The sequence below is a fragment of the Pagrus pagrus genome, assembly GCF_965226575.1.
Source record: "Pagrus pagrus genome assembly, chromosome: 2".
Taxonomy (NCBI): Eukaryota; Metazoa; Chordata; class Actinopteri; order Spariformes; family Sparidae; genus Pagrus; species Pagrus pagrus.
The window spans coordinates 14,164,375-14,236,463 of NC_140186.1; the positions used below are offsets into that span (position 1 = coordinate 14,164,375).

General features: G+C 39.5%; 1 protein-coding gene across 1 annotated transcript; it reads left to right on the forward strand.

Moving 5' to 3' along the window:
- The first annotated feature begins 10,569 nt into the window (after positions 1-10,569).
- Positions 10,570-44,541, forward strand: tacr3a (tachykinin receptor 3a). Its single transcript, XM_084369822.1, has 5 exons — positions 10,570-11,223; positions 16,145-16,333; positions 17,932-18,082; positions 37,671-37,867; positions 39,709-44,541. Exons 1-5 carry the CDS (start codon positions 10,856-10,858, stop codon positions 40,040-40,042), a joined length of 1,239 nt encoding a protein of 412 aa, XP_084225948.1. The 5' UTR covers positions 10,570-10,855; the 3' UTR covers positions 40,043-44,541.
- Positions 44,542-72,089: the final 27,548 nt, after the last annotated feature.

Here is a 72,089-nt window from a genome sequence, read left to right on the forward strand (position 1 = left end):
ACACGAGGATAGTAAATAGCAAGGATTTAAAGGTAATCACATGACATACAGTAGCTCTGCAGTGTGTTGACTGAAGCGCTGTCTGAACTAAAGGTTACCAATCACTGGTAATAAGGGTGATTAAAGGAGAGGAAAAGTTTTCTGCAAGGCGATTTCTTTTCATAGGACGTATGTTCAGTGCTGCAAGAGGATTTCATGAATTGGATCATCTGAAAGTTAGCAAGACAGGATTATAAAATGTTTAATGAATGAAAAAATGAACCTCATATATAGAGGCCACAGTGAGCAAATGTCAGCAGCGAAGAAAGAAAAAGGCATGCATTATAATGATATGTGTGACCTTTACCACCAATAAGATGGCTACAAAAGTTCTTTACAGTCAATGAGCTCATTCCAAGTTTCAATCTGTGTTCACACCAATTACTGTATTTCAAAGAGTTGGGGCGATTATTGCGGTTAGTCTTTACTCCAAGCAAGTGTTTAAGATGAAATTAAAAATTCACAATACATTCATTATGGAACAAAAAAAAGAAGAAAAAAAGACAGCTGCTGTTGGGAAAATTACATGGTTGTATACCGTTCTGGTTTTGAGCTACAGTGCTCAAGGCAACTTCTTAAATTGAAAAGTGTTTCTGCTTGAAGACATAGGCCTTCCAAGAAAATCAGTTGTGTATGTGTGTTTTGTGTGTGTGTGTGTGTGTGTGTGTGTGTGTGTGGCACTTGGCTTCACATCACTGACCACATTTGATTTGTTTTTGCTCAGAAAAGATGTAAAGAAAACATTTTCACGCCGAAAGCTCACAAATCTTCCTCACCTGTCAGTAATTACGTGAACACATACATCACCGCAAACAGAAAGCCAGACGGCAGCGGAAAACAAAAAGCAACTCACTCACTCACGCTCACTCTCTCCTCTAAATAAGCAGCCGAACACGTGACTATTGATTATCTTTTGTGTTCGTCTCTTAGCACTGGTAACTACAGCTATAATGCAGTAATTTATCACTGATAAGCCAAACCAAGAAGAAAAGCAACCAATTTGTGATAACAGGTGTGCATCACCTCCTAAGTATGTGCCCATTGAGAAGTAATCTGTTTGTGCATGTGGTTCCTGCATGAGGCTCAATATGTTGTCTCAGTTCTCTCTTTCCATTATATAGAAGAGGCAACTGCAAAAATTACTGAGGATGTCCAGGTGTGTTATGAGTCACGTAAAAAATACATCTCAGGTCCAACGGGCCCTGTATGCATATGGTTGGACTGCGATTAACAAAGATTCTTATAATTGTTTGTTATGTTGAGAAGTCTTCCAATTATCAATTACAGGTAAACAGTGTGTGAAACAACGCAAAATGTCCTTCACATTTTCCCAACGCCTGAGGTTGGTAAATGCCACATTTTTATTAAAAATACCCAGTTGAGTTGCCACAATGACAGCAGCAAAATGTCTCACAGTCGTCAAAATGACCTGATTTTGAGTGTTGAAAGGGAAGCAATCATCGTCTCTTGCTTGGCAGCCGTCTTGCTAAAAAACACTAGGTTTTAATTGTGTCAAGACAACATTGAGCTAACCCTTGCACATTTATGTATATCGATGTTGGTTGTTGATTAATGCGCACTGTCCCAAAAATAAACAAATACATTGAAAAATATACACACACAGGTTTCCTCTCTTCCAATCACCAGGTCTGATCCTTTCTTTCCTTTGCTTTCACACTCCACATAGTATAAATATTAATGTCCCATTCTCTGTGTTGTAATGAACTCGATTGTGATAGCCAATGAAAGTGTCTTGGTAGACCGGGCGCAGTGAAGTGATTGAGTGCGTGTCATCCTCGGGAATGCCACCTATTAGGCTGATTTCCCAGAGGAGATATTTCTCTGTGGGATTCAGAGCCAGGGGGTCTTCACTGTATTGAACAGTATCAGTGCAGACAATCATCAAGAAGATTCATACATTAGCTAAGGTTAAAGACATGTAGCCGAGAAGTAAAGCTGTTCATTTATGTTTGTTTAGCCTCAGCTGTGGCTTAATGCACATTTGATGCTCTACTGAGTATTAACAACAGCAGGAGGGTGTATGAGAATTTGACTAAATATAAACTACAGTGTGGATGATTAGTGTGTTTGGCCAACAGTGGAGCTCTACTGTACGTCACACGGGAACATGATATTTCAGGCTTGGCTGCAGAGAAGATTCCTGTTAGTTGGATTAATTTATTGTTGGTTTTGGTCTTTTCATGGGATTTCTGACAATAACAAGCACATTGAATATTAACAGCGTTATCCATGAATCATTCATGCCCATCAAGTACTCTCTCAAGTACTAATCTGGGGTACTTTTACCTGAGTATTTCCATTTTAAACCACTTTATTCCTCTGATCCAATACATTTCTCCATATTAATTATTAAATTTAACTTCTTACTAGACATTAGACCCCACACACACACACACACACACACACACAAAGACAATAGCTAAATTAAACTATTCAAAGAGCAAATTTTAAGAATGATTAAGAAGTAAAACAACAGAACAGAGAACTTTAAGATATTCACATTCTCCTTAGTAAAGCTGCCTGGCAGCTACTGATTAACCTTTGCCTCTCAGGTAGGAAAGTTCGTCACCTCCTCAATTAAAAGAGGCAGTTTAGTCTCTTTTATTCAGTCCGTAACACCAGAGGGGAATCTTAACCTGTCTTAGCTCAGCATGTAAAGATTTAAGTTGGCTTACATTGTCTCTGGATTTGGCAGTTATTACGAAGATTACAGTTTTACCAGAGTCCTTATGTCCATATTGGATGACTCTGCACCTCAGGCTTTTTTTGGAGATTAGATGAGAAGAAGGAAGGGAAAGAGTGGGAATTAAATGCAACAAACATCTGCAGCCACACACAAACAGTGGGCATTAAGATTCATGGTCAACGCTTTGTTCCTCATATTCTTTATCTTACCTTTAACAGATGTTTCAGTTTCCAAACACTACATATAACTTAACTGTACTTTGCCATTGCCATGACCTTTCCCTAACTTTAATAATACCATAGTTTGATTGTTTTCAACATAGTTTGAAAAACTTCCGCATTAAACATATTCAGGGGTTTACAGAATCATCCCATTTTGAATGTTCAAGGCTCAATCCCCAACAAGACAGAGTTGAAGGGGCAGTGGTTGAAATATCCCCCTATGAAATTGGACAACCATTCAAGACCCTTATAAGTCAATAGTTGTTGTCAATGGCATTTATGTCAACAGACACAACATTTCCAATATGCCATCTGTGGCAATCCTGGTATTATAATAATGTTTTTTGCAATTGTATCTGATGGAGATTAAAAAAAGCAGTCAAGTCATCAAATAAAAGGGAACACAGCTTCATTACTAGGCCACTAGCTGTGCTTTATAGGGTCAACATTAGCAGCCTGTGCTCCTACCCTGCCAGTCTGCACTGTTATTAGAGGAGTGGAACCAACTGCAACAAGTTCACTGATGGACTTCAGTTCAATTCTGGCCATTATACCCTCAGAGGGGGAATATTGAATTATTGAACATTGAAATACAGGGGATATAGAGATGTATATAAGATAATAGATTTCTATTCTGTGTTTTACATGGAAACTATATAACATTGTGCATATTACATAGTGTTTTAATTATGCTGTAAGACAGTGAAGTGACGTGTTCAGTTGGTTGTCGGTGTAAGTATCCACATGGAAGAAGAAGAAGTGTTGTAATGCAGTATCTATCAGTACAGTACATTCAATAATTTTCAATCATCTCCACTTCAAACAGCTGCAACTTTTAAAACACTGCTGTTAATGAATCAGTGCTAATTAACCAGTAATATTTGCTTGAATGTAACAATGAATGGAGCCATTTAGTGAAAAGATCTGCTCAGGAACAAATTGTCCTGATCCTTGAAACCAGGACTAGCATGTCTCAGGAAGGAGGCTGTTAGTATAAGCCTGCCATTCGCTTACTCTTTCAGTTGGCATTCTCCTCCCTTTTGGATATCGGTTGCTTTTTTGCAAAGGCACCACGCGCAGCTGCCCTGGGCTTTGTGCCGCCCAAGGCGATTGTGATTGTTTCAAAGAACACAAACAAGCCATAAAGTTTTTTTTGTCTCCTCCACCAGAATGATGAGTTCAGCCTGACCTTTCTCCAACTGTCACAGCTCTAAAACAAGGCGTGAAGATAGGTATGCCTTGACAAAACCATGACGAACTACCAGATCATTACAGCTTCATTCCTGTCATTCATTTAATGGAGCTGTATTGACATTGACTGCCAATAATCTGCCATACCCTCTCCCCCAGGTCTCATAGATCACGAAACAGTAATTTGCATTGTGGGAAATTCAAGTATTCCTCTGGTGTGATGAAAGTGACGCTTACTGATTGGTGTCAGTATGAAGGTACAGTATACAGTACATGTGCACAGCAAGGAGACATATTTATAGAGATGGAACGGGAACTCCATTACTTTCTCCATATGCTGCCGATGTGCAAATCATTTCCGCATCTTGGCTTGTCACTATAATTAGGATCATTGTCAGGAGCAGGAGCGCTTTCTTCTTATGGGAGTAGCAGCTGATATTCACTGATAATTGCAACGAGTTTCTTTGAGGCTCCACGTGACAGTTAGTCTCCAGTCTTGTTCTGCTTACACATGCAGAGGGCGTCTTTAGAGCAACAAAATGTCAGTCCATCTGCATGTGGAATATCTTCACAACAACACTCATTTTAAATGAGGTAACAACAAAACTGCCCTGACTCTGAAATGTTTTAGTAGCACAAAACATGCCCTCTAATGACCTTTAATTGATTAGTGTGTGACAGCGTGCTGGCGGTCAATACTCGCACTCACTTTGCAAAAGTACAATGAGCTACAAAGTAAAGTTTTCACATGATGTTCTGCTCAGGAACGTAATGTTCAGCTGTTAATGTCTGAGTTAAGGGCTAATGAAAACATAATTTAGAAGCAATGCTCCTTCATTAGCAAATAAATTGCTGTCCCCGGTTACATTTCCAATTGATCAAAGTAAATAGCCCGGAGCCCTGACACGAGGCCTGACACACCACAGATGCAGCTGTGAAACGACACTGCAGCTGAAGCTACGTAACTGCTGCCCTCATATTTCTTTTTATAGGAAATATGCAATGAGAGATGTGCACAATATGACATTTCATGTCAAAATATTTAATTACCAAAAAACGATCAGGGTGCCACACACACATAACAAAGCCACGGACAGACAATGAGCCAACAGCACCTCATTAAGCAGAGCAGCCGGGGCTCAAGACTGGTGGTCACATGTAAATGAAGCATTTTTTATTAACTTGGATCTTTTGTCTGGTTGCTGTGTTCTTTGACAGCTTTTCCTGTAAACCATATTCTCCTTTGATAACATATACAAAATGTGCTCAACATTGTGTAATTGATCTAAGCCCCTAAACTTTAAAAATGATATACGTAGGAATAGCCCACCTATTGAATTCATGCTCCAGCAGCCAGAGTAAATGTTTACAGCTACTGACTGACTGACTGTAGCTATTTAGCTCAGTTAGCTGTGTAACTTACAGTAGCTGCGTGTGTTTAGGTAAAACCACTTAATAGCAGAGGACCACCAGGAGGAGGAGTTTTTTTTAGGTACACCAAGGTCTTACCTTGTCAGAAAAGAGGATGGACTGTTTGGGAGAAGCAGTACAAAACTTATATTATAGAATAGTGGGATTCAAAACTTTCTAAAAACTTTTCTAAGAGTGTATTGAAACCTGTAGGTCTGTCTACAAAGAACTTACGAAGACACAAGTGATAAGTACATTTGTTTAGACTACAAATTGGCCACATATTATAAGAGGCAGGAGAAAAGGAGGCACCTTGTACAGTTATGATTTAGGGCTTATTACTGTGGGATTGCTGTCACACACTTTTAAATAGACTTTCATGACCTGACATGGAGTAGAATACTGGATTTATTGGTAGTTTAGCTTTTGAAATTGTACTAAAATCACATGTGTATCATAATAAAATCCTGTGGTTGGTCTGCCTGCTTTTACGCCTCCAGCACCGGACTCAACTTGAAGGCGGACCAAGACCAGCCTTTTTTTGGCGATTTTGTCCTGTTTGTTTTGTTCTGCATCTGAGTGCGATTGCTGTTCCCAAATAAACTGACCTTTTGGGTGTGGAGGGGACAACGACCCCAAACAAGCCAGGTGTTAATACTAACTTGCGTAATGATTCAGTGCCATGATATTTTATTTGTGCAATTTTTTCATTGTCACTTTTAATGAGCACCACGGTTTCAAACGTGATGTGAGAAGAATATCCAAGCGTCTCCACATTCTTGATTAAAAGCTCTGTTTTCGCTGTCCACTTTTCTCCAACTGTTGTCTTTGTCTCGTCTCTCATCTGTGTGTGTTTCTGTCTGACTCGAGCCCTGCAACTTATCAGATCAAACACAAATTTGATTGGCTGAATGCAACGGCCTCTTCCCTACTTCCTACCCCGCTTCATTCAGTGCCTGTCCTTGAACCACTGCCATCTTCAAACTCAGCCTTCATTTTGATCAGCTACATATCTGTAAATATTCATGACTGCATCTTGCACTAATGGCTGACAAAATCTCTCAGACAGAAATATGAACACCAACAAATAATAGGTGTGTCCAGGAAGACATTTAGCCATGATGACAAACACACACACACACACACACACACAGACAGAGGTAAAAACAGCTATGCTGTCGCAGCTGTTAACAACCCGTGGTATATGTTGTATATGTGGTTACATTTTTAATTGATCAAAATAAATAGCCGGGAGCCCTGAGAGAAGCTCCGACACACCACAGCGGCAGCTGTGAAACAAACTAATGACAAGGCTGCGGCTGAAGCCACATAACTGCCCTCCACATACTTTCACAAGAAACATGCATTGAGAGATGTGCAAAAGTGACATTTTATGTCAAAGAATTTAATTACCCAAAGAAAAACCCAAGCTCAACTCCTGCTATGTAGCAATAACAATGAGCACACAGCTCCTCATTAAGCAGCAGCATTAAGTCAGAACAGACAGGGGTCAAGACCGGACTGTGAAAATATGCAGCACATGCAAATGAAGCATTTTCTTTAGCCTGGATCTTTTGTTTTTGGTCGCTGTGCTCTTTGACAGCAATAACTGTAAAACATATTCTGCTTTGATAACATGTACACAATGTGGCCAATGGGGGCCCAAATATGATTTGTTTCAGGCATTGGAAGATTAAACCATTCAAATTTAATTCAAATACTCATTTCAGAGTTGTTAGCCTTGTGTGTTGAGATGCATATACTGTAAAATCCTGGTGATGGTCCTTTGTTGTGTGTCGTCGCCTTCTATCATCCCAAGTTTCTAGCCAGTGTCTTCTGTTTGTCTGTTAAGTTTTAATGTATTCCTTTGTTCTAAACCTTTTATTACTGACATTACCCGGGGAAGTTTTCATCATTATTGGGTTGTATATCAAATGACATGAATTCAGAGCATTCTCATTCTGGAGAAAAATGGAAACAATTTTAATGTAAACCTTCCTGACAGCAGGTCTTGTTTTGTCAGTGTCATGTCGTCAACAACAGTCTATCAATCACAAACATCCACGAACACATTTTCCCTTGTTTTTTGCACGGTATATATTATTCCTAGAGTATGATTCCACAGTATACCTCAAAGAGCTGGACGTAAGTATATCAGGACACTTCTGAATATTAAACTACGTTTTCACTGCTTCTCTCATTTATCATATTGAGCTGCACTGTGGGTCTGCAGATACACTGAAGGGAACTAAAAGGCTTCGGAAATAGAAAAATTCAGGACAAATACGATTATATTGTCTCATAACCCTGCAACACAAGCAGCGTTCTTAAAGAAATCACATGCCAGGGGTCAGTAATTCTGCAAACTTAGTTGACCATTAGGTGGATCTAACTGCCAGCTGGTTCACTCCTGCATGTATCACGTGTGGCCATATGCCTCCTCTCAGTTACAAGGTAATTGCGAGATTTCCACTGATCTTTAATAAAGGTTGCTCAGATCCCGCAGCAGACAACTGGAGAGCCCCTCAGGGTTTTTATCGGTGATCATAGACTCAAGACAAAGCCACAGAGATGAGGTCGATGCCTTCTGTCAGTGGTCGCCTCAATGTAAAGTGCACACTGTAGCTGCTTTTTTTTTGTAATTGCGTTTTTTTCCCCTCTTACTGAATGCACCAACTAACTCTGGGGATAAATGCTACCTGTCAAACTGAAGCTGAATCCAATTCCCAACACTGACCTCTACCGGATATCAATATTCATATGAATATTCCTGAATTCGTGAATCACTGAATATTTATGCTCTCTTTTCATACACAAACTGCGTTTTTATCAAATCGAGCCTCCATCATGATACTTCTGATAGTATTTACATATCCTCAGAGACTAAACTGTCAGTGTTTCTCATGAATTTCAATAAGCATGAAAATGCAGGAATGTAAAGCAGAATAAAAAACTCATTTGAGAAATGTAGGATGGGCTTATCACATAAAACCCTCTGCTGTGAATTACTGCAGCATCAATCATTTTAACTTCTTGATAGGATTCAGCAATTTTTTTAATCAGTAGCAATTTAGGTTTTGTTCCTTCCCCACACAGCTCCCCTGATTTTCAGGTAAGAAATTTTATGTTTTGATTAAAACTTATGCTATTAAAGTTAGTTTATTATGTAACTTGTATTAAATTAGAGGGTAGCCTCACATTTTACCAAATGTGAGCTAAAATGATACAGGTAGGATACAAGTAGTGATACAGAACTATCCCAGTAAACACACAGACCTCTTTGGTTCACAGCTGTGTCTCCGGGTTAGGTGGCGTGGACAGGCCGAGTGTCCGCGGGGAGGGCTGCTCCTCTGTGCACGCTGAGCTTGGACACAGGACTAATGTTACTTGATTTTGGCAAGGCGGGGTGCTGGTGGAGGGACAGCCCGCCCTTTGGTCATGTTGCCCATCAGCTCTCTCTAGCCAAAAGACACTCCAGCAAAGGAACCCAAGAAGAGCAACAGCCAGCTGATTGGGAGGGACTGCAGCAGCTGAATAGGTCAGCGTGTTTACTGGGGAAACTACAGGTCACAATGCTCTGTATTAGCACCGCCAGTAAGCACAAAAGGAAAAGCCAAAAATGCGATGCTACCAGAGCGACCAATCACTGCTGTTGCTGTCTGTGTTGCTGCGACATGCATGTTACATTTCTGGGGAGGTGCACGTCATAGGCTATGGCTTCGCTGTAAGTACGGCGTAGATTCAACGCAGAGGCATAACTCAAGCTTTAGACCTAAGTAGGAACAACATGGCAGGACCTGATTGGTTCTCAGGCCTAATAAACTTCTTCAGATCCTTTTTCTGTGGTGCGGTGTTTATTTTACTCATAAGGTTATAACTTATCCCAGGTTGTGTTACAGCTTGTAACAATGGAACTTCTTGTATTTGACATAAATTAATGAATCACGTGATACAATTGGAGAAATTGGAAACATTGCTATTTGTTACTACGAATGTTTGAGATGTTTCCATCTCTCTGTAAACAGATGGATTTCAGGTAGTATGAAGTGGAACAGCATTGTGGCCTTGCTGTGCATCATGCATCACAAGTGATCCATACAAAAGACTGAAATTCCCGCATTCCTCTGAAGTGTAAAGTCTTGAGGTAAAGTAAAAACATCGCATACCTCCTCCTTTGAATTCAAATGCAAAATTATTCCGCTGATTCATTTTTCATCTTATAGTGCAGCCAAGGAAAATCCACTTATAGAACTGAAGCCTTCCTATAGACTAAAATCGAATTATAGCTGGAAATGTGTTTCGAAACCTGAATAACTCTGGGCTGCTGTCACTGCACAGAGAGAAACACAGTTGGTGAAAAGCTTTGGTGGACTGATTGGAATTGATCAGCTGCTGAAGACATGTAAATGCACCCGTGTGGAGTTTACTATAGCACTGAAGGCGATGGAAGCAGATGAAGGAGGTTTATCCGAGTGAACAGTTGGATGTCTGGAGGCGACTTCAGCCTGTTAGTTGTGAATGTTGATGTGACAGAAAAGGGGAGAGTCGCAGACTTTCACTGTGATACAGCACTGCACATTTCTATTCTCCTGGTGCGCATTGAAGATGATTTGAGGCCGTAATAACAGGATCATTAAGAAAGCGGCTGAATGATTAGCCACACAAAATGTGACAGGGACGGGAAACTGAACAAAAGGAGTGTATGAAGTCTATTTGACACCGCAGCTAAGGGTTGAAAAGAGGAGTCGTTGTCCCTCATAGTGCTGCAACATTTCAATATCCTGTTTGTGGCTCCTTTGAAATGCTGCTGACAGAGATAATCGTGAAGGATCAGGCTAGATAAAGAAGCACAATGTGCGGAGTGAGGGAGAGAGAGCGTGGTCCATCCGCTATGCGTGAGTTTAAAACAGCAGCCACCAGTATCAATCGATCTCTCTCACCATTTGTGCCATTTTGCGCGTCACTGAGTGCGCACGGTGCCCTGCCTGTTGCTGCTGCTGGAGGAGGGGGAGGAGAGGCTGTGCGCTCGCACTCACATTCAACAGGCACTGGAGGATACTTTCATGTACAGTTTCATCGCGTTTTTCATCAGTATTCCTTTAAAAGTGCGGAGTGGTTTGGAGACGAGGGAAGGGGATCTTTTCAGGGATGGTGATGCGTTTAAGTCGCGCGCTATGGTGCATACACGCAAATCCCTGTCCCTCCATTCTAGTTTCCAGTAGCTAGACCAGACTCCTGAAACAACCAGAACACTGACTGTATTCGTTGGGGGGAAAAGGAGAAGAGGATGGCAGCTCCGCATAACGGATCCAACATAACGGGGAACTACACCAACCAGTTTGTGCAGCCGCCGTGGCGCGTCGCTCTCTGGTCCGTAGCCTACAGCTTCGTGCTGGCGGTGGCGGTGTTTGGAAACCTCATCGTGATATGGATCATTCTTGCCCACAAACGCATGAGGACGGTGACGAACTACTTTCTCCTAAACTTGGCGTTTTCGGACGCGTCGATGGCAGCGTTCAACACTTTGATAAACTTTGTCTACGCTGCTCACGGGGAGTGGTACTTCGGGAAAGCGTACTGCAAATTCCACAACTTCTTCCCGGTCACATCCGTGTTTGCGAGCATCTACTCCATGACTGCGATAGCTGTGGACAGGTGGGCTTATGAAATGCTGGAAGAAGGGTATATAACGAATGCTAAATCCTCCCTTCTCTATAGGTGATCAGCTCCATGTGTGCGTAGATGTATTGGGTTTTTTTAATTATTATTTTTTTTTAATCAAAAATCTAGATTTATTCTTGATTTCTTTAGATTCTGTCTGTATCGGGATGAATACTCATCAGTGTTAGGTTGTGTGATGAAGAAAAAAAGGGTACAAATAACAGAGCATTGATGTATAACACTACATTTAACATTTACACACCTTAATCATCAGAGGAGCAGTGAAATATCTGGAGCACATACACAGAACATGAATATTTCAGCTATGCAGCATGTACCAAAAAAAAAAAAATCCTTGCACCAGAAACACTTTCATCTCAAGAGCTTCACGCATGATTTTTTTGGACATCTCCTTTCTGATTATTCCACTTGGCTCTGCTGCCTTCCACCAGCAGTGGCGGAAAATTGAATATTGCGCTTAAAGAAAAAAGAAAAAGCCAAATCAGTGTTTTTGTCTTGTTTGAGGACAATCTGCACTCCACTTGAAAAGGCTCCTGCAATTCAAGTGATCTGATGTACCAGATTGTGCCCCTCATGCGCATAAGAGCAACTTTTGCTTTAAATTCCACTGAAGGCATTTTATGTAGGCTTCTGCTCGCTGCTGATTTGAGTATTTAGAGTTGATGATCGTTCCTTTGTGATTTGCATTATTATACAGGGAAGGCTGTTGCCCAGCAGGGTGACAGCCATCTCACAACACCACGGGCCTGTTCCACGTGTTTTCAGTCTTTTATGTTTCACAGCCACTGATTCATAGGCTGAAGCTGTTACTTTGCAAAGTATCTGAGCACTGCAGTGACTGAGAAAAGATCACCCTCTCCTTGTTTTTTTATGTCACTTCCACTCATATTATTTATCGCCTTTGCTTTATTTCACACCTCTTTTCCCCCTTTCTTTCTTCTTCCATCCCTTTCTCTCTTCCTGCCCCCGTGGTTTCCAGTAATGTGCAGTCATCACTATCAGCCGGCTTTGATACTGATCAGTGGACCGTCAGACGTCATAATGTTTGAATAAAGGGATTAGACTGACGAGGGAAGCAGCCACAGGCCGGACATAATGGAAACAAAAAGCATGAAGAAGCTGCAAGCAGCCAGTGTGTGTACACAGCTAGAGTCCAAGTGTCACAGTGTGTTGTGATAGTGTGTGAGGTGTTTTCCTCCTCCAGTACTTCTCCTTGACACACAAAGGGAACACTGCATTTCCCGAGGCCGTGTTCATTTTGGCTCCTCTACAGCTACTTCCATGTGTTTGTATTTTTGGTCTGTGGTGTCCGTTTGATTCTGTCAACCGTGTACTGAGAAAGAGAACATCGGCTTGACCTACATGATGTAGATGTAACCTGCGGTCATGCTTCTCGTAACCTCAGTATGGTGCTGTCTCCGCTCTGATGTCTTGAAATGGCATGAGGCCACAGTTCGTGATCATCTGTGAATGTGTCCTTCCTGCTGACTCGCTGTGCTGCCGAGCGTGTTTCCTTAGGCACTGCAGCAACATAAATGCAGGTTGTTGTGTGAACGGTAACTGGAGAAGCCTTAAAGCTTTTCATGATGCCATTTCTCACACCTTTTTTTCTTGTGTTAAAGCTGCGGATGTGTAGGATGCAGTTGCATTATTGCTACATGATACAATAACAAGTGCTGTTTTCCACAGTTCATTATAAACTTGAGATTTCTGCCTCCACCTCAATATCAATCAACAACAGCGAAGAGTCTTTCCTGAGACGGAGTTCCCGTTAATTCACAGACTTCGCTGTGAACAGTTGTCATTGGAATTACTCTCAGGAGAGGAAGTCATCTCTGTGAGAACTGCTGATAATGGTGTCTGCTGAGTATCCACTGTAACGGGTTCATTCATTGTTCTGTGAAAGAGATTTTTTGTTGGATTTCTTAAAGAAAGATATTTCTAGCTGTCCACCACAAAAAATCACTTCCACTGAATTGTGGTGACAGCAGGAATGTCCGAAGTAGTTAATTAAAAAAAACCCAAACAAATAAAACCAAGGCACCACTAACTGCTAGTTAAGTATTAGTTAATGAGTAACTCCTACTAGGGTTGGACGATATCTACAAAATTTATATATGACAATGTCCGCAGTGAAACAGCTTGACGGATAATGACATCGTTGTGGTTAATATGAGGCAGACATGAGGTGTGTCACTTTAGAGTCACCGTGAGCTCTTAGTTGCTCGTTAGCACACCATGTCGCTGTGACCCGCCTATCTCACCCAGCCGAGAAAACTCTCCCCAGTCACCACGGACCACATCCTCACACCAGGTTTTTAAAAGGTCTTCTTCTGAGCACCACATGTTCATTACTTAGTTGTGTTCAGCCTCAGAAGTTGAACCAATGTTAGCTCGCTGGCTATACTGAGGAAGCTAAGCCAAGAAAATGAAATAACAACGTCACAGCAACCCAAAGAAAAGAAACACTTGTCTGTGTTCATCTGACTGAGCTAGTTTAAGAAGAAAATGATAACAGGGACATGGAGACGTTATGTTAGTGCATTGAGTAGCAACAAATGTCTTTTCGTTTTCTTTCCCAGCTTCTGCCTGGTGGAAACTTTAAGGGTAGAAACTTCTTTTGTTCGCTCTCTGGTGGGTTTGCCTTTTAAATCACAATGTTATGATGATAGAGGGCTCAGTGGCATATCACCAGAGTAACTGCTAACTGCTGCTAGCAGTAGCTGCCATTGGCTAGTTAGCTCAGTTAGCAGTGCAGCTAGTTGTATGGACTTAATAATTTTGTATTTTTTTAATGGTTTCACTAAAATTCTTACATTTGTCATCTTTAGAGATTACTTAATGACTAGTTAATTACAAACTAGTGAGGAACAAATCAAGAACAACTTGATGAATGGTTGATAGGTACTTAATAGTTACTTTCCTCCAAATGGAGGAGTTACTATAACAGACCTGGAGATTCTATATTAACAAATCATTAGTTAATGAGTAGTTTATGAATATCTGTGAGCCAACGGCACAAAACTATCAGCAATTCATTCATTACTAATTACTTAAACATTTGTTACTGTTTCAATGCAACCTAAGTAGTGATACATAATACTAAATGTAGTTACTAAATAGTCCCTCATTACTTGGTAGCCACTTGATACAGCATCATATAACAATCAGCTACCTACCCTTTGAGTTTCACTTCAAGTAAAGTGGTGCATCGTACTGATTGGTGACTGAATCATCACCTGTGCATCAGTTGACCAGTCTTCTTTTCCCTTTTGTTCCTGATTCATCCCTCACTTGATTCCTAATTAACTAATCATTAATGAATCATTAGCTACTCTATATAACTGAATTCAGAGTTACTCATTAAGTAATGCTTAAGTAGCAGTTCCTCTTTTATTCCCTAGTGGCTACTCAAAATTTCATGTTTCCTATTATGAAATGTTACCAAAACCAAATCAGTGTGGCTAGATGTCATTACTGGTATTGTCAGAGTAATTTGGGTGAACTGATCCTTTAAGTATTTTGAGTGCAGTGCGGGGGACTGAAACATTAAACACACTTCTCTCCTCTGTGGACATAAATCAACACTTGACATTTAGCTGTGTGCATGATGTTTGGCTGCTCGCGTTGGATGTCTCATCCAGGAGTAATCTCTGCTAGTTAAACAGCGGGCGATGATAAATTGATTGTTAAGTTGGTGTTGTCACTTCAGGATTACATTGTTTCCAAACAATACGTTGTCTGAAAGCTTTTGTGCAGCGTAAGCCATGACACACTCCCAGGTTAGACAAAAAAAAAAAAAAAGCGAAAAACAATTTATTAATCTGCTGCTGTAATGTCTAATGCCGACGCCTCTGTGGATTTGCTTTGATGTGTAATCCTATTTATCTTATTCAAGGACTCCTGGCGTTACATTGTGATTATTGTTCAGTGGTTACAAGTCTATTAGATCAGCCACCGCTGTGCGAGGTTGTTGGACCCCAAATAACTCTAGACCGCTGTGGCACATACTTGATTGGACATCTAACAAGCTATTCACACACTGACACACACACGGCCCAGTGAGAGACTCAGAATAAATGCCAAGCAATTACTAGTGAATAGGTGGGGCGTCTTTGTTGTTGTCCCTCAGAGACTTCCAGTCACTGAGGTGAAAGGACAAGGCTTATTCTTTACCATCCTATTAAGATTGAATTAGCAGCTCTGTGTCTGAGTTACCAGCAATTGAAAATCATGTAGCATCCTGAGTGAGTTTCATGTTCAGCTGATAATCTCCCCGTCAGGCCTGAGTGTTTCATTGTGTGGCTCAAACTAAATCTCGTCAGTTTTTTGGAATGAATCATCCGTCAGTTTCCATGAAAACATAATTGGACTTTTACAGGCTGCCACGCAGAAAAAAACATTAATGTAGAAAAGTCCAAATCTGAACTCTGAATCATCCAATGATTTGAAATGATTTTATTCAGATTTCATCAGACATGGACGTGTTTTCTGAGAGAAATCTGAGGGGTGAAACTTTATAATTATGTCTGTTTCAGATATTTCTCAATTCTTTTTTCTTTTTCTTGTGAAATATTGTTTACTTATGCCTCTTCAGGCAAATTAAAATCAATGAAACAATCCAACAAGGTGAAATGACAAATAGAAGATGGATATTACTCAATTTAAAGGAGTCAGAAGCCTAAAAGTTTGAGAAATAATGCCTTGAGGTGTAAATTAATAAACAAAAACTAAGAACATATAATGCCAGGTCTGTCTAATATCTATAATGTATTTCAAGGCACTTCCAGGTTAAATAAGGATTAAACCTATGAATCAATAGATAACTGAATGCATGTTGTAGAGGCTTTAAACCCAATCATGTCTTCTTAACCTGCTGACCTCTGCCCTGCAGGTACATGGCCATCATCCATCCCCTGAAGCCTCGTCTGTCGGCGAAGGCCACCACAGGAGTCATCGTCTGTATCTGGAGTCTGGCCGTGGTTCTGGCCTTCCCTCTCTGCTACTTCTCTACTACCAAAACTCTGCCCCGCAGGACCCTCTGCTACGTGGCCTGGCCCCGCATGGCCGACGACCCCTTCATGTGAGAACTATTCTTGCTTTGATACCAGGCAGTGTAGCGCAGTTGTTGTTGTGCAATGCAAGTTTATTAAAGTGTAATTAAGCCTATTAAGATATAACTTACACACCCGTTTAACCATAATCCATTAACTGTTAACAGTTTTTATTGAAGAACAGTTAAAAGAAATGGGAGAAACTAATGTTAGAAGAAGCCAAAACTGGGAGCATGTTACCTGTGATGGACTACATCCCTTCTCATTTTTGTTGACAGTGGCATGCACACTCATTATTACGCTGTATAGAAACCTTCATTCGAGCAATTTCACATATGATCGTATACATCAACCTCCTTTTATTATAGGAGTAGTTTGACATTTTGACGTACACTATCATTTGCTCTCTTTCTGAGCGCTAACTGAGAATATTAATATCACTCCTTTGTCTGTTGAAACACAGCCAGCAGGAGGTTAGCTTAGCTTAGTACAATGACAGGAAACAGGGAGGACAAAGAGCTGGGCTCTGTCCAAGGTAAAACAAATCAACCTTTCAGCGTCTATGAAGTCCATTAGTGAACACTTTATGTCTTGTTGGTTTGATCCATGCATTTCATGCACCAAGCACGACAACTCTATTCCCTGGTTGCTTGTCAATCCTAGAGGTCGCCTTGTTGTCATATGGCAGCAGGCAAGCCAGGCATGCCAATACTAGGGATGCTGGCTGTTGTTTTAATCCAAAGATTTATTTTCAAACTCAACCTTTATTCAAGTCTTACTGTGAGCTATTGATTCTGTTTGTTTCTAACTCCACACAAGGGATGTAAGCAATTTGGCAACAGAAAACAAGTTCTACTACAAACACTCATTTACTCTCACTGGTACAACACAAAGAGCAAGCAGTACTCAATCGGTCCTCCTAAATCCCTCTAAATCTTACACACTGGACCTTTAAAAATGGGCTGTTATAGCTCTGATGCAGCCTCCTCTCTCTGTAGTCTCCAACTATCGTGGAGAGGAAGTATAAAGTTGCAGAGAATGGAAATATATCAGTGACGAGTCTCTTGATTACTGATAATAATATCGGCCCCGAAAAAAAACCCAACCCACTTTTATTTTTATTTTTATTTAACTTTTATTTTAGCAGGAAAATATATATGTATATGTTACATATAGCAATAGAATATATTTGGAAGCCCTGGTCAAGACAGCAGCATGAGAAGTTTCACATAAATCAAACAAAAACTTACATTTTCACATAATCATATGAAATTATGTAAAAAAAACAAAACCTATTTTTGTCGTTTTGAAGCAGCTTTCTTCCGTGCTGAAGTTCAATGTTTTGTTGACCCATCCATCCACCCAGACCTCCACCCTTCACATGACTTCCTTCTCTGCATCCCATCATAATAACGACAGTCCTCAGGCTCTGTCACTTGAACTAAACACATCGTGTTTTAGGGAGATTGTTGAAATGCTGCATTTTTATTTACGGTCTCAATTAGTACATTGAAGCAGTTAGTGTTGACTTACTTAGTATATAAAATCCACTGTGTCTGAAATAAGATATGTGTATATATATATATATATATAAAACTCTTAAGCTTTTTCTCCCTTTTCTTCCCAGGTATCATATCATAGTGACAGTCCTGGTCTATGTGCTGCCCTTAGTGGTAATGGGCATCACTTACACCATTGTCGGGGTGACTCTGTGGGGAGGGGAGATCCCAGGAGACTCATCTGATAACTATCATGGACAACTCAGGGCCAAAAGGAAGGTAAGCATGCCTGAGTGGAAACAGTGCAACATTCATTCACTTATGACCCGGGGCAGCCTAATTAGTAGCTGTAAAGATGATCTTTTAACGCTCGAAGTCAAAGAAGCAGAAATGATTTGTAATTATCTGCCACTGAGACGCCTGTGGCTCCAGGTAATTATCTCACGTCTGTTTTATGCCCTGAATGGGAAAGGAAATGGAAGATTTGAGGCAATGTGCCATTTTGACAATTTGTTTTTGGGAGCTTTCCAATTTTCCGATTTTTCTTGTAAATTTAGATAAGGCATCTGCCAAGCCAGAGTAATTATCGGGCTTCCTGTTATTGTGTATATATTCTTCTAGGTTTTGGATTCGAGCCTCTGTCTCTGTTAATTTAATTGCTGTGGATAAAAACATGTATTGTCTAGTGGGGGGAAATCCCAGAACTCCACTGAATCTAATTAATTGTTTCTTGGCCTGTTTTGTGTTAAAGATAATCTGTTGTTAAGTGCTGATAAACAAACTGGTGAGAACATAACATCCTCTGTGGAGTTTAAACATAACAAGGAAATTCTTTACAGCTACGCCCTATCACTTTAAGCCTGTAACATTGTAATATTTTATTTTAATGTTTTGCATTTTATGCTAAAATGAGCCAAAATAACTCACTGTAAGCTTCTAGTTGTGTGTTAACCAGAGGAATTAATATGACTGCTTTGGAAATGACTTGACATTTTGTTTAATAAGTATTAGACACGCAGTAGCAGCAATAAATAGAAACCATAAACATAATTTTTCTTCACAAAAGAGAGAACGCTGGGCTCTGTCATAAAGTAAATACAAATAAAAAAGCAATATTAAGTTCAGTTCTCACTGGTGAGTTTGAAAAGGAAAGTAATGCTGATTAAGCTCAACAATTAAAGTTTTGTTGCTTTGTTTTCAGTTTTAATTGTTTTTTGTCACTAAGCTCTTATTAATTTACACTTAAAAGTGAGAAAATAAGCTTCAGCATATTTCAGTGAATAAGCATAATGACTTTTGCCTTCTGTGTGTGTGAAGCACTGCTCTGTGAACATCTCAGGGAACAAAACCCTGTTTCCGCAGAGCACAACCTTTCTGGTCCTGTCACTGGTCCTCAATCAGATGTTTGTCCATGCGTCCAGACAGGCACAAGCTCTGAAATCCAACAGTGTCTCATGGCATTTCGAGTTTGTCTTGCATTTTGGCAGATGTATCTGACACCGAGGCCTTTATGTCTCAGGAGTCCAGAGCTCATTCAAGACATGTTTATAAAATAAAGCTGTTTACTTTCACCACAAAGTATACGAGAGAATATAAAATCATACTTGTCACAGACAGGTTCGGTTTCATTATGCTATGAAAAAGTCAAGATGCGTTCATGGCAAAATATTCCCCCAGTTGATCTTTGAGTCTCGTTCCCAACTCGTCAAATACTGACGCTTTGGGATTGTAGGTCGGGTTGGCCGTCATACATTTCGGTACTACTTCATTTGTTTGTCTTTATGTTTCCACTCGACAAGCCCTTGTGTTTTCTTTCTGAAGCTATTGTTTGTTTTTTTTACTTTCCCATACGTTATGTATTCCATTACTTTTTACTTTTTTACTCTATTTTTTTTCTTATGTGCAATAAAATAAATATATAAATAAAAACTGAAACGTTACAGTAGATCCTGGGCCCAAAGGAATATATTTTAATGTATTTTTAAGTTGCAAAATGTTAAAGGGTTCCCTAATTAACTGACTACTGTCACTCTGGCTGCTGTCCTATTTTTTCTAAAAAAAAATTTATTTTATTATTTTAAATTTGTCTCACCACAAAACTTAACCTCATGGTCCCTCTTTGGGCTGCCCTACTTTCCCCAGGTGATACCAAAAACATAAAACTTACATATAAAGCCAACAAACTGTGTAAATGCCATTACATCACCATAATAAGAAAATATACCCAACCTACCAACAACTAAGTGAAATCACAAGTGAAAAAGTAATGCATTACAAACATAAAGTCTGTTTGAACAAGACACAGGATCCACTACAGGCTGACTTGCCACAGGTGTTGGCTGACTGGTGGTGACTGGTCACTGCAACAGGCGCTTCTATTGGTGTCTGTTATTAGGAAATTAGCATTTTTTCAAAAGGCCTGGGTGTTAATGTTATTGCACTGCTATTGTATTCCTGGCCGCAGTTCACAAGATGATGCAAAATGACACACTTATACTCATAATATAAAACTAATGAGTGGTCAAAGCCACCGCTGGATCCAAGAAAGGTAGGAATGGCAGATTATTTTACTTTTTATCATCATTGGAAAACATTACCATGCTTCTGACTCGGCCGTCTCACTATATGATTTCCCTGTGACTGCACAAGCTCCTAACCACCGACACAACCGCTGCCTTTAGATGTAGGGTCCAAACTTGCTCCTACATTCATTAACCTTTTCCGTGAGAATTAGTATTAGCTTCACCACAGTGGTCATTATTTCTGACTCCTCCAACCAGAAAATGGGTCTGTGGGGAGTCATCCTTTTAACTGCGGAGATCAATAAGTGAAAAGGAATATTGTGTCTGACTGTGTGTTTTGTTGTTTGTGTCTGTACACAGGAGATTGTCAGGCAGACAGCCTGCATTTTATTGTTGATTCCAGAGCTGATTTCAAAAGCAGTTTGCATTTGTGTGTGTTTGTGTGTTTGTGTTATAATATTTTTGCATCATATTGAAGATGAAGAATGTTTATCTTTCAGCCCCTGTCCTGTCCTCATCACCGGTTTACTTTGTACGGTGGCTTTTTTCTGGGGATGAAGACACAACACAAGTTTAGAGTTTGCGTTTGCAGGCTCTGTTCTGAAAATGTTACAGAAAGAAGAAAACAGCCCAGGGCGACACTGGGATCAAAAGTTAATGTTTTTACTGTTTTCCAGACAGTAAACACCAAAATACTGAATAAATAACTGAATTGAATATAGTGTGTTTAATCAAGTGTGCTGCTGATGACCTTATTGTGTCACTTCAATTCACAAAGAAAACGGATACGCTTCTCACAGTTGCCCACATTACATTTTGGTTGGGATGGAAATGGCTGCAAGAAAACCTTTTTTAAAAAAAGAAAAAAGAAAAAGCATTTAATAATATATCTTTAAGTCTGTACTGTCTATTATGTAGTGTGGTATTGAAAATGGTAAGCCTAGGGGTGATCACCATACTGCAGCAACTGTAACATCCACTAGATTGGCCTAGTTTATTAAAGTACATTCAAACATCTGGGATCCCAGTAGCTACAGTCACTCACAAAACAAGAGCTAACAACAAGGTTAAAGGTCTACGGCGATGCTGGCAGCTATGTGAAGCTGTACTTGCTAACATCAGCATGCTAACAAGTACGAAGTGACAATGATAAGATGCTGATGGTAAGCAAGTGTAGTGTTAACAGATGTGACCATTATTTTAGCATGTTAGCATGGTTAAATTAGCTAATTAGCCTTCAGCATTCAGCAAGATTCAAGATGCATTTATGTTTTTCATTTTGTATCAACAGTGTTGCATAATGAAGCTTGTAGACCACAAACGGTACTCACAAAAACAGAAATTAGAGTGTTGAGGATGCGTCAAACAAACAACAACCTGAGGAAAAATGTTGCTCCATGGTCTGGTGGTATGGCAGCGAACTTGTTTAAAACCAGGTTGGCGAAAACTGTTCACCTGCTCACCTGCTTGACCACTCTGCAAGATTGTTGATTAAAAACCTCTCAACGATGGTGGTGTCATCTGCATACTTTCTCCATGTGTGGTCATGCAGTCATGGGTGTGCAGCATGAGCGGGAGGGGGCTGAACACACAGCCCTGGGGGGCTTTGGCGTTGAGAAATTAAGTAGAGGAGGTGTGAGTGCCAATCCAAACTGTCTGGGGTCTGTTTGTGAGGAAGTCCAATATCGAGTTGCAGAGTGTGGAACTCAAGCCCAGAGTTCAGTTTTTCCAATAAGTTTCTTCAGGGGAGATTGTATTTAATGCTGAGCGGAAATAAATTATAAAAAATGCTGATTGGAATATCATTTGTTTTGCACACATTTCGTCATAAGACAAAGTATTGGACCAACTTCAATTTTGACTTGATAATGGCGCTTGATCACCAAAGTTATTGCAATTTCTCCTGAGGGGGACGTAAACATTTGCAACAAAACTCATGGCAATCCATTCAACAGTTGTTGATCTGTTTTACTCAAACCATAAAAAATGTCCTCGTGGTAAAGGAAATGTAAAGGAATCACAAAAGGATTGATCCTCTGGGGACCATTAATGTCTCCACTTAATCTCCTGGAAATCCATCCAACAGTTTTTAAGATGTTTTCATCTCAATCTCAGTGACGCAATGACAATTCAATCAACCTTTTCATCCCCAGAGCGATACTGCTAGCATGGAAAAAAAAAATCTGTTCACCTCTGTTGTAGTGGGTCGGCAGCAGAATATTGAGGTGAACTGGCTCTTTAAGGAGACATTAATGCTCAGAGAGAAAAGTCATCTTCTCTATAACTACCTCTGCCTTGATGGCTGCCACTTGCTGGCCCTCTTGTTGGACCAAGTATTGCCCTCTCGGTAACTGGTTCAGTTGTTGACTACATCCATGATCAGGACTTTCTATGGTGTGTATTGAGCAGTTGCATCTTCAGAGCAGCTTTAACCCACTCAAGAGATTGACAGAGTAATTTATTTTTTGCTAAAAGTGGTGAAGGTCACTGAAATTAAATGAATGGATGAACTGAAGTAATGAAAATGATAATTTTCTACAAATATAACCTTTGAGTACGGCTGTTATTCTCAAGGTCTTTTTCAAATATTTTCTCGTGTTTCTCTTTAATGACAAATTTCCCGTGCAGGTCACACAGGTCTGTGAGGTGATACAAAGAAATAAAAAGCCCAATCTTTCTATGATTACTCATCATCTATATTAAAAGAAAGATTCAACAATCCACTGTATCGAGTTAATCCATTCTGACGCAACGCTAACGTCACAGGTGTTCTTTTAAACTCATGCCTGAGGCTGTGCATTCAATCTGAAGTGCAGAACTAATGGCCTGTCATAAGTCTGCCGTATTGCTCTTAAAGACAATCTGTGTTCGTCATGTGTTGTAAATACCACTAATCGTCCATCTTCCTTTCTCCCTGAAGACAAAGCACTGTGTGGGGGTGTTTGTGTGTGTGTGACTGGATGTAGGATTGGGTTGGATTACCTCGACAAAATCTGATTTTTTTTTCCAGAAATGAAGCAGAGCAGTGTTAAGCCTTGGTGTATCTGAGTGTCACGCCCCCTTCCAGCGTTAATGACACTGATCTTATCCCGACTGCATAGGTGCCAATAGATCCGTCGTGCTCAGCCCTGTTTAATGATGAAAATCAGTATGAGGGATTTATTAAAGGGGCTCCGTGCAACTTCTGTGTTGTGCTGGAAGCCAGTGGTTGAGTCTGTTTCTGAACTAACATTAGCCACTGTTGCTCTCTGTTAGCGGAGCAGAGAGAGGCACTGAGACGAGGCACTGTCTCGGAAAATCCAACCTGCATCCTTCACAAAGAGATCCACAGTTCAGCAGCATTAAAAACTTGTTGTCCACAGGCTTTTAAAGGCGACCAAGAGAGAGAGATGGGGAAGCTCTCATATTTCACATCACATTACAATCTGCTCATATATGACCAATAATAAAGTCATTCATGTGTGTAAATGGCTTTAAATTGTAGAGACCCTTTAAGGGTCAGTTAACACGATAATACAATATTCTTTACTCTCTTTGAGAGTGAGTGCTGAGCTGTGAATGAGTGGCTACAGTCACATTACCACCTGTGCTCTCTCTTCTCACCCATGATTGTCTAGGAACAAGAATTGAATCCCTTTTTCACACCCTGACAAAAGGCTTCTGCTGAAACACTAGTACAAGTATAAGCTATGCTTTAATAAAGGCCTTTTTATTTTATACAGACCCCCTAGTGCCATGGATCGCCCATTATTTCTTGGAATAGCTTTGAACTACTGACTGGGGCGGCTGTAGCTCAGGAGGTAGAGCAGGTCGTCTTGTAATCAGAAGGTAACTGGTTCGAGTCCCAGCTCTCCTCAGCTACATGTTGAAGTGTCCTTGAGGAAGATACTGAACCCCAAATCACTCCTGATGAGCAGTTGGCGCCATGCATGGCAGCCTCCGCCATCAGTGTATGAATGGGTGAATATGGCAAGTATTGTAAAGCGCTTTGAGCCGTCAGTAGACTGGACTGTATTAAAAGACTTACTCATTTTTTATTTCTGACTGCTGGTTGTCAGGAGAAATCACACATCTATACCTAAAGTTGGAGTGTCAGTCAGCACCATCATTCTCAGTTGGCTAATCCATTTATCCATTTTATGCGACAAATCCAAGTATCTTACATAGATTACATTATTTATACCATTAGGAATGATTGTTACATACTTGCCAACCTTGAGACCCATTAAAACCAAAGCGGGGTTCTGGGGGTCCTACCCCCTGAAACATGTGAGATTCAAGAACTGTGTTTCCTGCTTTCTGGTAACAGATAAAGAATGAAAGTGACAAAATAACAACAGCATTTTTATGTCAGACAATTTTATTTTTTCTTTTGATTCTCAGAAAACAGCACAGAATAATTAATCTGTGGCAAAGTAATATTTATTAATTTCAGTTATTCATCTTTTGCTCCTCCCCTTTAGAGAGTCTGTGCACAACACTGCCCTAAATTGGGATTGACAATCAGTCCCCATTGGGATTGATGTGGTGCAACCCCCGTGATTAACAGAAAATGGTAGAGTTTGCAGCCCCTCTCCATTAAGACTTCATGACAGAAATGGGAATTCTTCTCTCCAGGGCGAATGGAGTTTGATTGAATATTCTTTCTCCTCTCCATTTATCTGTCAACCTCTCATTCACTGAGGAGGATGAGGCGCAACAGTGCAGTAGGCCACACGCTGTACAGTGCCAGAAACAGGTTATGATAACTAAAAGAAGAAAATAAATTGTCATAAATTGGGTGAATTGTGGTAGAATTGTGACTCCAGGAGGAGGGCAATGAAAAACGGGAATCTCCTGGAAAAACCGGCAAGTGTGTGTACAGCTGGGCCCTATAGTTCCTCCTGGTTTTCCACTATACTGCTGGTAAAAAAAGACCTTTAACCTTTAAATGTGCATTTCAAAAACGTTTCTGTGGAAATGTAATTGCTGCCTGGACTACAGTACAGTATGTTCACTAGCAGCATATTTTCCATTCCAGGAGGTGTTACATTCTTGTACCTCACAGAAGAGGTGCTAGTCGGATGGAGGACAAAGCACAGACGCACAGGACCTTTACACCATGTCCTGCTTTATTAGTTTTAGAATAAAAAGCATTTTGGTTAAAGTCAAGCAGTCTGGACTATTTTCACCAAAATCAGGTTACAGGTACTTTGAGTGCTTAAACCTCACAAAACTGTTAATCATGCTGTAATTACTTGCTACAAGCAAGTATCGTAGGAATAACAGTGAAGTATTCTGTCAGTGAATGTTTCGCGGATACGTTGTAGAGGCATTTAGCAACATTTCGTCGCCAGATATTCTTGAGATGGAAGGATGCTGCCCAGCCCTCAATTTCTCACTGGTTAAGGCATGTGCTGTTCAAACTGAAGCTTGAATAAATTAGATATACACTACAGGGTTCGGAAAATAAATTCATTAAAGTGTGGAGACCCTTTCTGACATTCTTTGACAAACCCTCCACACGAGTACAGGAATGAATAAAGAATTTATTATGTTCTGGCCCTTGACATACACACCTGGACACGGTTTCTGATATTTCTTGTCTCGACGTGCTGCCCCTGCCTTACTTTTTTATTATACCGTGGGGTGCTTTTTATTTCTCAATTTAATCTCACGTTAACCACCACCTTTTATTACTGTGGCTACGTATTGCATGCACTTTGATTTATGCGCATACCAAGTTGTACATCGCTTTATAAAATTGTTTAACCATTGAGAGCCAGCAAGGGGTTGCGGGTTCTTTGTTGTAGGGTGGGAATGATGTTCCTCTTGATATATTGATTCAAATGTTTTCTTATTCTAATGATAAAAAATATAGGTTGGTACATTCATATTTGCTTTTGCAAGCAAATTGTATATTTAAGTAATTTCAATAGGATTTGATTCACCGACAAGGTTTTTCCAGTCCATGAAGTGTTAAGTTGTTGTATTGTCAGGAAACACATCCAGCATGTTAATAACACCTCAGTTGCCATTAAAGGACATTGCAGGGAAAACCAATGAAATATGTTGTTTTTGAACATTTTGCAGGTACGTTTAATCTGAAAATTGTTGAACGTGTCTTAACTTTAGGTTAAACTGTCAGTTAGAAAGGGGCATGCTATCGTATTATTGTGTTTTCTATTGCACATTAGTAGTATATACTGAACACAACTTTTATTAGACGGGGTCGCACTAAGGGATTTCTTCAAAGAGTTGTTTTGTTTTTTTAAGCAAAGATTGTCTACAGTTCACTTCCTTGTTCTCTTTCTTCCCTCGTCACCTTTTGTTTCTCTCATTTCCATCAGGAGAGACTCGTGAATGGAGTAAGAAAAATGTCTTTTCAGAAAGTCTTAGACTCTACAGGGACATCTTGTGATAAAAGGGGTTCTGCCCCGGGCAGCGGCAAGAACAATCCCCCATGGAGTACAGACACTGGTGGAGATGGTTGATGACTCTTCTGAGACAGACAGGCTGATGAAGCGATGAAGCTGATGAAGCTGGGGAATCTGGGAAGACGGGGAGGTGGAGGGCGCGTGCAAAACAGCAGCATGAATGAACGAAGTGCAGGGAGACAGCGGTATTTAAAAAGACAGCAGCAAGATGATCAGCTAACAGTGAAGGTGTGTCGCTGTGCTGTTGGATAGATGTGCCCAGCTGATGCAAGCAGCTTACATGAATTGATGGTCCCAGGCAATTATGAGTGAGCCTGAGTGAGATAAGTGAATGAAAGGATGGCATGACAAATAAACTAAGGACCGATCATGCAAAAGAGTCGTCTTCCTGTCTGAACTTTGGCTAGAGGTTTGTTTAGTGGCACCTAGGCATGCAAGTTGCTGAGGTTTGTTCTTATCATATCTCATTTAAAAATTGTTGGAGGGACACGTTCTGGCTTTGAGCTAATAATGAGTTGTCATTTACAGGATTAATGAAGAAACATAAATCTAGCACTCTCGCCCCAAGACTGTTTTGGCTGCTTACAATCTAATCTAATATCCATTATGCATTAAAAAGCTCATTAGCATGTGGCTTTCATTACTTTTTGCCTTCAAAAGTAAAACATCAAACTAATGTTGTCCTCATGTACTGCCATTTGTTTCTCATTTGAAAGCAACATCATTTAACTTTTTAACTTTAAAATAACAACTTCTATGTGATTTTGACGGTAAACTGACTTGTAATAGTGAGAATGGTGACCCTGTCCTTCCTGAACACTTGTTCTTGCACTATAGCTAATTTGGTGAGGCTTTATTTCACTATGTCAAACACCACAAACTGTTGGTGAAACTGGACTATATTTTATTCCTCTCATGTCCTCTGCTTCCTTTACCGCAGCTCTCTGTGATGTAAAGAGATTTCTGATGGACTTGTTGCTAAAGTAACTGCTGCTTACTGTCGTAGCCATTAGCTAGCTGCGGTGTAACAAGCCGACTCTGCCTGGACCACACTGGGAGCTCGGAGCACTAGGGAACTGTGTCAACACAGGAGTTTTGGTTCTTTGCTTTTTGTGTTTTCTTTCTTTTTTTTTCTTTTTTTTTGAGCAGGGCCTAAACCGGGCTCAGCAGCCTCTCCGGACATCATGACAAAGCAGAAGAAACCAAATCTATTGTGGTAATTAAAGCTCAATATTTTTATAGTTGTGTGTAGGCGCAGACAGTTCTTGGTTACATTTAGGAAAAGTTCTTAGTTTAACATGATTAAACAAAACAGATGTGTTTACTTCATTAACAGAACGTCTACATAGCTTGCACGGTGAAAGCAGCTCATTAGCAGCCCAACAGCAGCAGCTCCAGTCGTCCATTTCTGTCTACAGAGGATGTGTTCAGGCTCAGTATAGACCATTTTCACAGCAGCCATTCTGACATTAAACAGTAGGGTAAACACAGCTGTTACTAATGGTACTTATTAAGAGTCTGTTCCATTCAGGACAAACAGAATCCAGGTGCTGCTGTTGTGCATGTTGACTCACTAGAAAGTCCCCGCTACACTACATGGAACATAACCTTCATTAATTGTCATTAATTAAACCTGCGTTTACCTTCTATTTCATGCTGATATGGCTGCTGTGAAAAGGGTAGGTAATACATGTTTTTTGGCAGCGCTCAGAGCCCAACACACAGTCATTGTAATTACATGTGTAAAACAGAAGGAAAACAACTTGAGGTGCAAAAATACGATTCAAGACTTTCACTTGGACTGTGTAGACAGCTGTATTGATTAAAAGAGAAGGGTCTCTGTCAACTGAGGCAACCAAAACATAAAATCTTTCCCTAAATCCTGGACATAAACCCACCATCCACCCCAACCCTTATCCTACCATTTGTGTACGGTACAGAAACATCATTTAACACTGAACATAATCGAGGCAGCACATTTTCCTCAAAACAACACAGTATATAAACATTATTTCAAGGAGACGGGGTTGTGGCAACAGGTGAAAATGATGATGATTGATTTTAGCTTGAGGATACTATCTGGTGCTTCATCCTCATCCTATATGATTTCCAGGTGTGACATTCTGCTCGCAGGCTGATCTCCACATGCGTCAGTGAATCGTTTCTTGCCTATTACATATTACTCCCCCAACAAGCTTCCTATACCGACCAGGGACTGAGTAATCCCTGCAATCCAGATTTCACCTTGACATTTAGCGAGAAAATGCCACTCACCTCGTTGTCCTCCTTTTCCACGCTGGAGAATTGATATCAAATAACCTTTAGATTACACAGATATTTTACTATGGTCCGGTTTGGTGCAGATTGACCCTCTGTACTTCAGAAGCAGGAGCGAATACAAACACTTGAGGCTCCGCTCTCAAACCTGATGGAAGAGCTCGGACAATAGAGACTGCAGGACTCAGCCGATTGCTTGCACTTGTCTCACCAGTTAAAGCTGGTATCATCTAACAAGAAGAAAATCGCCTGTGAACGTTTGCCATGTCCAATTATAGGACATAAATGGCAGTATGTTACCATTTTCCAGAAATACTCTACAGAAGGCATCTGCCATCTGCTTCCCTGCTCTCACACGTACTCATTCATGTTTCTGCTACGCAGGCTGCAGATTTATCACAAGTAGAAGCTGTTGAAAGGCTCTTTTCTCCACTCATTATTAGCATATGTTGCAGATGTTTGCTGTCTGTAACTATGCAAGGTTATACTCATTTTATATACAAAAGAAGTGTAACCTTGCATGTGTTCTGCTGCAAGGACAGAAAACAAAATGCAAAAGGAAAAAAGTGTCTGCCACTTTCTGAATCCAAGGAGAGACTGACTTCACCAGGTGACGCAGGATTCAAGCTGTCTGCCTGAGCACCCTATGGTGGTGAAATGTGTTCATTTTGTGACTTGTTGCTCATAAATAGAGGTAGAAACCCTGGCGCTTCGCCGAACTGACTGACTGCATTTTTCTCTCTTTACAAAGACTCCGAATAAGGAGCTTGTATTTATGCGCGTGTGAGAAGATGTGACCGCCTTGTTTCCTTTCTCAAAGATTCACTAATGCTTGATTATCTGCAAAACTAGAATGGCACTCAATAGCCTCCGCCAAGGCCCAACAGTCTCCATTTGTATTCACTCACAGATACCAGCCACCCGGATAGGCCTGATTTGTTTCATCGAGATCCATGCATTATTCCCTGAGAAATTAACAAACATGTCTCGCAATGTTTGTGGAGGTAATAAAACACTGGCTGTGCTGCTAGTTTGAAGCTGTGGTGGGCAAAACCTGTGCAAACTAACAAACAACATTATCTGTACCTGTGTCGGAATAGCTTGGGCTTTAACAGTAGGTTGGCAGGCTCAACCAGAAGTTGTTGATTTAAGCCTGGAATCAATCAGAAGTTGCTATATTTATTGTTTTTTTTATATAAAAAAAAATTTAGAGAACAGCCTCAAAATTGAGCTTCATATCAATGTTTTTAATCACCAAAGTGAACTATCAAAGTTGTTTTATAAACTTTGTTATCACTGAGTAAACTTCAATAATTATTCACATTTTACTTCAATAATACATAAAATAATATACAGAATAATGTAATAAAAATGACATCATCTGTATCGAATACTCATCTCAGCCAAGTACTCGCTCATAGTGCAAACCTATGCAGACCTTCTCTCTGCTGCCTCGTATCATTTCGCCCAGCAGCCACCCAACAACTCCACCACAACCCACCTCACACAGCCAATCTCACAAGTTCAAACAGCATCAGAAGGTGCCTGTTGCCAAACCTCATGACTCGAAGGGCTTAAGCCTCGCCAAGACTGGTCCCTGTCGTCACGTTGTAGCCTCAAGGCAGAGCGTCCCAGGATTCAGCCAGCTGCAGGGCAGTCTAGATGAAAGGCTAGTACACCACACACACACACGCACGCACACACACACACACACACACACACACACACACACACACACACACACACACACACACACACACACTTTACTACCCCCTCCCTCAAAAGTTACTCCCCAGATTTTGCCATCGTCGAGGGGAGCATCACGACATCGAACATAATGGGCCACGCAGCTCCATGTGGAGCTGGGACATGTTTTATACTATATTTGTAGCAATTTACATGTATTAATTACTTTTTTATTGGCTGTATGTGAGCAGATTGTACCGTGACGTGAAAAATTAGACCTACCCCGTCTGTCTCTGTTGCCCATACAAGCCTTTGGCGCTTAGTGTAGAAGTTGGACTGTGGATTTCTTTGTCAATGACTCAGATTTTTTTTTTCTGAGCACAATGGCACCTGTCATCCTTACCATTATTAATGTTATTACGCAACCTTTTTCTGCTTTGTGTATTTTTGTCCCACTGGCCTCTGTAGTACAGCAATCATGAAACATCAAAGCGGTAAAATGAGATAAGACATCCTCCCTTTGAGGTTTTGCTTTACTGTATGTAAATTTCACTATATTTGTTCTTCACTCATCTCTTGTTCCCTCTGCTCGGTTTCAGCCCATTTGTGTTGGATTTTCGAGATTAATCCAAGTAGGAAACCATCAAAGGGTCTCTGAATGTGCCCACAGATCCATTCACGTGAACATGTACTCACATTCACTGTGCTTTGTTAAAACCTGTTGCATCTCTGTTCTGACATTGTTTGAAATTGCAGTGTTTGGTCTCACTGCTTCTGTCTTCCTTTCCTTTTTAGTCTTTATGCTAATTGCCTTAAGATAAATGTGCTTCAAGCTAAATATCAAGTTCGCCCTGCTGTTTGTCTTGCCTTACTAACTGGCAAAAATGTTGTTTTTGGAGAACAAACTATTGGTTCTTCACACCAATAGAAAAATCAAAGTCTTATAACTTTCTTTCAGCAATTCATCTCAAGGTTTTTAATCTTTCTCAGGCATAAAATCTAGAAATTAAGTGTGTTTGCAATCAGTGCACGATGAATGTAGCCTCAAGCTGAGCTGTATCTCTTTTTTTTGTTGCTATTCCAGTCCCTCCTCACTTGCGGATGTTTTTGGAGATGTACGTGATGTGCAATTGTTTAGTTTACCTCAATAGTTTGGCCTTTCTTCCCTTCCTTGCCTTCTGGAAAATGACCTAAACAACACTGATAAAAAGTTTGAGAGCCATAGGGAATTACCTAACTTCTCACGCCTAACTATCTCTCAGCTCGATCAGTGCACAAAATGAACCAGTCAGTCCTGGAGGAAGAAAGATTCAAGAAGTGTGAAATGTTAGAAATAAGGTAGTTTAGATATGAGTAATACGTCAAAGCACAGTTCTTTACTGAACTTCAGAATTGGATCTTCGGAAATTTGCCAATTTGCCAAGTGTTTGTTGAGTCCTGTTTACAAGATTAATACAAAGATATTTGAAGAATATAGCAGTGAGGCCCTGTAGTCTTTTGTCAGTGCCAGTTACAATGGATTAAGTTTTACACATTTCCACCGCAGTACAGAAAAGACTCCTAAGTGTTACAATTTGTAGGTGGTTGTAATTTGGACACAAAAGCAGACACCAGGATGGGGAAAAGGTTAAATGCAATTAATTTAAGTTGCTTTAGTGGTTTGGCAGTGGCAGAAGGCCCTGACTCAGGTTCAAGCTGGTGGCTCAGCAGGTGGAGCAGCTGGAGCTCACGATGGTGAAGGCTGAGGCTTAGCACAACTCGCAATATGTCACCATCACCAGGGCCATCTTTCCTGCGGTCAAATACTCCTTTAACCATCAGGCACTGTTTCACATGGTATGATATTTTACAGCACTCTGTAACTCATACACTTTTGTACTAAACTAGCACTTCAAGTTCCCCAGTGTTAAGCAAACTTTTGGGTTAAAGAGTCTTCTAGTAATCAAGTAGTTGCCCTCAGAATGACTTTCTCCCATCTCCCAACCTTTTGTTACATCACACATTACTATCCTGCTGTAAACATGTCGTACATTGATTGTTCTTAAGAGTCCTTGTGCACAAGAGGAGGTATTTCTCATAGTCACCTTGTTTATCAGACAAGCAGCAATCATCATTCGACATCAGGGGTGTCGGGGGGGTGTTTGATTAGTAATTATGGTACCTGCAAGGACCACCTGTTGAATTTGCAGAAATTGCTCAAAATAGCTTCCATTCCTTTTGTTAAACTAATGATATAGAGCATGTATGTGCTGTTGGTGTGTTATCTATAATCAAACTAAGCCAGTGAGCCTGTGACATACATTAACAGACATGACTGACCAGAAATAACCAATTTTGTTGTTGGTTAACCCCGGTCAACAGACATATGAAAAACCCAATAAATAAAAAGGTTATACGCAGGGAAATTGAAGGCGTACACTTCAGAACCTCTGACAGGTGGTTTCAGCATAACAACAGAAAGCTGCTCCTCCAGTTCTGGAGTTGACTCCTGGTATTTTTGAAAGGCCAACTGTGATCTGAAGAGTCATAACACACAACGTTGTCAGAAGTAAAATGTGTTGTGCCAGAATATAAAGAGCTTTGTCTATGAAAAGTAGTTAGTAATACAAAAGAGTTTAAATTAATCTATATGTCCTGCTGTTTTGCAATATGTTCACATTTGGTTTTCCTTGATGTCTTTTATGCCACATGCCCAGGCTTTTAGGTTAGACCATTAGTTCAGTGATTGGTGCCTTTTTTTTTTATTCAGTTTCCTGAAGCCACCCAATGAAAACTTGATGACTTTCTAAATTATTTCATTAACAAAATTAATGGGATGGCAAAAGCTTCAAATCTCCTCTTGATTCAGTCTGTTAACCTCAACATTTCTGCTCATTAGATTACATTCCTACTCATGTATTTATTTTTTTTAAACTGTGAAGAGACTTTATTATCTCCAATAGATACTTTGTTTAATTCTAAGTGGGAGAGTCCTTACAGAGTCGTCCTCCCACACAGGGTTTAAAAGCCGGCAACTCCCCTTCAGTTAGTTAGAACTGAAGAAGCCTCTTGGATGAGAGGTGAAACATCTATAAACTGAAACAAGTCCAGTTGCCTACGATATAGCACTTAGAAGTACCATGACCTGCCATGACTGTCAAACTGAACTTTTAGGTGCACTATGCAGTTTTAGGAAAAAGCAATTCAGGAACTTAGAAGGGTAATTTCAAATACTGACGTGGTAATAACACAAACTCGGAGATATGTTTTCCATAACTGAATATGTAAGCCATCCTCAGAGAAAGATATCGTCACCAGAACACTGTTTGAAGCTAGAAAGGTGGCAGGGTCCGCCAGATGTAAACAGTAAAAGAGTATACAAATGTGTTGTCCTAAAGGTCAGTTTGTTTATTCAGTTTATTCAGTCATAAAAATGAAGACAGTTTGATTATTTAGCTTGTTTGAGCATGAAATCAATCAATGAAGATGTTTCTCTTCTGAAATTACTGTGTGCAAACAGTAGAATCCTGCCACATAGAATAATTGACATGTAAACTGAAAAGCAAACGATTGCTTGTGTTTTCTCAACTCACTTTATAATTGTGTAACCTATTTCCATTACAGATATTAATTATCTGGAGGACATCGCTTAGAATATGTGCTCTGACATTCTCATTATCCCCCATGATGAAAAATGGGTGGTTAGTGGGTTGAATTTTTCTATATTCAAGTGTTTATTTTTAGATGTGCTCACAAGCTGATCATGTTCATACAAACCACTGCATGAGCTCACCTAAACCTCCTGTGTCTTACAGCATATACTTTCAGTATTGTTCATTTGTGGTAAGGAAGAGACTGTTCTGTCTATCATGCACAAAGTCTCAGCCCCCATGGACCAGATGTTACAGTAAGGAACCTGAGTAATGATGCATGCTCTGGCATTTGCAAAACTACACTCATTGACACAACGGGCTTGTTTTTCCTCGCATTATTTAGTCTCTCATGTATAATGCACGATATTTTGGGTGTCTCAAGAATTTCTCAAGAAACTTTGTGTCTACTTGTTCCCTCCTGGCCTGTTGAAAATGGCAGTAATAGGCTGATACACATTGACAAAACAAGATGTGTTTGCTTGTTTACCAGATCTTGAGTGAGGCATTATATGTTTAAAAAGAGATTTGTTTTTTGCAGTTTGCGTATAATTTCAAGAATTTTGACAAGAACTGAACACGGGAGTGTTGGACTCAAGTGCACGACCGAGAGACAGTCCCTTAATACAGAATAAGGTCGGAACAGAGGACGGCAGTCTGTTAGGCAACAATCCAAAAAGGACTAGGCATAAAACAAGAACATGTATTACATGATCCATTTCCTTTGCTCTTACCTGTCATTCAAATCCCAGAAACAGCTGACAATGTGTTGTTTAAATGCTCTGAGCAATAAAATGCTAAACATCATCCATCACGCCGAAGTCGGAAGAACAACTTCTGAACTCAGGAAATGGGACCATCACATGAATGCAGCATAAATACACAAGGGAGGCACGGATAATTGGACACAGGTGAAAGACATCCGGGCGGTGCAGACAATCAAAGAGGTGGGAAACACGCAAGGGCAGGAAGCGGGGATCTGAAAACAGAGAAGAGGCGAGTAACACAAAATGAAACAGAAGGTAAAGCAATAAAAAGTGAAACAAGGAAAACATGACCTGAGATGCAGGACGAGACATGACAAATACAGTTCAAGACAAGTCTCCGGAAGCAGACACATAGTTAACATTTTTAAGAAGCCAGCCTCACCTCATCTAAAATACCCAGTTTATACAGATAATAACTTATATGGATTGTATTAAGTTCAGTCCAAATAAGGGCAATTTAAACAAGACCGACGATCACTCAGCAACTGTGCTTCTCCTCCTGAAGTTTATTTACATATTCAACCTGTTGAGAGCCCTGATAATAATGTGACCGCTTTTTAAAAAGTACATCAGCAAGAAACCAAAGAGAACACCAAGATGTCAGACTTTCTGTCATCCTACTAACATTAATTAAAAAACCATGCATATGGCGACACGTGGGCACTTAAGTTTATTTTCAGTCCATCCTACAGAAACTGTCATGCTGTGATGAACGCTTGCTAGAACGCCAAATGTGTATTAATACACTGCTGAAAATAGTCCCCGACAAATGATCGTTTTTCTGCAGTTAAGCACCACAGTGATCAGCTGCTTCAGGAAATTAATGAGTCCTTTTTAAAAATGAAATATATTCATGACCCGTTTTTTAATTAAAGACATATAGAAGGAACAAATGGGCCCAGGGCTGGGAGTCATTCTCATTCGGTCCATATTATGTTAGTTCAGAGGTCAAGACAGATTTGACTGATACAGTGCACAAACTTTAAAATATACACCACACTGGACTCTTCACCGTCCTCTCTTCTTCACCCTCATTGCTATAACACACTGTTGGATGAGTCTTTGGCACCAGAGCACGTCACACGTGATGGAAACATTTACACTAAACCCTTAACAACTGCTTTGCTCTTTAACATCTTTCAATTAGTCTTCTCACATCACTTCAAACCCTGTCTCGGTATCTTATGAGATAATCGGAGCCTCCGCTAAAAACATCCACACCGTCAGAAATACTGACTGACTGCCTCGCCACTGTTTAGCAGCCACCTAGCACAGTTTACAGCTTGGCGTGTGTTATGCCATAAATGACTTTGAAACATAAACTCAAAACAAAGTGTGCCAGGCCTTGTGTTTGGATTTCATGAGGGATTTGATGATGTCTGTTTTGCCTCTGGTATCGTGGCTCTCCAGCCTGTCTCTGGGATGTCACACAGTAGGATGGATTGTGTTCCCACTTACCACCCAGACACAGTCCACAGCAGTTCATTCAGTTCACAGAAGGAGAGATTGAAAGAGTAATTGAAAGACACTGCAGACAGACTTTTTAACAAATTATTTAAAATTTCAATTTAAATGCACTTGATACGTTACATTAATGCACATTTGTATGCCCCCACGCTGGCGACAGCCTTAAGGGAATATCCTTAAATTTGTTACAAATGTCCACTGTCACTTAATGAACTTATTGGAATTCAGTTTCCAAAGGTTTTTTTTTTATTATTGTGAATTTTCGATTTTGACTCGACTTTTGCAGTACTTTTTTCCCTTTCTCTTCTCATGTTTATACATTATAGGCTCTGCAGATTTGTATTATGATGTTTCTTTTTCCCTGTGTTATAATGCCTTGCCTTACACTCCCTGGCTCTCTGTTGATGCGAGAGCAATTTAATTGCAATCTATTTACCTTTAAATGCATTCATTGTAACTATCTTTATTGCTTGAAGCAATTCTATGTTCCTCATTCTTTAATTTACTTTCAAAGATGCTCCGATGAGCTCTGCTCTGTGGTCGCCTTTGTCTCTAAAGTGTACTTATCTGTACTTGTTTATTCGCTGTCTTTACCTGGCTTAATTAGAAATGTTATCTATTTGTTTTCAGCGATGACTGTCTGTTACATTATACTTTGATAAACTCTGATCATAGTATTTACCCTAAGGTCTTTTATGATTGTGTTATTGTTTCTTGTAAGTGTTTGTTCTGGGACCCCCTTTAAAAAAGAGAAGATACTTGTGACATGTTCATGTGACAGTGCCATTTAAAAGAGATGATAGAATGCTATCAGATCAGACTAACTAGAACATGCTGTCCTGCTTTCCATCACAGTCTTCCAGTAAAGCATCTGTTGCCGGTAATACCATGTGCAAAGTTGTAAGAAATGGAGAAAAATTCCATGCAAAACATTCTTCCCCAAAATATTCATCAGATTCAGGGAGAATAGCTTTTATCTGTGATGATTTCTTCTGGCTTACACCATGCTGTCCTTCCCTCCATCCCTCTCGGCGCTCACAGGAATCCTCAGGTAGCAGCTGACAGCTTGTGAATGTCTCTCATCATTTTTCACTCTCTTGCAGGTGGTGAAGATGATGATTATCGTGGTGGTGACCTTTGCCCTCTGCTGGCTCCCCTTCCATGTCTACTTCATTGTGACGGGTCTTAACAAGCCTCTAAACAAGTGGAAGTACATCCAGCAGGTTTACCTGTCAGTGCTGTGGCTGGCAATGAGCTCCACCATGTACAACCCCATCATCTACTGCTGCCTCAACAGCAGGTGGGTGACAGCAGGGATGTGACGGCAATACAGTAAACAACATACAAAACTACATGTTACATTTACACAACTATAGAAGTAGAATTAGTTATATCATTACATCACATCATTATGTGTTTTTACTAGAAGATTAAAGTCATTCATTATTAACTGTGGCTGAACAGTTTGGAGCTTTTATCATTATCCCCTACTGTTAAGAGACAGAGAAATAAATGGCATCATTACATTTGGTCAAATCATCCATGAACATTCAGTCCAAGCAAAATAAAATTAAACCATTATATTAACATGAGAAAGAAAAACCTCAAACCTCATCAAGATAAGTTGCTGTTTGGTTATATTCTCTCGTGCAATCTGATATCACTGTGTTAGTGTTGTTCCTGGAACATCATAAATTAATATATTAAAAAAAATAAGGCGAGAGCTGCAGAGAGTCAGGAGTGAAAGTAGTGGAAAATGTAGATGTGAAAAAACATGTTTTTGTAATGTCAAAGCTTCGTGACTCTGGGAAAAAGACAGGAGAAATATACACATGGGAGGAGTTATCCTCTTACTGTTTCCTGTTTTATTTTGTAAGGTTCATCGTCATGTTTCATGTTTTACTTTCCACTTCCTGCCTTTGTTTGCTTTCCCACCCTTTTTCCTGCTCACCTGTGTCCCATTAGTTAATCAGTCTTGTGTATTTAAGCCTATGTTTTCCCTTCACTCTTAGTTGATTTATCTGTGTTTCTCTTCCATGTCTTTTTGCCTGCCTTTGTTGCTTGTATTTTGTATTTTGTATTTGGACTTCGGACATCAGCTTTCAAGTTTCATTTAAACTCACTTTTGGTTTTTACCTCTTTTGCCAGATTTGACACGCATGTTTAACAGTGTGAAAGGGTCTATTTTAACACAACCTAGCAACAGAAAACTGTAAAGACACAGAAAATAATAGGTGAACTGAGTTTAAAAATAAGTAAACAGTATAAAATAATTAGAACAAGATTCAAGCCCCAGTCCCCTGAGTGAAAGTCCCATATGTAACCCACTCAACCACAACAGCTTGCCTCAAATACAGTTTATGTTGTTATTTCTGTCAAGTATAAATGATGGTCCTTGAACAATATTAACTATGATGCTCCAGGGACAACATCAATAATGAGTGACAGCACAACAGGATGATTCGTCTGTTTTAATGATGGTCCTAGTACATTAAGTATGATGTTGTAGGAACAGAACCAACAGGGCGACACCAGATAAACCACATTCTCTACATGCATTACTCTGAATTTCATATAGTGCTGAATATGCATGGTACATATTCTTTCAGCCTAGTAGACACTGAAATGCTATCAAAGTCTATCAAATGATTATAGTCACTTTTAATAAATTCCAGATATGACATTTAAAAATATTTTTGTTTTTTCAGAACGTTACCGTGATAATGGGTCATTTTTAGTGAAAAGTACATCATTCAGTCTCTCTAAATGGATTTGATTCTTTAAAGAAATATTGCTTCTCTAAAGCCTCTGACGCTGTTTGATGTATCAATGGATACAGCTTCAGTGCATTCAGAAAATGATCCCCTCAAAGCATAATGCACCACTTCCACAGCAATTTACCTCCTTTTCATCACTGCACAAACACTGACATCCGTCACTAACGACCTTTTTAAAAGCCTCAGGCGAATGTGAATACAATTTGTTCCCAGTTGAAGAGCCAACCTTTGGTTCTTTAGAAAATATTTCCAATTTCTTGCTGAAGGAATTTAGCAGAAAATACAATGTTTTAAAGGACCGCCGATTAAAAAGTGACAGATTTACCTCTTACCTATTCTGCTTTATGCATCCATGTGACACCAGGTTTCGAGCTGGCTTCAAGCGGGCCTTTCGTTGGTGCCCCTTCATCAAGGTGTCCAGCTACGATGAGTTGGAACTTCGCTCCACGCGGCTGCACCCAACACGCCAGAGCAGCATGTACACGCTGTCCCGAATGGATACCACCATGGTGGTGGTGTACGACCCTGCCGAGGGTGACGGCGGTGCTGCTGGTGCCTCTGGAAGGAAGCCATCCCTGTCCTCTAGGAAGAGAAGCTACATTACGTCTCGCCAGTCAGAGATCACTGGGTGCAACGGTACCAACGCGAAAACGCAAAATGGAGCGGCTCCAAACGCTCATCCTGAGGAGTTCTCGTGAAGGGCGTTTCTCACAGACTTACACACAGACATATGCATGTTGCAAATGTATCCACATGCATGACACACTGTACATACAAAAGGTGCACAGATGTTTGCTTAATGTAGACGTAGAAGCATTGTATCAAGGCAGAAGGTATGCAGAGAATGGACACTTGGATATAGAGATTATTTAATACTTGCTGGATGATATTGATGATTCTCTGGAGCATGGATGGACTACTGGGTACAGACCCCGGGGCCAAAGGCGTCAGTGTGAAGTTAATGTTACTAGCAGTTCTCATTAAAAAGTCACACAGCTCAATCAGAATGAGGGATGTTCCTGTTATGTTTCTTTTTCTCCTGATCATTTAATATCAGCCGCTATAGTGATATAGTGTATGTGATCCCACTTTGTTTTTTTATTAAATGTTTGTTTATTCTTCTCTACATAATACAGCTGACAGGTTAGAATAAACCTACATTAACGGAGACATATTGTGCTCATTTTCAGGTTCAGAATAGAGTAGGTCTACATGCTTTAATGCTCAAAAAACACATCCATTTTCTCAAACTGTCCAGTACTGCAGCTCTGTATTCCCCCTCTGTCTGAAAAGCTCTTTTTTTAGCTCTTGTCTCTTTAAGGCCCCCCCTCCTGAATACCCAGTGTGCTCTGATTGGTCAACTCACACATACCTGAGTCAGCAGCACTAACAACAACAGAGCAGTTGTTTAATTATTTCTTACGTGCCAAACAAGCTACTAGGTATAAATTATGCAATTGTTGTACTGTGATGTCACAAAGTCCCAGAAGTAAAGGCAGAACTATTGACGAGGCGTTTCAGGAGCAGTGTTTTGGAGCAGAGCTTGTGTTGGCACAGATTTGACCTTGTTAACAAGATCTTTTAAGTGCACATGCATGGTCTTCTTTGAATAATGTTTCACATTGCACTGAATTGCTCTGCTTTAAAAAAAATGAAGCATGTGTCACAGGTTTTTTTTTCAGTAGTTTTCTATGACATTTTCTGTGGATCGAATGGCTTGTTTCACAAAAGGGATTTCCACACAGATCCCAAAACATGGCAGTGTTACAGTTCACAAAGGACTGTTGCTGTGTTTGTTTTGATCAGTGAAACGTCTCAAAATCAACAGCAGAGGAAATTATCTGAGCTTGCATGCTGCAAATTTGGTGAATCCTGCCCCTGCTTTGGCAAATATTCAACCTTTCTCTTTCTCCAGCACGAACAAACCCCGATGGGGGATGCAAAACAGGCACTGGTGACTGGTAGGGGGCTCTTTGCATGTCTGCATCCAGGGTCCCATTGTCCCATAATCCATCCATGCTCGAGAGCAGCCTTAGCAACATGTGAAGTGAGCCACGCTTACCTGCTGCAGTATGTTTGTTTAAATTTCAGGTGCTTTTACTTTCAAGTGTTATATTCAAGTTTCCCCTACAATCAGGGTCCTTCTGCATTAACACAATCCTCAAAGTAGCAGTTCCTTCATTAAACATTCAGTTCTGATTGAGATTAGCATATAAACAAAAGGAGCACCCCACTGTTTCGTGAGGGTCTCACCCCTGCAGTTCAAATGAATGATAATGAAATCAATCAATCTTGCTCCAAAACTCATTATTTAAATATATACAAGAATGGTGAGACCATCTCATAATGGAGGTAATCTGAAAATACGTCATGGTGATTGTAATTATGTAAGTATGTCACAGTCTTCATTACTATCAGTGAGTTTTAACTGTGAACTTTTTGTTCTACAGAGGACACACTCTGTATCTGCTTCGGCCTGAAACCATGAATGAACGGCTGCAGAGAGTTGCCAATGGAATAGCTGTTGATTGGCAATATATGTGGCTCTGAGTTTGGCTCTGAAAGAACTGAAAATAAGTTGGGCTTTCAGTTATGTAACAAGGAACATGTTTTCCCGGCAACTGGTAACAAGCCAGAGGCAAAATCCAGTATACATTTGGAACACGTCAATAAACAGGCTGCTGGAGAATGAGCAGATTGAACGCAAACTAGGAGCCAGTGGATCAATATCTCTCATTTTTATATTTTACACTCTGAAGCTGCAAAGTGAAGTGCAGTCAGCCTTTGTTTTAATGTTCGGTAATGTTCTTTTAAATGCCTTCGTTCAGTGTGTGATCAGAGAACAGGACAGTTGGTGTTCCACTAGTTTCTCGCTGCAAGCCGTCATCCTGTGTCGCCCCTTAATTTAACTCCCTGCTTGTGTCCACATCAAGTGTCTGAGGCCTAGTGCACATGTACGCTGGTATTTTTGGAAACCAGACTGTCTCAGTCGAGATGGACTTTTTGGCACAATTTCAGAAATAGTCTCTGCCCTGCTAACACACCTGAAAACGCATATCCCATGGCTACTCATGTAAGCTGAGCATGTCCGTGCCGTTGTAAACTGAAACAGATTGTATTTTCTGTAGTCGATTGCTTAGTGACAGAAAATACCACAAGCAAGGCAGGGAAACGTGAAACAGAATGCTATTTTGTCCGTGAACTATAGAAACAGCAGCCACCAGTTTTAATTTGATATGAACAACACCATCTGTAACATTGTAAGCAGCTGTATTTGTCTCTCTTTTCTATCATTGTATTATCAATGTCCAGATGTGGCAAAAGTACACACATTCTTTACTCAAGTAGAAGTACAGATACTTGTGAAAAGAGCTGGTAAAGGTTGAAGTACTAATTCAACTTCTTTACTCAAGTAGAAGTTAGAAAGTACAGGCTCTGAAAAGTACCACTCCCTCTCCGTTTGTTCCCATCTTGCTACGTCTTTTATGTTGCTTCGTCTTGCTCTGTCTGCCATGCATGATACGCACTGATAGGTTGAAATCAGTCTAGCGATGTTGGGAAGGTGGCGTGCAATGACGGAAAATAAAAATAATTGATATTTCCCCTCAAATGCATTAAAACTAAAGTAACGAGCCTGTTTGGAAAATGTGAGGAGTAGAAAGTACAGATATTTGTGTTAAAATGTAACGAGTAAAAGTATAAGTTGTCAGAAAAATGATTTAAAAATCTACTTAAGTATTTGAATTTCATTATTTCTTACCTCTGTCAATGTCGATTTGTGTCTTTAAATTTAGACAATATAACATCCAGTCAGTCAATGTACAAACTAAACTCTGTGTCATTGTTTCCTGCCGAGACATGAACACTGGCGAGTTTCTCAATAACTTAACTTAACAATAACTTAAGAAATACCGGTGTACATGCGGACACGACCTGAACTGCACCAAGCAATACGCTAGCCTGTGCCATGTTGGGGTCAAAATTTTGATAAGTTCAACCAAACTGTGACAAGTAGGGCTATATCATCAACAGTGTGCCCCCTCTGATACAACAATAACAACATCAGAGTCAGAGAGAGTGGTAGTTACAATAACAACACACACATACAGCAGTATGTGTTAATGCTGGTAATTAAGCATAATTTTTTTATCATTAGTGTTTTGGTTTTGCTTTTACCAAACAGACCTCTTTCAAAGTTATTGACAAATATTTGTAGAAATGTATAATGTATAGAGTGTCCTGCTAGTTGCAGTAAATGCTGTATCCGTATATGTTTTGTTACATATGGAAGAAAATTCAAGCTTAAAGGATAACATCACCCTAAAGTTAAAATTCAGTCATCATCAACATCAACATCAACATTTCTGGAGCTTCACAGTAAAACAGAGTTGCAGCATTCTACTAAACAACTGAAGAAGATGGAGACTTAAATGTTAAGTCCCTGGAAGCCCCAAGATCCCAAATTGTTTGAAAAAACTTTATTTACTCCCTTTTTAAAGCCAAAATATTCACTGTCGCTGCTAAGCTTAAAGCTCTAGTGTACACCATTTGAATTAGGTACACGAGCTCGACCGGGTGTCAAGGGTATAAATATTGTCCATTCAAATGAATTTGGGATCTCCAGACTTCCACAGACAAGCTGTATGGAGCCATTTTATGCTGTTTTTTTTATTTGTTTTTCCCATTTTGAAACAAGTCCCCATCCACTTCAGTTGTTTACTAGAATGCTGCAACTCTGTTTCTCTGTGAAGCTCCAGAAATGTTTTGTGGATTATGAAACTTCCCCTGACTCAATCTGCACTGGGTGAGTGGATAATAATTTTCTTTTTTTTCTTTTGGGTGAACTGTTCCTTTAATCTCCTGGCTTGATCAGTAACTGCAACCACAGAGACACGTTATTTTTCTCCTTAATTGTTCTTACCAACAGTTCTGAATGTTCGGACTTTATGAAAGTATTTACTGAAGAATGTGAAGAAAAACATGTTGTGCTTTTCAGTGTGATGTACTTTACAGCTGTCGTCTGATCATTATATTGAAGTTGGTTAGATATTTTGTACGTGGTGGTATCAAGTTATTTTCCTGTTTCTCTGTGTTGATAAATGTATGTGTTTTGTATGAATGTACAGTACAATGTGTGCCTCTTTCTCTGTCAATTGGTGATCAAATTATTTGTTGTGTCTTTAAAGGATAATCGGTTAATTTTGACTTGAGCCTCTGTTGTAACCACACAATCATTTTACTTCACTACGTATTTTATTGTCTTTATTTTGAAGGAACCACTGTTTTACACAAAAACATGACTCAGGTTAAAAATAACTGTTGTATTATCCTTTAAACAAATATTTATATTAATATTGCTGGCAAATGCCAATTATTTTGGTAATTTGAAGAATTGTAGGAACACTTTCTTACTGATCATATGAAGTTACTTCTATATGAATTCTACAGTATATCATATTTCGTATAGTAAGACCTCCAAAAGGTTTTACACTGCTTGGCATTGGTCAATGAATTAGCTTGATGTGGCTTTATTGCAGGAGTTTTCCTTACAGTATCATGAGTGCTTGCAAGTGACGTGACATGCTTATGATGAAATGTAGCTGTGACTTGTTGCAAACGCAGTCATATTTTAATGAAGAAAATAAGAAAATCAACAATCGAGCAGCAGTGTTTTGTTTTATGTTTGTTGTCCAGAACAATGCAGGATTTTGTGAGAATCTGCAACGTTTAAATATTTTTAATTTTCATTTATTCATGTGTCCATTTTACTCCATTCAGTATAGATTCAGCCCTAAGGAAGCAATCTGCATGTAAGAGAGAAAGCTGCAGTTAACTTTAGCACATCTCATAATCACTTTGCTTGCTGTTGCGATGCACTTTTATATCAACCTCTACCCGGCTAGTTAAACATTTTACATGTGTTGTTGTAGATAGCCATGCAGATAGTTGGGTGTTTGGGTATCAGCAGCAACCGGCTTGTTGCCAAAAAGATAAAGAAACAAACACCTTATGAGCAGAAAATGTAAGTAAACTGAAACTGATTAATTTCTCCCACTACCTTCTACACCAACATATGTTTGATATGTATAATATTAAACAATTACATTTTCTCTGGACATGATCTGTGTGCGGCACAGACTGGGATTCTGTCATTCTTACTTATTTTTTGGTTTATAAGCTGCTGTCATCACCAACACGAGGAACACAAATGCTGCAGATTACAACATCAGGTTGACCTTTATTAAAACGTCAACATGTATTGCTGTCCTTGTCCTGCTCTACAAAATTGGCTAAGAAACCATTCGTACCGTCACACGGAGCATGAACATTTTAGAGGAGGGGATCCAACATTTAAAAGTGTTAATCCTCTGGATATTTTGAAGTGGTTGTGGTCACAAAAGCAGGTCATTTAAGCCCAAACATGATGTTTTCCTAATCCCAACCAAGTGGTTTTTGTGCCTTAACCTTATCAGAGCATACTTAACCATGAAATATAAAGTTTTAACTTATCTGTGGTTTGGCCGAAACATACTTCGCTAACATTTATTTTGGCAATTTGGTTGCCTAGTAGTCAATCTAACAGGGGAACCATCTGACCAAAAATAACTTTTTATGTCCTCCCCAGCCCATAACTTATGGCAGCAGGTGTTGAAATGAACAAGCTTGTTGGGAGCAAATTCTCACACAAATGACAGATAAGATTTCAAAATCTCTCATGTGAGCACATTTGATTCAATGTTTGGGCTAAAGGCCATATGAGTATGATGAAAGGTAAAAAGTGACTGTGAAGATAGTTTAATGAGAGAGGATACCAAGTTTCACAGTGAGACTGCAGCCATTGTTTTGTTGCTCTTGGCTCATCTGTGCTGGCCAACTGGCCTCTGTCTCATTTGGCCTACCAATGAAATTACGAGCTACACTACATGGACAATTTGTTTCATCTCACTTTTCTCGCCAGACCTATTCCTTTGAAAACTGTGAGCAGTATGAGCAACAGCTTCCAGATGCTCCTTGTCCTCAGCTGACAAATGTTCATGTAACCAGGTCATCAAACCACAACCTTTAAAAACGTCTCTGTATTTTTGTTTGATAGAAACCAGTCACAATGCTCTTACGCTCATCAGTCAGGATTGCTGCCACCTAAACACTCGAGTTAACGATGGACAACACAGCTGGCGGCTGTTGACGTGTTGTTTCTGTGAGAGAATCCATTATCGGTGACATTCCACCTCTTTGATTAGACTTCTTTATTCCCCTCTTGTCATCAGAAGATCAGGGTTTAATTACTGCGGGCTGTTTGTACAGTAGGCACCCTGGGAGATGCAAGAAGCCACCAGCGGAAGCAGAGCAGATGATGAGGGCTGAGAGAAAGTTGTTACATCAAAAGATCAATCCACAGGAGCGCATATGACTGATGGTAACTCAGTATGTTAATATCCGAGGGCTGATGTTCTTTTTTCTTTCTATAGAGGCTTTGAAATGAAAGACCAGCAGGAAGATGTTCCTGGTTTTGCAATCTAGTGGTATTCTGAAAAGCAAAACTGATGTTCCTTGTCCTATCAGGTAACTAATGTTCCTTAAAGAAACATGAAATCCTTGCAACATAATTTGTTTCATAAATATGAGGTAATAGAAACAGAGGGGATTTTCAGAGTTCATCCCTCAGATCCCACTTGTAAAACTAATACCGGTTTTCAGCATATAGAGCTGGAATATTAATTTCTCAAGCGTATATAACCTAAGCTTGTTCAATTATTCATGATGGCTGTATGAAACTATCATTTTACTCTACGGCGAGGACTGCTATATAAGGCAACAGATATGCAGCAGCTTGTCTCTGCTACTCATTGCTTCATAGTTTAGGCTGCCGGTCTGTGACAATGCTTTTGTTAGGGATGAATTTTCACATCTTGTATTCAAATGGATAATAGAATTAATGTTAGATATACATGTAAATATGTGTAAATCACTAACATTGTTTGCGAAAGAATACTTTATTTTCAGTGATTGTTTCCTTGTGTTGGGGCCCAGTAAATACTGAATCCACCAAGTGTTGAGTGGAAAACGTTATGCACATGTTTTTGACACCAAGTCCTGCAAAATAGCAGCATTTCCAAAGAAGAAGTGCTATTTGAAGCATGGATCTGCACCACTAAATAAGGCAATTGTTACACAGCAATCCATGTCTGCTGCACATGGCTTAGGAGCGCTGGTCTGCTGGTCTGTGTCAGACCACTTGGCAGGTCAGTCATTTTTAGAAACAGCCTCTCACCCACCACTGAGGTGGAGGAGGAAAGAAGCATAAAACTGTCAATTTCCTTTGTGGCTGCAAAAATACTTGTTTTATGTTTGGTGGTTAAAATTTAAAGAAAACACTTGACGGTCCTGGCCACATTAACAGAACACTGAATGGATCTGTTTCAGTGATTGCATTTAAGAATCCTCAATAAGACCTGTGTGAAAACTGCAGTACTATGTTTTTTTTTTCCTCGAGCCTGCCTCTGTTGAGGAATTTATTGCTTCACAAATGAAATAATAGAAATAATAGAAATAATGTTCCCTGCATCTGTGGTGTTATTTACAACCCTTTTAAAGGTGCTATTTATAATTCCCAACTCATCAAAAACTGACGCTTCGGGATTGTATAATTGGTCAGCTGCCATCCAAAAGCATCACTTTTTGACAAGTTGGGACTGAGACTCAAAAATCAACTTTTCATACAAATAGCACCTTTAAAGCCAAAATCTTCACTGTAGCTGCTAAGCTAATAGTGTTAGCATGCACCCGGTCTGCAGTCCGCATCTACTTCAGGAGAACGCTGCAATGCTGTGAAGCTTCAGAAATGTTTTCTGGGCTACAAAACCTCAGCTGACTTTCCATTAACATGAGCTGATCTTTTCCTTTAAACTCTCATTGTTTCACCAAGACAACTGGGTCCCCCCAAGCCTCTGAGTCTGAGGAGGCAAAATGTGCTGCTACACATATCTGTGGAGTACAGTTCCTCTGGAATGAGAAAAAGTTATCATGAATCGCTGCTATCTTCCAAATGTTCACCAAAGCTATTTACTGTGAGCTCCTTACTTCTTAATTTTGTCACCTTTTTTTAAAAAAAAAGTTTGCATATCATGTAAAACTGAAATAACTGAAATATAGTTTGACCAGGATGTGCTTTTTTTGATGAAAAAAAAAGGCATAGTTTCGTCCTGTGACTTGATAAAATTGAGCTAAAAAGACTACTCGTCATGTAGGAAGAAATTAAAAGTTAATTAGATGCCTGGATGCAGGTCAACTCATGTAAAGCATCAAGGTTAATGTTTGATAAATGAACTGAATCTGACAGTAACATAAAATACATCATCTGAATTTTCCCACTGACAGAGGTGATTATTTCTGTTTCTGTGAACACCTGTGAGTCACCACTCCTGGCTCTAACCTAAAGCACAAATCCTCATAAAGAACTTACCGCCACAAAGACCTTTAAAGACCTCTTTCCTTTCCCATTATTATGTTCTGTGTATTCACAGCAAGGGTTCACTCTGCATTGAAATGCAGTGCAAATTATATTGCACATGGTGCCATGAGCCGCTAATTATATGAACTTCTGTATATACCAGCAGTATTGAAACCTGCGACTCACACTGGGTAAATTATACTGACTGTACAGAAGCCGGGATGTGAAATACCTGGAGAGATGACGTACATCATCAATGATTTAAGTGGTGTATCACAAAGAGCTGACATGCATCAAGAAGCAGAAGGGTTGCAGACTTAGATAGAAAACAGTGAAACAGTCAACAGTGTGTAGACTTTACCCTTTACAGTCATTCATGTCATAATACAACATTAACTTCAACAGGCTTTTCCAGATGTTTAACATACACTCATATTACAAAACATGCTTATGAACGATTACAAATAAACTCAACAGCATTTCCATATTAAGAGCAACTTAAATAGCATAAACATTGCACACACACAAACAGACTTAATACAGTAAAACTTTCAGCCAAAGTCTCAGTTTGCAGTGTGTTGGATGAAGGGCTGGGCGACAGTCACTGCTCATCTGCTTAGAGTCGGTGGATTCAAGCCAGACCCTCTGAAGAATAAACACCTGAAGTCACTTGTGATTCTCCTCTGATCCAGAACAGTTTACTGACAGTAGGAGAGCTCACGGATTACTTTCTCACATATGGGTTTAAAAAGTGGATTTATCTTCACTCCTGTTTATCAACCTGACTGCAGCAGCGACCCGCAGAGCTCTGTTTCAGGCATCTATGTTCTATAATGTTGACTGCTGACTGGAGCTGGAGGGGAAATATTCTTTAATTTAACTTGACAGAGATGAGAGGGGAAAAAGAAGAGAGAGAATCAGGATCTCTGGAGAGATGGCATTAGCTAACATTAGCTTACAGCTAATGTAGTTTACAGCTAATGTACAGTAAAGTAAACTGGCTGTTTGGCGCAGATAAACACTGCATGATTAACACAAATAAACGCAAATGTTCCAGCCCGTCAAACTCGCATCACTGTTGATGTATACACCATTAAACAACCTATCAACTATCTGATGTGACTCAAGCACAAATGTTCACTGATGAGTTTTATTCATCTTAAATTCAGTCTCGTTCACTGACTTTCCTGTCCCGGAAGTAGCGACAGGCGACCAAATGAAACACACTGTTACCATGAGTTAACTTGTGGATTTCTCTGGGCTTGAACATTGTTGGAAACCTTTGGGATAATATGAATAATCAACTCAACAAAATGTATAACAAAGGTCAAGTTGTTATTTGGGCATTTTAATTCAGAATTCCTACATCTAATATCTTTAAATGAACGTTATATACATAAAAGTGGATCAACATATGAGGCTCGGTGGACCATTGTGACCACCAGGAGAATTCCTATTGGCCTAACAAGTTGATTGCCCTCACAACTGCAGACCGTCAGCCTGCTTTTAACTTGATGGTATGACCTGTCTGTCATCACAAGCATGCACATCAACACAACATGCAGTCAGTGCGTGGCTTCAGAGTGGACAGCACAGGAGAGAGGAGAGAGAGAGAAAAAGGCAGAGCTGAGAGGGAGCGCAAGGAGAAAAGCCAGGGAGCAAAGTGCAGCTAAATGCTGTAAAATGACAGATATCACGAGCAGGGGACGTGGTTGGTGCTAAAAATAAGGGAAAAAAACACTCAAACAGGGCCGTTCTCAGCATGTCACATCACAGCCTACTTTTCACAAGTTGATTTTGTTTCAGATCCGGCTACGTAGGGAAGCAATCAACGTATAAACATGGAAATAATCTGGAAAATATTGACATATTAACTCTTTTCAGTCAGATGGAATTACCTCCAGTTACTTGGAGACACCAGAGCTTAATGGTGATAAACATAGGTCGTCTCCATACGTCCTCCAAACTGAAACTATTTTGGATGCCTTTAAAATTCAAAGTAAAAGAGAATGGAGATTGATTATATTGTCAATTGATGGGTCATGAGCTTGCTGTGAAGGCAGTGACAGGCTGATGTCTTATCACACCTGCATTAGGCCGTTAAAAGTGAAGAATGAAGAGATGAACTCATTCTGTCAGGTAATCCTTCTGTTATATTAACCTTTATATTTCAATGTGATGCATTTCAATAAACACCAGTGCCATGAGAATATTAAATATCGTTTTATTATCTTTTGTTACACTGAGTGACTTCAGACATGTTTATAGGAAAATGTCAAGTGTATTTCTACTGAAAAGTTCTTTATGGATTTGACAAAGGTAGTTACCAAAAAAGATCCCTATTTTCTTTCATTGTTTGCAGTTTCTTTCCTCACCCACCTCACTTACCTTCCTCACCACTGATTGGCTCTTGTTTTCAGCCTTTGTCACTCTGTCACCCTTGTTTACCTAATTAATTTGACCTGATTACTCCTTATCTTAAGACTGCACACCCTCTCATTTACCCTTTTACCTTTGCATGGTGTGACAGTTCTGGTAAGAGGTGGTTATGTTACGCTTTAGTTTCTTCCTGTGTCACTTTTACTTTTGCTGAGAACTGTTATTCTTATATTAAATATTTATTCTTATTAATGTTAATAAATGCTTTCTTTTAGAGACTGAAGTACTGATGTTTCCTGGTTTTCTCACCTTCAGATCCAGTACTATTGACAGACCTCTTTTCATTCCAAACCTCCTAATTAACACTCAGTCACCATCATTTGAAAGTCAAGTCGAGGCTAATCACGGGCCTGTTAATTAACTTGATGGGAAACACCTGGAGGTGAGACAATTCGTCATGTCACAGTAGGAAAAGCACAGGTGTGAGCAGTCAAATTAATGATGGCTTGATACCATTTAGCTGCTCAGACCCAGGGTACACGTATTGTGCATGCTGGTTCACTGTCACTCGTTCATTAGATGTTGACTCAACTATGTGATGTTTTATAGAAACCTTTTATTTTTCAGATTCAGATGTGAAGCCCCGACAGTATGAATATCTGACAGATCAATAATGACAAACTATTGTCTTGTATTTCTTTCCTGTTTGACTTTTAATACTCCATTTATCAATGTAGTCTGAGAGGGATGTGTCTGTTTAGATACACAACAGCAAACTAATATGAAGCTGATTTACATGAGAATTTGTGTAAAATGGACAGAAATACCAGATTGGCTGTGTAGAGTTTTAATAGGCTGCAGTGTCATAATTAATAACAACTGAAGACTGCGTACAAACTGATAAATGTGTCTGATAATATTCAAATCAATCGGGGTCAGATCTAACAGGATGTGAGTGTTTCTGTGACTTCCTGTACTGACTGACCTGGAAAACTGTTTTGGCTCTGCCCCCTGCCGCTGCTGCTTGATCTCATCCACTTTCCAGCCAAGGCGCAGCTCATCTCTAATGAGCCTCCTGTCATGGCTTTCTGGGACACTTACGGGAACAGAGCCATCGTGTTTTTGTAATACCTGTGCTTTCCCTGCTATGACAAGTCAAAATGTCTGCTGTGAAAAAGACCTATTAATACAGGGGGGATGCTCAGAAATGCTTTGGAGACACAGACACCCATTTAGACTTAGTCAGACAACATTGTGTTATCTTGTGGGTTTAAGACTTTTTATTTGCCATTTTAAATTAAAAGAAATGTATAAATAAAAATTAAAAACAAGAGTACACATACAGCATACACAGATATAGCCATATTCAGTAAGAGGTAACAGTTACAGCTTCTATAATGTTTCATAAGCATTTTTAGGCCTACTTTTTTGTTTAATAAACTAAGTAGAGAATGTCACTCAGTTTCTAAGTTGCATTGTAAGTAGGTCCCGGTGATAAAAATAAAAACATTTTATTCCACACATTCTTCTTCCCTTTTAAAACCTGGTGCCTACATTACCCATAATGCAACTTAGCCACTGTGTGTCATCACTGGTGGCATTTCATCAGATTACATGCAGATTACATATGTAGTACTCTCCAAGACCTGTAAACACACTTTAATCTGGAAAGTTGGTGGAGAAAATTGCATACAGAATAATGAAATGAATCAGATATTCAAGAGTGCTATCATCTGGATGTTTTTATTTTGTTTGTTTGTTTCATTCAGGGCACAGGCTTCTCCTGGTAACCCTGTGTTTCACATCAAATCACTATGAACTGTGGGTAATTCCTTCAGCCAAAGTCTGCTAGAAATACAGACCTATGGGATCAAAAGTGTCTGAGAGGGAGCCCGGACGCACTTCACCATTTGATAGCAGGACAGCCCTAAACCCTCCAGACTTAAAGCGAATGCACCTCTAAGTCTGTGATTGAGGACGTTGGGATTGGGCCATTGACCCTGAACCTCTAACTCAGACATTAAGGATACAGAGATTATTTATGAGTAGTGTTTACAAGCAGGTAGGTCTGGTGCTGTCTGCCTGTAACTCCCGAAAAGTTAACTTGATAAATCTGTGTGTGTTCTGAGATGTTTACAATTTCTGAACTTTCCGAGAGAAACAAAGTAAAGCTGTCCAGATGAGGCAATGTAGCGTTCATTGCGAGTGTTACGAGAGTATCTGGACATAATAGACTTTTCTCACAACACAGTTTGACTTGTCAAACACAGATGTAATAAATAACATGATTAATGGCTCTTTTCCATGCAGATATTCCAGTTTCAATAGCAATGCATCTAAAATGAGCAGGGCCATCATTAATATTACTAATGTCTGCTTTTCCTGATCAGACAAGACACAGTCTGCTGCATGACAGACTATTACTCTGAGGGGATTTCTTACTGTGTGTATGCAAGTGTGACAAAAAAGATTGCGGTATGAAAAGCTTAAGTTAAAATGTTCATGAGTGACAGACCTGAAAAAATGTTTATCCTCAGCTGCACTGTCATGAGGAGCCTCATGAACACTTGTATAATGTAGACTCCAGTGTGTGTTTTAGCATTGCATCAGGAGCCTCAATCTGTGGCGATTCTAGTTTGAGGTAATAACAAGGCTATAAAGTACAGAACATTTGACTAAAGAGGTCATAATGTACGCTAACCAATAAATGACACTTTTTATAAATATTATGCAAAAAACTTTATACAAATCCACATTGAATATTGTGTAATCTAGTTACAGCATACAGGGTACTTACACTCTTTTCCACTGGATATCACCCAGCAACAGACTCAAAAGTTTTGTGCTTAACTTGTTCAAACACTATTAAAATGAGTCCTCTCTCTACCGAATCCTCTGCAGATTTTCCGTTGTCACTGGCATGCATGACACAGCGTTGCAATGTTGGCCAACATTAATTATCCGCTGTGAGAGGAAGATACAACAGATACAATCCTGTGTATTCCCGAACAGCATTCATTCTATTCAGTTTACTCTGGTATATGTATGAGAGAGGGCTTGACACAAACACTTTTGAGCAATATTTATCAAAATCAGTGAATGATAGAGGAAATTCATAACAACAGGCTTCACACATACAAATAGAGTCCCTCTAAACACTACAATAGATTGAAAACACGTCACAACAGAGGTAAACAGAAAGGTGGGATGAATCCAAATGTTCAGACTTCACTGCATTTACAGGAAAGAGATAGAGATATCCTTACATACCAGCATTAGGGGCGAGGCCTGGCTCCTTATATAGAAGTATAGAAGTATTTCTCTGTAAAAACTCTTCCACCAGTAACTACAAGTTATGTTCAGTAAAACAGTTCACTGTCTGATAAGGAACAACACACCATACTGTTTTCTGTTTTGTTTTGTTTTGTTTTGTTTTCCTTTGTTTTCCTTTGTGTCATTCATCTTATGGAAACGTTGTGTTCACACAAAGAACAGAGCTAGAGCTAGAGTTTTTTTTAACAAAATGTTTATTTCAGTTCAAATGACATGCATGAGGGTATTTCAAGGTACGGCATCATAAATTATTTGATGTATTCTTTAAATGTATGCTGTTTTTATTATATTTTTGTATTCAGTCTCATCATAGAGCTATATCTAATATTAAACTTGTTTTTAGATCCCTGACAGTCGCAGGAGAATCCTGACTGTAGGGATTTATAGAGTCTGACACCATGGAGAGTTTGAGACTCCTGTCACAGAGGACACAAAGTGTCCACATAAGGTTTAGTGCCGTCTTTGACTTTAAAGCATATCACCCAAACAAATGAACTTTTCTGTACACAGAACACCTCATGTGGCACTAGACAGTGTCCTCAGCATATCCAGCGTTGCCAAATTGTGTAATTGTTTAGTCTGCAAGCAGCTGCTGGATAACAAGACAACAAAAGGATTTTTCTTCTCAGCGTTGCGTGAAGAAAATATGAGACAGAATCACAGATTATGGTATGACAGCTGGTTGGTGCAACTGTAAAAATAATTTGTGATAACAAACAGCCAACATTGAGCACCTTTTTGAGCACATATACAGTACATGAGTCAGAGTTCAATAGTTATGGGTAGAGGAGATAAAGAAACTTTGGCCCAGCAGTGCAGAGGGGATAACTAGGAAACAGAGAAATTGCAGGAAGAAGCTCAGTCTGCTATCTACAGTGGACCTGTAGGACTTAACACACCAGTTTATCTGTCCATCTTAAAGCCAGCAGCAACACTTGCCTGAATCATAAAGAGAGATCCTACATTCAGCAGGGGATGATGAAGACAAAGACCAACAGAGCACACTGCCTCAGAGCTGCATTTGACCATGGATTGATGGTTTTGACCAACATAAATGTACTGTGCTTGACAACGAGTGGCTTGAGTTTCTCCAAGACAAAGATCAGTTCTGGAAAGTTTCATTCTTTGGGAATGAAAGTTAAACAGCTAACCATGGATGTAATTTCACTTCATCAGACTCCAAACGCCTTCTGCTTGATGTATACAGCAAATAAAGCCAGCAAGCATCTGGCCAGCAATTCTGCTTGAGCCAGAAAAAAAACTGTTTTCACTCAGATTAAACACAAAATAGATCTGCCACGTTTTAATCCAACTATAGCCGGACTGTTGGCCATGATGTTTACATGACTGTAAAGAACAGAGTTCAAGACTCTAACATCCTGCAGGTGATAGAAAATGTTTTGGGTTGAAGACCTTTCCCGGGACACCTTTGTGATGAAAGGCGCTTGTATAAATTGCTAAGCAAAATGACAAAGTGAACTGAGTGCTGACTACAACAGAGCGCGCCCTCTCATGCTGTTACTATAGTTACTATCAGTGGCGGGCTACTTAGCGCGAGACCTACAAAAAATATGACATTTCGAAATGCAAAAGAACAGAGCATACTTACTATTGACAGAGGTCACACCCATTGTCCCCTGATATTTCAACATTATGAACAACAAATCCGTGTTGAAATCAGCAGGGTCAGGGCCCTACGGTGTGCTTGGTTCGAGGACGATAATAGCTAATGGAGCCAACAGCTAATGCAGCTAATAGGGCTTACAGCTACACTGTTCACAAGGACGTGAAGCATTAAACAGTCAAGTGCAGTTTAATGTAACAACACAAGTTGACAGTATATATAAATGTACCGAAGCACTTTGGCTGAGTGCAGTTTGAAGGTTGAAGTAGTTTGATTGCCAATTGTTTTGACTAACAACTATAGATGATAAAGTAAAGACACAGTTTTGATTTTGGGATGGTTTGAATTCACTTTGGAACGGTTCAAATGTTTTTGTTCTGGGACAGTGGTAGAAAAACAGTGTGGAGCCCTGATAACTACTGCTGTATAGAACAGTGTTTTTTCCTTCCAGACCCCTCTTCTTTTTCCAAGGAAAAGCTATACACCCTTGCACATTTTTTTCTCAATTTGAAACATGTTTAGCTCACAACAAAGTGCCTTTGCCTGAAATCTCTTCACATGTTCACATCTGCGTCTTTCCACTGACTGTTCACTGTGTATGCAGTCACGTGGCCTGTAAAATTTCACCATGTATGCATGAACACACATTGAAGGTGTGCTTATACATTAGCATTCCAATCATCTGATTACTCATATTGCTGCCGACACCTCTGCAATGTGGCTGTGTCAGTCGAAGGTTAGCAAGACAAACTGCTTCACAGCCTTGAATCCCTGAGGTCCTGATTCAGGACTTTAATACTGGTAATCATAGAACAATGACATGTCGTGCTGAGACACTTAACAGAGCGATTAATTTGAGCTTTTAACAGCAAAATAATATTTCACAGTTTTTTGGCCAAACAAAGGGCACTAATCAGACAGAGATTATTTCTTGTTATTTCGCTAATTCAACAATTCTAAACTATAATTTTGCAGAAAACAGTTCTCACTGTGGCTGATGAAATCAATAGTCACTCGCTCTAATTCTCACTCTCTACAACAGTGATTATTATGTAGGCCGAGTTTAGAATCAACAATCAAGACTCTTCCAGAAGGCTTCTTTAGAAATGATTATCTTACAGCCCTGTTATTAGCAACACAAAACAATTTATATAATTATTAATGTAAAACAGTGAGTAATGTACCTAAGCTAACTGATGTTCTTTCACCTCACCTCACTGATTTCCATCAAAAGTTATTTTTACCTGACTTATTTCAAAGGAAGTGCAAGTTCTCACTGACTCATCCTCAGACTCATGTGACATTTTACTTTCATCCAATTTCATGCCTGATCTATTTAATTACATGAACACAATGTTGGGTGTGAAATGATGTACTGTCTCCATGTGACTGTTAATACATGTACGTAAACAAAGCAGTGAAAACTTTATTAAGTTTATCTTACGTGGCAGTCAGAATAACGTATTGTCCTTGTGCACATTAATCAGCTTGGAGCGTGTTTGATTAAATGTAAGCAACACCATGGTGTGAGTTAATCTCAATGGCATTTACCAACCAGGCAGTGAAAGACGTTGACTTTTGTCGATGTCCACCTTATCAAAACCACTATACATTTATCCCTCTGTCATTACCTTTGCGCAAATACAGATTTATTTCAATAAACCATGAAACAGAATACAAAATGAGCCAGTAATTGCAGTTGAGGTTGCTGTTGTGGAAAAAAGCAAACAAGGGTGCATTAAGGAAGAACAAACCTATGTACACTGGCAGTAATTATCGTACCAGAAGTCTCCCCCTCTATTTTCAACTTGCTTCCATGCCAACTGCATGGATGACATCTGGCTATGTAACGGATCGCTCTCTTCCATTATTACCAGTTAGCAAATATCACCCAACCATAGCAGTCAGACAACTGACGTAACTGTTTATCATGTATAAATTAAGCCATAGCAACATGTACGCACATAATGGACACTTATAGAGTTTCGTGATGGAAGGAGCTCTTTCTGGCACCACTGGATCAGGAAGTAAAATCACATTAATTTCCTCTTATACAGTTTTAGATGACTCATCGCACTTTTGCAGCTTGTATGGACATGAAACTTTCCTGATAGAATTACCATTGCAAAAGATTAACAGCTGCATTAAAAATAACTCTAAAGGGTTACTTATTAAAAAGTTGAAGGTATGTACCTGTGTGCATTTCCATTTTGTACGTTTCAATTTGCATGACAAGTGAGTCAAACTGAATTAAATTGTATTTTAATTTACCGATTCTCTTGACATTCCATTAAAATTTGCACTAAATTTGGATGAAAACTTATGTTTCGACTCCTAAGGGTGTGTTGGGGTGATAAAAAATCGAATAAATTATCCAAAAGTCGTATTAGCCAACATGTGCAACTAACAGAGGGTGTAAGTTCAAGATTACACTTTGCAGAAACAGTTGGTAGATGCGGATCGACACGTGAATATCAATACTCACAATCTCAAATGTTTCTGTGGATCGATTCTCATATTGAAGATCAATATCTAAACTCAGTAATTTGCCGTAAAAGTGTGCTCTATTATCAGCAGGGATTCAGCAGGAGATAACTACGCTCAATTAAGTCTTGACATTAGCTACTTTTTTTCCTCCGCCTGTCATAGTCATCTAAGAACCAAGGCTCTATTGAGAGCCAAAGTCCCGCCCCTTCTGGTGGATCTCATGGGACCTTATTTTGGAAAACAATCTGGACAGCAGTCAATGGACCGAGAAACATTTTTGAACATGTTTGAATTGTGCCTTGAATTACACATATAAGACAATTTTTCAAGTCAATAAAATCGCTGTTTGTCATCAAGATGGTAAAATATCTAGTTTTGTATGAAACCACTCAGTGAATTACATCATCTCCTTCAACATAAGTCCCAACTCATCCAGTACTGACACTGGGTTGGTGACTGACCCAACCTATTAACCCAAAGCATCAGCCATTTGACAAGTTGAGAATGACAATCAAAAATCAACTATCTTACAACTAGGAGCTTTAAATGTATTTACTTGTAAATACTTGTAAATAGATAAATTCAGCAACTACAACACTGTGTTTTGCTTGCAACACTGGTTATACAATTTTATACAATATTTTGCAATAAAGACTTTATTATAACAATAACATTTCTCTGATTCTACAGCGTCATTCATTACCACAAGTGTCAGGGCTGCCAGTTTGAGGAGCTGCAACAAAAGGAGATCCAACACAGCAGAAGCCCCAGAGGGAAGTACTTATCTAACACAGCACACACTGCTGTGAGAAAACTGTACACAAGCGCCACTAAAGGACTCCGGGGACACTCTTTATCTGTTGGAAATTGTGATTGTGTGTGTCTGTGAAGAGGATAATGACTCTATGCATTGGCATAACATATTACTGCAGAGTAACAGCAGCCTGATAGCACAACACTGGGCTGAGTTCAGAAGACCTATTATACAAGACATAAAAGAACAGCATGATCAACTATACTAGCCTGATGAAATGTGTGAGTATTAATGGGTGCATTATAATGGACATGCACAATGTTGTGATGAAAACCATTTATCTGTGTTAAAGCTACAGTTCTTGATCGATTGCAAAGATCAAAAAGTACCACCAGTAATTAATGTCGTCAGATGCTCTAAAAGGTTAGTTAGAGTCGATAATATTAGTAAAGCTTGTTTCTTTTTTGCTTGGGACCTAATACATTTATGACCGTACAAGTTTTGTTTCACTTGAGGACATTTGGGCACAGCTAGACTTTGATTTATAGACTTGTTCAGTGACGGCAAAGCAGACCAGACTGCCAACTGCTTGGGGAAGATAGATAGTTTGGGAGGTTGTTGAGCCCATGATAAACAGCTTCTCTGCCGATTTAACTGAAAACTGGGAGGCTTTAAAATTGGCCTGTAATTGCTTCTTCCGAAGAATCTCAATTGCAGTTCAGAGACAAAGAACAGCAGTTTTGTTGGTCTTTTGGAAACAACAAGATGAGAAGTGGCTACTCTCTGCAGCACTGAAGACGCCTGAACAAACAAGATTTTCAAACTCAAATTCCTCCAAGGTTCCCTGGTTTAAGAGATCAAAGAGTTATATTAACAAGATGAGCTTTATGTCTGTGCTGGAGTGATGCAGGAATTATTCCGGAAATTGGTCACAATTAAGGATTCGAAGGAGATTCCTGAAAGTTCCCCAAAATGTCACACTTTCAATTTAGTGACGGTGTAGCACTTCCTCATGCTGACAACATAAAAGATTTGGCAATGACTACTGAAACCAGATACATGAGCGTTGGAGAGTAATGGTCAAACGTGGTTAATGTGGTGAAGCGTTCACAGTTTGGTCAGGTTTAGGCACCCAAACTATGTTAGGTTTATGAAAAGATTATCGTTTGGGTTAAAGTAAGAACGGTAGTTATAGTATGTGACATAAGTTAAGTACCTTACGTAAATTCACTTCCAAGTCAAAATAATTCAACGTTTGGTTTCACACGGTTTCACACAGTCTGATGTGTTTGACCTGTCCATCCATATCAACCTTCTCCCTACATGGATCTTTATGCTTTGTCAACAGGCTTCCTCTTTTGCGCTTGTCATAATAACTGTGGCCTTCAGAGGTGGCCATCTAACATTAAGTATAGGTACGGTTCATAGTATGCTGCATGCACAGACGACCTACAGGCTTATGACAAGAGCAAACATCAGAGGATACTTTCATACAGTAGAAAGGAGGTTATGGTTGGTGTGCAAACAAAACAACCATAGCATCATCACACCATATCACTGATTCATTTTACAACAGTTTTGAAGAGAAAGGGGCATCCAATCGGAAAATGTATATCTATATGCCATGGAAAAACGTACATATTTTGTTGTTTAATTTGGTTGACTTTATTTACCAAAGTCATTACATGCTTTGGCGGATATCTTGGGTCCTCAGCGACAAACCTGGCAATGTGAAGTAGATCTGGTGAATGGCTTGCAAGATTGGTGTTGGACACGCAGACAGGCGTTAGATTGTAAGGTCACTGGCAGAGGCTGACGTAAGGGCAGACAAGACAGAAACAATCTGTTGTACTCAGATTTAAAATAGCTAAGATAGTCACAAAATCACTTCCTGTTCATAACAGTTTGATTCATTCTGGTGCCCTTCACAGTCTCATCTGCTGAGTCAGCCAACATTATTCAGAATGCAGGAGAGAGTTTTAGTGCCACGGTTCTTTATAACAAGAGAGTTAAAATCAAAGACAATGACTGTCGACTCAAAAGCAATACAAATGATTGAAAATTTGCAACATCATCAGAAAACAATTTTTTAAATGTCTGTAGATGGATGAGATACAACATGTTTTCAATGAAAGATAAATAGCATCTCCTCCATCTCTCTTATTTAATGCATGAAATGCTCAGCCTCATTCACAAAATTCAAGGACTCGATTGCTTCACTATGGTTTTTTTGCTCTAGCAAAGTCTCAGTTTGACAGAAAGTTTATCACGTCATTGCCGGGCAGAGGAGAACGTTTGCCGACCTTGTTGACCTTACCGGTTTCGCCTGGCCGGGCATGAGAGAGCTCTTCTCCCTTCCTGTCATCTTTATTATTAGAAGGGCCCGTGGTGCAGATTTGGCCTGGCATTGCCATTGAAGGTTGTAGAGGAGGTGGACAACGTGGCAGGCCCAGGGGTGAGCCGGGGGAAGACAAGGTGGTGAAGAGGGCTGATGAGTTGTCAGACAAATGGTTGGGCTCAGTGAGTGTGTAGAATGAATTGTAAAAGGTATCAGGCTGGTGGTTAATTTAATTCCACTTCATTCCCGCAGAGAATCCTGAAAGTGTTGAAGGAGCAGAAAGAACACTGATCCTTGAGCTGGATAACAATAAGCTGAGGCTGTTTGTGCTGAGACTGCTGCCTGGAATGTGTATGAGAGTGTGGTGTCTGGGAATTAATGGGTGTTGTCAACCCTGTCTCCTAAAAATGTTTGTTATATTCTACTTAATAGTTTTGCCTATTACATTTGGGATTAAATGTTCAATGCTGCATGGATCAAGTTCGGTTCCTTGATTTTTCCTGTCAGTGTTACTTTCTTGCAATACACATAACTTGTGGGGAGGCATCTGAGGTGAATGCTGGGAATAAAAAGTGTTTTGACACCCAACACCGTAGGCTCATGTCCTGTGTCATGCATGTGGTTTAATTTCAACACGTTCTCACTCCCAACTTGTCAAATTCAGCAGCTTGGTCAATGGCCTTAAGCTTCAAACTATGACGCTCAACCCACCCCTCAAGTGGCACTTTTGGATGTGAATGACTCTCCGGTCAACTTAGCAGGAATACCTTTTATGCAACGTCTGGTTAGACTATCAAAATAAAGGCTCTGCGGTCAAGTTTGCAACAATACTTTATAAAAAACATTCGGTTATACAAAAAAAGCTTGCTGAATGCTTTGAATGTTACCAACGTCGTCAAATGGTTGTGAGTAAACTAAATAAATAAAATAAACTATTTGATTAGTGTTAGAAAAAAAATTCTTGCTTAAAACATCATTCTTCAGGTTAATATAACTAACATAAGTGACGTAACCCACGTTACTAATGTTTTACTAGCGTCATGTAAATGACATAACTCACGTCGTCCACTTACTTATGTTACACTCTTGACTCTTAGTCACAAACAGGACATGAACTCCAGTCACTAATGACTAATAAACCACCCAACCACCGCAGTAACCTCTTGACTTCCTCGCTCATTGTTATTACTGCGCTAGAGCGGCACGTCAAGAACTGGCGCGAAAGGAGTAACTACAGCGTCAAGCTTTGAAGCTGAGGACCACGCTGTTGTATTTGACACAATGGTTAGAACAGGATGCTAAATTTAGTCAACGGAAGAAGTTTTGGTTAATTAAGGGGAAAGACAGTATTTGTTTCAGTGTTGCATGAGGATTTAAATGCTTTGGTTGAACATGGGGAAATAAGGGGAAAACTAAAAAATGAATCAAATTAACATTTTGTGACATTTCAAATAAATTCATTTAGTGTCTCCTTATAATTTGGATATAACACATAGGCCAGTGAGAATTACATTTCTTTAAAAACTAGGAGCTTCAAGATTTTGATTCTAAATTGGAAATTGTTCAGAATGAGCTATAATTTTAGATTATTGCATTCAATAGCAGGATCATTTGTTGCCCCGGGAATGTTCAACTCTTAACACTTAAAAGACGACACAGCTAGCTTACCAGTCGCCTGCTGTCCGACCTCCAGACACTTGTTTTGTGCATACAATCGCAATCAACCGACTGCTGGAGGCCACTCTGACAGCATCTGAGATTGTTTTCTTTCTTTTCAGAGCTCCTGTATTGATTGTTTGGGAAGAGGGTTTACTCAAGACCAATTTCAGAAACTAAACTTTGTAACAAACTGATTTTCCATAATCCACAAAGGGTGGTATTTTCTGTTGAACTCTGAAATCTTTATTTTTGATGAATATTTTTAGAAACTTGCCCAACCTGTAAAGAGGTACTAAAAACTAAACTAGACTTTGGAAGCTATCCACTTCATTGTAATGGTCTGACTCCTCAGTATATTACAAAACTCTTAACCCTGTATGACCCTGCTTGCACTTTGCCATCCTCTGGCAGGGGCCTTTCATCTGCTCCAGACTCCGAAGAATAAGCCGGGCAGAACTTTTGAAATAAGAGCCCCGAGGCTCTGGAGCACCCTGCCCGAGGAAATATGGTTAGGCTGAGTCTGTGTCTCTTTTTTTATTTAAGCTTAAAACGCACTTTTATCGCACTGCCCTTCCTGATATGATGTTATTGTAGTTTCTATTCTCTTAGTTTATGGGTTTTAATGCAGTGTTTGTATGTGGTTCGATGTATGTTTTTTTGCTCTTTGACTGTGATATGAAGCATTTTGTGCCTTTGTTTTGACAAGTGATATAAATAAAGGTATTATTATTACTTTATTACTTATTAATTACTTTATATTTGAGTTTGACTGAGGGGGGTCGCCTCACCTAAGATAACAAATCACAGTAAAGACTACTTAAGGTCATTTTAATCAGAAAACTGCTTTATCCCAAAGCCATTCATGAGTCGCACTGACCTAAGTTATGATGAAATGCATCCTGTCCACAAACTTAACAATAAGATTCGACGGTCTTTTACTGTATGTCTGGCGCTTCTGGGACATGGTGTACTCCACATTGACAGCTGTTCTTGTGCCATGTCCTCTTTGGTATCACTTTGAAATGATTCATCATCTCTTGAATGATCATCCTTCCAAAAATGAATTCCGTTCCCATCTTGGCTTGAAAACCAAACTTTAAAATGCATTGCAATCCATAACGGAGAGAAAATCTCTGCAGAATTGTAGAAGATAATTGTTTCATGCTAAACTAGTCTGCACCTATATCGTGAGAATAATTGCATTAACTGCATGTTTTCTAAATTCGGGTGACTTATGTTGTTCATAATGGAACAAAAAGAGAAAATGAAAAAAAATTCATTAAGTTGTGAGTGCACATCTTTCAGTATCGGCACTCAGCCATATCATTCTCTCTTCATTATCTGGTAGAGTGGTGGCATACACTGCCTCACATTTTGTGAGTGGCTCTGCATGCTCTCACATACTTCATTTATAAATCTTGATGATAATGCATGTTTTACTTACTGCCTGTGTCTGTGCTTTGCCGTTGCCACAATTTGTATTCGCACAGCTTAGTTCATTATAAATCAATTGCTATTCGATTATTGTGAGGAAATTGTTGTAAATTGTAAATATTCCCTTTTTCTCCAAGACCAAATTAGTTGCCAAATGTAATTCTGTCACTGTGATAGTCTCTTGGGGGATTTTCTAAAAAAAAAAAAATGTGTGCATGCTCTTGAAACTTCTTTGAATTTGAAGCTGTTACTGTTTTAAGGTTTTCTGGATGCAGTCCACAAAGGTGTTTAACCCCTTGAGCTCTCTGCAAGGAGATAGCTAAATGCATTTTGAATGACATTTTGGCCAAGTACCATAAATCCTCTCACAGTCTATTGCAAACTTGTATTGCTTGTTCTACTAGATCACCATTTCAAGTCTTTCTCTCCTCAAGAGGGATGAAGCTGCAGAAACTGGGAGGTAAAATGAGCACTCATAATTTTTCTTCAGGACACCATTCAGAATTGGCCCCTTTGAAAGTAAATTGAACAAAATGATGTGCCCTCTCTGCTTTCCAATATCTTGACCTCTCATCACTACAGGAGGTCTGCAGCTCCTTGCCTGTGACACCCTTTTCAGATCTGAGTCACCTCTCTTTGACATGATGTAAAGAATCAAATACCCTGCTGACAGATGGTTTCATGGCTGTCACTCTGCTGGTGCTCAGGACCAAAGGTATACTGTGTATAATAAGGAAATGCTGCAGGGTGATGAATGGAAACCTGGACATTTGACATGTTTCACAGGTTGCTAAGGTGTTTCTGGCATGGCTTGTTTGTGTGTTCTGCTTCTGTCCACAGTTGAGAGATTTTGCAGGAATAATTTCCACTGCTGACATGGAAACAGAAGCCACATCTATATTTGCCATCAAACTGCTTGGTGCTTTTTAACACTGAGTGGTTGAGTTGGATGGTTGACACATTATTGCATGCACTTTAATTACATGTTCTACGTTGCTTCCATCTGTCCATTTATGGCATTTTCTTTCACAGTTCATCCACTGAAGCTTTTGACATGGTAAACATGCTGTATGTTTACAGTGTTTTGGAGTTCCTTACCATTTAAAATCAGGTGTTAGGTTCATGGAGACATGCATGCTCTGTGTATTTTGGATATGCTTATAGGCAAATGTTTGCTAACACATTAGACATAGCATTATAGACTTGTGACATTGCGGTGGTTTTTCTGCCCTTCAGTGGTCAATCAACCAATTAATGCAGATTTTAATTCACAATATGTAATTTACACCACTAGGAATCTCTCTATCAAAACGAAACAAAAGTCATTTGTAAAGTGTTGCAACACGATGTATTCTAACTACCGTTAAACACCCAACAAGAAGAAGAAGAGTGTTTTCACAGCTGACAAGCTCTGGGGGACAGAGTTTGGTGCAAAGCCAGACCTCCTGGAAGAATAAATTCCTAGAGTGAATCCTAGAGTGCTAGTCCTAGAGTGACTTCATATTCTGCTCTAATTTGGATTTGTTTACCAATAACCAGACAACTCAGAGATTACTTTCAAACTTTTGGGATTAAAAAGTGGATTTATCATCACTCCAATTTATCAACCTGACTGCAGCGGCGATCCTCGGAGGTGATCTCTGTTGTCTGATATATATATATATATATATATATATATATATATATATATATATATATATTTATATATATATATATATTTACTGTAATGTTGCATGCCGACTGGAGTTGGAGGGGAAATGTACTTCACAGCTGACATTACAGAGAGCAGAGGGGAAAAAAGAGGAGAGAACCAGAGCCTCAGGTGAGTGCTGAGGTGAGTGAGAGTTGACCTGAATTTAAACCCACAGACACATAAATCCTCAGTTGGTGCCATTGCTTGATAGCTTTGTTTGACCAAACACCCATGTATGAGTGGACAGGGCCTAAAATGCCTTCTGGGGGGCAGAAGTTGGTATTCTCTGTTTTAAATACGCAAGGAAACAAAAAACCTGTTCCCTCCTGAGTGCTGCAGTGTGATTGTCAAGTTAATTTATTTGCTAATTAGACTTGAAATAATGCAGCATTTACTGTTAATGTTGGCACTACAAGGAGAAGGAGTTCATCTCAGGAGAGGCCAATATGAAGGTAGTGACTGGGATATTTAATGAAGGAACTGGTGTTCTTTTGTAACATCAAAGATGGATATTCATGAGAACTGCACGTTGCGGCAATGAGTCAATAGAAAACCTCAGTGTTTTTGTGAATAACATAATTTACTGCATGACGCTGTTTCATAATTGCAATTTTGTGGCACTCAGAAATGTCTCAAATGTGAAATGAGGTGATAATTTCCTCTCAACTGAAGGCAGCTGTGAATATTTAAAGGTCAGTAACGACAGTTTTAGTTCAAAACAAAAAAGCCTGTTGGCACTGCAGCTTTTATGTCTGTCTCAGCCTCAAACACGGAAACACACACACACCACAAAATGCAGGTCTTTCTGGCATGGTGGACATTGCCCCCACAGAAACAAAGAAAAAATATTCACCTGGTTCGTCCATGTAGTTGGAATACAGCATTTATTTAGAGAATCCATGCTCAGCCCTGGAGATTATATATCTATCATACAAAACTATGACAGCTTCAGAAGGGGAAAACCAAATGCTACAAAGAGAAATTTAAAAATATCTCAACACTTGAGAAAATTGAGCCTCTTTCTACAGAACGATGTGTGAAAAGGAAAGTTGGTATTCACTCCAAGATCTTGTTTTCGTGGCTGACCAAAAGGATGTGCTTGATTGGGAGAGGCAGTAAAGGTTTCACTGCATGCTGATGGACCGAAGCAATACGCCGCTAAACTTAATGCCTCCCGTAGCTGAACCCATGGACCGATTGTTGAGACTCACCGATCTGATGGGCCGTAATACATAAAAGAACGCCCTGCACATGTCCAGATCAATCATGTTACGCATTATTGACAGAAGATAGTCAGCTTCGGTGACTACAGCAGAGTTGCACACACATTTATAATGACCAATGACAAGGAATTAGATTCTAATTAAATTTTGTCAAGGTTGTGCATATAGAGTAACAGTAACATAAAGGATTGGACACAGATGCAGGTGCCGGAGCTGGTGTTATTCAGTGAGTTTATCAACACAAACAAGGTACAAAAGAAAACATGAGATTGTGAGGCAGGCAAAGGTCAAATCCAGAAAAGGTAGCCAAGAAAAGACAAACAAATCCAACGGGCAAAAATTAAACTCTCTGGAACACTTAACACATGATTAATGAGCAGTAGTTTCCCCGGTAAACACACCAACCTCTCTCCTCTGCTCTCTACAGGGGGAGACCCCTTCTGCCTCTCAAGTAATTTGAGAATTGCTTGTTCACTTAAAATTTAGGAAAACTGACTTTATTGCTGTTCTACCATAAATCATTGTTTAGTGTTCACCCTTTAACGTACAGGAATTATTTCATCAATAGTTTATACTGTTCCTCTTGACTACAGGTGTGCAGGGTTTTCAGAAGACTGCATAGCACAGCCTTAGTTGAACTCAGGGTTAGCCGCCAGCACTTCGAAGTTTTTGATACAGACCCCTGCTGTATGTCAGTGTATGGCTCCACCTTACAGTGCTGAACTCCCCTGACTGGAGCATTTGGATGAGGCACTTTGATGATTGATACCCACTGTATTAAGCAACCTATCTTCCTTCATCAGATTCAGACTGACAGAGGGATCGAAGGGGTTTTCATCCTGTCAATTGTCCTCTAGCTCCCTGAGAAAAGAGATGATTAGGCAAGACAGTTGAATGGAAATAAGCAACACAAAAAGCCCATAAGGTCAGGACTGCCTGCTGTACCACCAAAACCTTCAGTTCAGGTGCTGCATGAGAACTGGTAAAGAGAGTTAACCCCTAAGATAAGATAAGATAAGATAAAATAAGAGTGTGAATCACAAGAACAAAGAGATCACTGTCAGGATTGTAAAAACAATTATAATTTATAATTCAACGAACATTACTCATTAAAAAAGCCACAATGTTACTGTTATACAGAGATGCTCACAAGTCATTTTTTGCAAGTCCAAGTCAAGCCTCAAGTCTCTTATGGTTATAATGAGCATCCTATCATCTGCTGCATGCCATCCGACCTGCTTATAACACTGCATAGTTATATCTAAGGAATTCAAAGCATGTACTTTATTATCATCACTCCTTTATCTATTCACATATCAGCCCTAATTAGTTGGTTGTTTTTTTTCTTTCATTTCTTTCTGAGTCCACACTCCATGTCCAAATCATGTGATTTTCATTTTTCAATGCTGCATGAAAACATTTTGTGTGTTAAAGGCTGCCAAAAAAGAATTAATATTTGATGACCTCTGACTAACTACAACATTGATCATTTTGTGATATTATTATTACCATACTTATATAAAGGCTGAAGTAATAGCATTTTGTGTTATTACAAATTCAAGTGCAATGATGAATGATGTTCTCTTTACCTATACTTTTGGAATAGAACCAAGTTGCACCAAGTTTCACTTTGTCTCTTTTAAGGACACTATCCTGTAACCCTCAGTTTAGATAAGAGAAAAAATAGGAAAAGAGAAGAAACTTTTTTAAACTGTGCATTACTATCCCTGTTCTCAAATAATACAGCTACTAGCAATCTGTCTCATATCACATTGATGAAGTTCATTTTCTAGTTCCATGTCAGTGGGGAATACGAAATGTTGTTTCCAAAGGCTCCCAGCTTTCTGCATAGAATTTCAATTTTCTGTTGGTCACTCCTTCCTGCCTTAAACAATGCACTGCAAGACCAGTAATTTTAAGTCTGAAGTCACACACTACATTTTAAGCTACACATTTGCTTTCAGCACTAAATCTCTATTTATTCTCTCCCTTTTGGAAGATTAAACTCTGGCATTTGCTTGCATGTATTCAGCGGATTACGAGTTGTTATGGTGCCATGCTGAAATGTATGTGCCACAAATTTCTGGCAGAAAAATGTAATTCATATTCCATTGGAAGTACTTATAACAGGTGGCTTAAAAGCTTGGAGTTTTTTTTTATTATAACTGAATTGTTCTTTGCAACACAATCACCAGAGGAAATGCTGGCAAGCAAAACTTCCACAAACAACAGATACGATTGATGAGGACAGGCCCAGATGTATGGAATGTAAAATTGCAAAGTCATTTCCACATGAAAGCAGGTAGCTGGATTTGTATACGAATTAAAGGTCCATGATCATTTTTAATTGTACTGCAAGATACTTTGCCTTTGATAGTTTGAAAGACATAATCCTCATTGGGGCTGCTTGCGGCATAACAGCTATTTAAATCAAAACAGGTATTAGTGACTGCAATCAGTATGATGAATAAATGTCTGAGTAGAAAATGTTGGCTTTTCTTAGAGGTTCTGAGAGACAGAAGAGAAGTCATGTGAACATCAGTGTGTCAGCTCTGCGTGAAAAGAATGAACTGAGGGGAAAAATCCTCCCTGCTGTTTTGGACGTTTTCTATTTCTTGTACTTTTTGCGAGGGTTCACACATCCCTCAAGAATTGGGCAAAACTGCTTTTTGCTTTCACTTCAAATGTAAATTTGTCAAGCTTGAGTGATTCAAACACAAATGTTATTGTTAAAGGACACACAACTCAGCAAGTGTCAAACCCTCTCTGCTGCCTCGACCATCTTGGCTTCTTCCCCAAAACCCTCCAGGAAATGTTACGGACAGAGATCAAGGCAACCAAATACCTCAAAGAGGAAATTCAACTTCAATTTACAATCGACAAAAAAAAAAAAAACACTGTACTGGATTACAATGTAGTTTAAAACTAGATGTCAGGGCTGTTTTAAGCACCATGGAGATGAGAGTATATTTTTTCATAGGTCTGCTTCACTGACCTCCAGCCTACCTCTGCCCCTAATCCTACTCTAACAGTTCTCACAGTACTGGAGCAAATACGTGTATTGGTGTGAGGATACTGCGTCAGATGGCAATGTCAGAAAAATAGCAACGAAATTAAGGCGTGAAACCAACTGACAAGATTATTTATTAAAGCTTCTGATATATTTCTGTTTTGGCTACAAGTGATATCTTCAGAGCTGGAATCAAAATAAAAATTTCTTGAGGGCCAAAAGCCAGACACTGCTCGAAATAAGCCTAGTGTAAACAGTAGCTATGTGACATTTGGGTGGCAATTTTACTGTAACAGAAGAAATACAAACAATCAATCTTTACTCAGTGTTGTCATGTTCCTCAAATGATAGAACCAACCATGTCAGATTGGAAATTGTTGATTGGATTTTCCAGGGAATCTATTGCAATCCCCGTCAGTCGTCTGTCCACGGCTGCTGCTGCCGCTGGATTCTTGACAAAGACACTGAGCCATCAACTATGTTGGCTCTTACATACCCTGTTCTCTGTTAAAAGCGTTTCAGCAGTTGAAGTCATGTCAAATGGAGAATTTCATGTCTATGTAAATGAAACAGAAGGAAATAGTAATAGTTAAAGCTCAAATTGTAATTTACAATACAAAAAGCCACCGTAATGATGCAGATGTGTATTTCAGTATATGCATAATATATGATAACTACTTAAAATGCTGCATAAATCAAATGAGAAACAGCATCTATTTATACAAGTCTGGTAATAGGAATTGTAATCTAACCACCAAATATTTGGCATATTATATTAATGGCATTGAGTTAAATTTGCAGTGCCCTCAAGCTCAAGCACTATGATACTCAGGGATTAAAATTGTATATCAAAGTTTGATTATATTAAATTTTGAATATTAACATAGCAGCAATTTTAAAAAATTTTTACAACTACACATGACATTTTTTTGTGGTCTGAGAGCCTGGCACTCCAGTTCGGAGTTGGTTTGTCAGCAGGATAACACAAAAACTTCAAACACAAAGATTTCCATGAAACTTGGATGGAGGATAGATCACAGCCCAGAATAGACCCCATTAAGTTTTGGTGTGAATCTGCATAAAAGGACAGATGCAGGAATTTCTTCTCACTTTCTTTAGCACTGCGAGATAGGTTGTTTTTCAACACTTCCGTCATTTCTTAGTGAATAATGCATGGATCCTGATTTTAAAAATCAGGCATATTTAAGTGGTTGGTATGAGTGAGAATTTAATATCTAGAGTGATACAGGACTAATTGAGTTTAATATTGGATTAGACTTGATTGAATTGGCTTGGCGGATGTATGCGCTCTACTGAGTGACATTGTCGTAAACATTTTAGTTGTGCCGGTCGTAGCTAT

Coding starts and splice junctions, on each gene's coding strand:
- tacr3a (XM_084369822.1), top strand. CDS start 10,856: ATGGCAGCTCCGCATAACGGATCCAACATAACGGGGAACTACACCAAC. Junction 16,334..17,931: donor ATGGCCGACGACCCCTTCAT/GTGAGAACTATT, acceptor TTTTCTTCCCAG/GTATCATATCATAGTGACAG. Junction 37,868..39,708: donor TACTGCTGCCTCAACAGCAG/GTGGGTGACAGC, acceptor ATGTGACACCAG/GTTTCGAGCTGGCTTCAAGC.